At 47.7% G+C, this 71719-nt stretch overlaps 1 pseudogene; it reads left to right on the plus strand.

Moving 5' to 3' along the window:
* The first annotated feature begins 27222 nt into the window (after positions 1-27222).
* On the plus strand, positions 27223-58286 carry LOC130843869 (ribosomal L1 domain-containing protein 1-like; annotated as a pseudogene).
* The last annotated feature ends 13433 nt before the right edge of the window (positions 58287-71719 follow it).

The raw sequence follows: 71719 nt of genomic DNA on the forward strand, positions 1-71719 counted from the left end.
ATGGCTGCACCAGGACTTGGACCTGGGCTGCTCTGATTCGAGAGCACTCTGCACTGCATCCTCCTAAAGGGAAGAGGCTACTTGGTTTTCCAGGAAGGCTGCGCTGGGAGCTGGGCACACAACTTGTGGATCAAAGACCCAAATTGCTGCAAAAGAAATCTCAAAGCAATAACTGAAGCAAAGACTGCAAGAGGCAAGACAAATTGGATTTTCTGAGGCGCTCTCTCCAAGCAGTTACCTCTGAGCCTGGGGAGGGTCTGGGCTCTGGCCAGCCCTGGATGCTGGCGGGCAGGGGATGTAGAGCAAAGTGCTTCTGAGGTGACTGTCACGGGAAGCAGCTGTCTCGGGCTGGCTCAGGCTCCGGCTCTGGTGAGCAGAACACGGGCCAGGCTGCTGCTGCCACTTTCTGTTTCAGAAGTACTGCCAGGGGCTGCTGTGGGTGCTGAAGCAGGCTGTCCCCTGAAGGGACAGAGGCCCTGAACCGCGGGTCAGAGGGCCTGGTCTCCGGGCCTGACTCTGGCTCCTGACACAGCTTGGATCACCTGCTTCCCCCTCTCAGTTTCAGTCTCTCTTTCTCTTTCGTAGAAGGCTTTGCAGTGTTTGTTTTTATCCTTCCCAGGATTAGTTGGGGGAGGTTGTGAGGATTCATGACTGGGTTTCACAAACTGTAAAATACTGAAGGGACTTAGGGAAACAGGGAGTTAGCTGAATGTGCTGGACAGGCGTCCTCCTGTCTGGGGTCTGGCTTAGTGCGCTTGCACCCCGTAGTCAGCTGGTCAAACCGATGCTCCTGGTGAGCAAGGGCTCTTGGGAAATGCATGCATTCAAAACTGGCCGGAGCCTGGGAATGCATGCAGGGTGCTCGGAGGGGATGTGGTACTGTCATGGGAGACTCATAGGCTACTCAGATGACTGTGTGAGGAGAGTCATTTGTTAGGAAAGTTGAGGAAGGAGGAGCTAGGGCTCTATCTGTGCCCTAAGCTGATGACCTAGCCCTCTTTAAAGAATAAGAGTCAGTTGTTAGAGCCACTTCATTAATTCCGAGATGCTGAGCTGAACAAGACAGGCTTAGCCCACTCCCAGTGGCAGAGCAGGTGTTGGCTCACCCTGAGGGCAAACGTGGCCAGTGGCCCATCACGGTGTTATGAGGGTGGGGCTGTGTTCCAGTTAATAGAGGGATTTGTGTCCAGACTAGCTGGGGATTTCCGGATTCAGAATTCTGGATGGGAGAGGAGCAGTTCTCAGCATTCCTGGCACTCCTGTCCCGTGAGTGACACTGCATTCAGTGCTCCTGGCCCCAAAGACCGTTTCCAAGGGAGAGGGCAAAACTGTCATGAATGGGGTGAGGCCCTGTTGGGCTGGAGGTTTAGTGCCATTCTGCTCTAAAGCAGAGGAAATGGATGTTGTGGTTGCCTTGTCAGCATTGACCCGGGCTCCTCCTGGTCTAGCGGCCTCATGGTTTGAATGGCCCTAATTAGTCCAAGTCAGTCAGAGAAATCCCACTTCCACCTTGTTGGATGGAGAGATGGTCCAGTCAGAACAAAGCTCAGGGCTTTAGTTCAGTGGTCTGAGAAACGTCACTCTTTTTCCCTCTGGTTGTGAAAATCAAGCACAGAGTCTTGGTTGCTATTGGCAGCTCTTTTGTGACCACAAGGGAAGCTGATCTGAAGACAGAATTAACACATGGAGGGCGACTGAGCAGAGAGGACCACAAAGAGCTGGACGTTCTGGAGCTATGAGTCCATAAATCTCCTTTATCACTCAAGTCAATTTGAGTTGGCTTTTCTAATTCTTTTTGTTTTTAATTGAAGTATAGTTGATTTATAGTGTTGTATTAGTTTCAGGTGTGAATCACAGCAAAGTGGTTCCGTTGACTTTTCTGATTCTTACATCAAGTGCTTTCTAACTGATGTGTAGGACCTGTTGGTTTTTCAGGTCCTCTCAATTGTAGAAGTTAGTGATTTGGCTTTATTTTTCATGTCCTGACGTTAGAACCCAAAGCAGGTGGAGCTGAACATTTGGGGCTAATGTTCTCCTTAGACACCCAGGCTTTATACTGGAGGTTGGAATGCTGGAAGCTGTTCTGTGCTGGTACCTTTTTGACCAGGTCATCTCAGATCCCTTTACAAGCATGGAGAGGCCCTCTTTGCATTGTTGGGACACTTAGGTCTAGAGGCTTTTCTAGCTTGTGGTTGGTTTGTTGGTGGTTGGAGATGGTCCAGATCTAGAAGAATCCAACCTGAAAATTGAGATTTGTTCTTCAAATGGTCTGTGCATAGGAAAATATTAGTGAATTGAGAAAATGATCTCTTCTAAGTAATGTTCTTACCTCCCAGAGTTAATTATTCGTAAGTCTTAGAGCTCACTGTGGCGCTTAAAATTGTACAGTTCCTAAGCCCATATGTCAGGGGAAGCCAAACAAACAAGCTTACATTTTACAAATCCTCAGACGGTTCCACAAAGGCTCCCTTAACTGTCTCTGACAGTAAGAAAATTAATAGATGCAGCTGACAATGTGTAAAATGATCATGTGTGTCGAGGTCTCGGAGGATAACATAATGTCTTCACTGGAAGCAATTGGTGTGATGCGGACTAGTAGCGCAGGAGATGGATGGCTGGAAAGACTGCCATGGGTTAAATGCCATCATTACTGGCTCTTTCAATCAGGAAATAGCTGTCAAGCACCTGCAGCCTGCCTAGCACTGGGCTGGTACCCAGAATCCATGTGTGCCAGCTGATGTTAAAGGGGGAGAAGAGCATCCCTTGACCCTGAGGAGCTGCTTTGTCAAGCCGGGAAGAGAAGGCACACATACCTACCAACCAGCTGCACTTTGCAGGTGTATATGTTCTCAGAAGTCTGGAAGACGGAAACAATGGTTGGTATCTGGGCTTTCTCAGGGGAAGTGGGGCTTGAATTAGACTTCAAAGGAATTGAGCAAATTATTATTTGGACTGGAATTATGTATTATTGAATGAACCTTGAAGCAGCCATTCATTGGCTAGAGCTTGGAGATTTTATTTACCGAGAATGTTGGAAAAAAATTTATTATAACAAGAATTGGCCTGCCCTGTATTTGTCCTATATTTAAAACATGTAATTTTTCAAAGTAACAGCAGAGAACATGAAATTTAAATGTAGGCTCCTTTATGGAGTCTTGGAAATGACTTTTCTTCCTGGATGGAATTGGACTATTGACTTTGTTAGGTTTGGTGATGATTGAGCAAATAGTATTTTCTATTTGATCTTATTATATTTTAATCACATTGCAAGAAATGTCAGAATAGTACAAAATGAGAAACTTCACAAGCTCATATTTCATTATGAAGTCGGTTTGTACAGAGCGTTGGAAGGGACCTCACTCTCATTGATTTGCTGCGGTGATCAATTATGGCTCAGCGCTAACAGGCTGGAGCTGGTGAGCCAGGAGCTTCCGCCATGCTGAGCCTGAAGGTCACTTCCCCACATCCCTCTGCCTGGAGCCCGCCACTCTGTTCCCTGTTTTATGGTGTGACTTGAATCTGGAGGTCAGTGGATGAAATGCCACTCGCTGTGGCTCTGGTTCGCTAACACATCAAGCCATCATGGCTGAACAAATATTGCCTGTGGGCTGAATCATATTTTGAGATATTCATTTTTCTTGTCTACCCCCACCCCCCTCAACCTCCGGGTTCCCATTCAAGCAGGTAGAAGGCTTGGGGCTTCATTGCCTCGGTGGAATTGCACGGCCAGGCTGCAGGCAGAAGTCGCCTGCGTGACTTGTTGCCTTTTATTTTCGACAAGCTCAAACCTGTGGTGTAGGTTGGGATGGGATTTTAGGAAAAAGGCAGAATGCATGGGGAAAGCAAGAGGCAGAGAGCTTCTGTCCATCTCCCTTAAGTGGAGTTTTTCCTGTCTAGGACCCCGAGGGTGGGTGACAAGTCCCAGACATGGTGCATGTCCCGAGATGGAGCTGCAGCCTCACAGTCCCGCATCCCTGTGTGATGGCCTGGAGGCCGCAGAGAGCTGCAACTCCCCAGACAGAGGAGGTGATGAGCGATTCGGTGGCCAGTCAGCAATTCTAGAAAGTGGCGTCTCTGCCTGTTTCTGGGAACCACATAATGCTGGTGGGACTGGGAGAAGAGGAGCCCCAGAATGACCCCGTGTACCCTTGACGTCCAGTGACTCTATGGCTTCTATTCACCACTGAAGGGGCTTGTGGCCAAGGCTGACTATGGGTGTCTTTGGTCTAACCTCCCTGGGGGCTTGGCACCTTCTCCGGATGTAGCCATGGCAGGCTGGCTACTCTCTGTTCGCCTCTGCTGGCCTCCTGCAGTCTCCAGGGACAGGACCTCTCTCTTACTGCCCTCCTAGGCTTTCTGAGAGGCCCAGGGAGGCTGAGCTAGGGATGGAGCAGGACTTGGAGAGAAAGTACTCAGTCTGTCTAATTTTTCCACAGTGGCCAAAACCAAAATACATCTTGGCATTTAATGTTATTTTTTCTGCCATGCTTATCAAACAGAAAGGCATAATAGAGAACACAAAAAGCATCCCTCAACCCACCTACAGAAGAATGTAGAATGATCTAATGTAGAAACTGTGAACTAGTTCAGGCTAGCAGTTCACGTGGCATCCAGCAATATTGAGTATCACTGTGTTCCCTCAAAAATTAAAAATATCCTGTGGCTTCCTATGAGTTTGCTGCAGTGCCTTGGGGTGCCTTGGTACACAGTTTGAGAATTGTAATAATAGGATTCCATTGTATATAAGTTTTATATTGTTTAAAACTTTGACTAATTGCCTGGTACCACATATTGCTGGACCCTGTTGTTGGACTTTAAGGCCATTAACAAGTTATCTTTATTATAAACATTGTTACCATAAAGAGCTTTGTAGTTTAATCTTTGAGCATGTTTTCTGATTTTTTTGTTAGGACAGATTGCTAGAATGGAATGGCTTGGTCAAGGGTAGTCACATGTTTAGGGCTGTTGGTATGAATCACCACCTTTCTCTGAAAAGTTTGTACCGATTTATACTCACATTATGTATGGGCCCATTTTCTATACCATCACCAACACTAAATAGTGTCATTCTTTTAAATCCTTGATAGTCTGATGGCATCTGCTTGGTTAATTTGCATTTCTTTGGTTATTAGCAAGTTTGAACTTTTTCATATGTGTGTTAGTCTTTCCGAATTTCCGGTTTATATCTTTAGCTCATTTCCCTTTTGGAGTATGTGATGGTTTTAAAATATGCCTGCACATTCTTTGTCGCTCTTCTTTCAGAAGATGGAGCCTAAGTCCCATTCCCTTGAGTGTGGGCAGGACATAGTGATCCACTTGAACAGAATGTGGCAGAAGTGATGATGTGTGTCTTCCAAGGCTTGACTAGAAAAGACACTGCAGCTTTTACTCTCTGAAGTGGTTTGCTCCAAGGGAAGTCGGTGGCCCGTGGTGAGAACACACACTTGAGTAAGCAGCCCAAGTGGAAGTAGTGAGAGCTGCGTGGGGAGGAACTGAGGTCTCCTACCAACAGGCAGCGCCAACTTGCCAAGCATGAGTAAGCCATCTCGGAGGTGGGTCTTCTACCCCCCCCCCGCCCCCCGCCAAGCCTTCAGATGACCGCAGCCCTGGCTGACACTTAACTGCAACCTCATGGGAGGGGAGTTTAGGCCCCAAGGCAGAGAATAAAACCGTATCTGTCAACTAATTCACATTCTAAAGCGAGGGGTTAGATGCTGTCCAATATGGTAGCCACCAGCTGAATGTGGCTACTGAGCCCTGGACATGGCGCGTCCAAACTGAGAGGCCCTGTGAGTGTTCAGTACACACTGGATTATGGAGACTTGGTATGAAAAAAAGGATGTAAAATATCTCTTAGCAAATTTTTATATTGATTACACATTGAAATGATAATATCTTAGCTATGCTGGGTTAACTAAGTCCAGTGATGGGATCTAGTAATATGCAGCACATGCAAATACAGCATATACTCTTTACTTTCTATTTGATTCTTGATGTTAAGACTACCTTAACAGTAACAAAAGTTGGATGAACTCAGTGACACATTGATTCTTGGCCTGTCTGGGTTACATTCTTTGAATCTGAGCGCCCTGTCAGTAAAATGGGAGTGATAACAGTACCTGGGTCCGCGGGTGGGTTATCAGGATGAAATCAGACAGTCCGAGTAAAGGGTTCAGTGCAGTCCTGGACACATGGTGGACACGTCAAAAATTGCTGCTGCTGTTATTTTTGCTAATAATCAAAGGAGGAAATAAACGAAGCATTACCTTTCCTGACTTGCTTGACTCAGACTAACCAGACTCAGAGGATGTGCATACCATACCCTAATGAATTGTGTTACCATTTCTGACAGAGCTCCAGGCTGCCTGCCTTCCACAGAGGTGAGGTTTGACTGCCTTTCAGATGTGTCAAGGCTGTGGATTTGAAATCCCTTGTATGCTGTACAAATTATTTTATTTTATATTGTACACATGCGGAGTTACCACCTCTTGACTTCAACATTCAAATTTATGTGACAATCATGCAAATGATGCTTCTCTGAATCAACTAGAGCCTTGGGTGTCTGTCTGACGTCAGCGCTGCCTCACATGCCAAGCTCTGTGTTTACAGTTCCTTCAACTCAGAGAAGGCTCAGGCACCCAACCCTAGCCCCTCCCACTGACCCCCCTCCCACCCCGATTCTGAGCCCTCCCCAAGGGCGGGGCCCCTGGGCTCAGTTAGCTCAGCGAACATGCATAACATGATGCTGGCTGCACCTTTTCCTGTTTTCTCTGAGTCTAGCGAAAGCCCCAGAGGTGGAGAACACAAGTACCCCACACTCGGAAGAGAGAGGTTAGGTCTGTGCTCTCCAGTAGGGTAGCCACTGGCTGTACACAGCTACTGAGCACTGGATGTGTGGAGTCCAAACTGAAAGGCCCTATAAGTGTAAAATACACACTGGATTCCAGAGACTTCGTATGAAAAAAATGGGTGTAAAATATCCCATTAGTAAGTTTTTACACTGATTACACATTGAAATGATAATATCTTAGCCATATTACGGTTAAATAAAATTCACTATTAAATTTAATGTCATCTGTTTCTTTTTTACTTTTTTAATGTGGCTACTAGAAAATTTAGAATCACACATGAGGCTCACATTATATTTCTTGCGGACAGTGCCAGGTTAGGCCATCTGTGCAGGTCTCGTCAAAGAGGGGGTTGTGTGGGGAGGGGCTAGAGATTCCAGAGTTTGTTGGGGCCGCTGCCCATGATTCTGGTGGATCTGAAGAGCCAGATGGGGCCCCCATCAGAAGAAGAGATTCAGACAGGGGTGGAAACTGAGAAGGACGCCACCTAAGAGCATTGTCTGGGAGGCGTGAGCTGAGACCTCAGCACACGACGAGACTTCCAGAAACTGCTTGCTGAGGCCGGGGTGGCGGTGGGGGGGTGGGGGAGGTGGTCAGAAGTGGACAGCAGGAGGAGGCATGGTCCCTACCAGAGGACTGCAGGGGGCAGGCCCTTCTCCCCACCGTGATGAGAGAGGCGTTTCTGAAAAACAGAACGAGCCCTGCCCCAAGGCCCACAGAGAAAGACTCAGCATTTAGGGCTAACTTCATCCAGACAGCACCACTGACATATCACAACCCTACGTTTTTGGCCTCCTAGCCTACGTCCCCCTGCCCTGCCCTGCAACCTGGAGGACCAGGTGCTCAGTGTGGGGGAGGCAAAGAGGAGGCATGGTGCAGAGGAGGCCCTGGCGACCCCTCTCCTGTGGTGGGCCAGAGCTAGGAGAAGGGATACCCTTAAACTGGATGAACTCAGAGTCTGGTTATCACACTGGGTTTTTTGTCCACCTGACAAAAGGAGACTATGCACTTACTACTCTGTGATCTCTTTCTAACCGAGCAGCTGGAGTGAACCCATTAATATGTGGGTCAAATCAGGTCCCTCCTCTGCTCAGACCCCTCCAGTGGCTTCCCCCTCACTCACATTAAAAGCCACAGTCCTACATGGTGTACAGGGTTCTCCCTGAGCCAGCGCCCGCCCCCCTCGCCTCCGCCCCGACCCATCTGTGCCCCATCGTCCACAGCCATCTCCCCCCGCATTGTGACACACGGGCTCCCTGCTGTCCCGGGCGCGCGCCCAGCCCAGGACCTTGCATCTGCTCTTGCTCCTGCCCCAAACACTCTGACCCCAGATGTCTGTGCAGCTTACTCCCTTTCCTCCTCCACTCTTCCCAGCAGTGGGCTCCTTACTAACATGCATTTTACTGTTAATTGTGACTCTGTCCCACCAGAGTGTAAGCTCTCTGAGGGCAGTGAGGCTGTTTTTGTTGTGTTTGCTGCCTGTTTTATTCATCAATGTATTGTTACAACACGGGTCATAGCAGGTGTTCAACAATAGTTGCAGAGTGGGTGAATTAAAGTGACCAAACAGCTGTGAGATTTCTAGAGGTTTTCCCCCAGGTCAGGGAAGAGGGACCGAACACAGGATTAAAGGAAACAATTCTGAGAAAGAATAAGATTGCTTTCTGCTTGTACCTTACTAGGTGAGATGCTTCTCCTGGGATCCAAAGCACTTTGGGAAGGAGTCTCGGCCCTGAAGGTGCTGACAGCACAGTCAACATGTAAAGCTCAAGGGCTGTGACCAGTGGGGAAGCCTGTTTGGGCAGTGACATGGGGGCTGGATTTTGAAGAAGCAAATAGAAGCTTATCAGGCAGAAGAAAGGGAGTGAACATTTTAGACAGGGATGATGTGCCCTGATTTGAGCTGTGCTCAGAAGGGGAGTGCAGTCTAGAGTATGTTTGTGAGAGGCAGGTGGGCAGGGGGAGGAGAGGGCCTGAGGGTCCGATGGAAGGGACACTCGTGTTCTGTCCCTTTGGGTCCAGGGCCATTTCTGAGCCCAAAGAGCTGGTGGGGCAGATAACAAGGGTATCCAGGGTTTAGCAGGCAGAGGGACAGGGTCATTGGTGCTGCTTTTGGTCAGGATCAGCTCTTGGTCATTAGAATGTTTAGAGGGAATAAGAATTATATTTACAGCCAACTGGGACAGATGGGGATGCTGAGCTGGTGACAACACTCCATCTTCGGGAATGGAGACCTGTAATCGCAGTTCAGCACCGAATATGGGTCCCACTGTGGGGAGCAGTGGGATGTTCCCACTCTCTTGGCGGATGTGTTGTGTGCTTGGTGAAAGTCTGACTTCTGACACCCAAGGAGCAGTAGCCATCACCTCTTACTGGCCCAGGCTGTAGGTGGTGGGCTCTTTCTTATATTCATATTCTCATTGGTAGCAGGCACCCCAAACTCTTATGAGCATGTTTATCACATTTGCAGATCCCCATATACGATGGCATGTTCTCTATGTGGACCTATGGAAAAGGGAAGGTGGAGAGATTGGGACTGTGTATTAGTCAGTTATTGTCATGAGAATGCTTCATAACAAACTCTCCCCAAACTTAGTGCTTGGCAACAACAAATGTTCTCAGGCTCAGGAATCTCCCAGTTGAATGTGGTTAAGCATGTAGGTGGCACATGGCGGAGCAGGGGCAGGGGCACTGCAAGCTGCAGGTTGGATTCAGGTCTATTCCATGTGTGTTGCTCCTGGGGCCCAGGCTGACATTTTGATGGCATATTTGGGGCTATGTGCTGGGTGAGGGGCTTGGCATTTTCTCCCAGGTCGCGGTGCCTAGGTGCGCTGTCCTGCTCTTGTTTGCATCTTCCCTCCTCCTGCTGCAGATGTGGAATAATATAGTCTCTCCAGGAAAGGTGGCTAACAAACTCTGCTCTGTTCATGGTGGGTGATTGGCCATATTTTTCCTTCTCATTGGTGGCATGAGCTTAAAACCTTATTAGCTTATGACTTCTGCTAGCATTCCTATTTTACCAATTATATACACACCTGGAGGTACTGTTGAATGCATTAAGTCTTATCTGTGGGGGAGTGTGGATAAGGCAAGGAGGACTATTTGGGGTTATGACTCAAGAGCTGGCTGCCTGAGGAATGGTGTTCCACTTAACCCCCCTGCCCCAACCGCATATGCTAAGGAATTAGAAGCTGATCCAAGACATTATGGGGTCTTCTAAATTCATCCTTGTTTCTTTCCTCCCTTCCTCCCTCCCTCCCTTCTTTCCTTGGATGACATAATCAGATCTGTCTTTTACAGTATTTTTGTTTGTTTTAATATTTATTTATTTATTGGCTGCATTGGGTCTTTATTGCACACGGGCTTTCTCTAGTTGCGGTGAATGGAGGTTACTCTTCGTTGTGGTGTGCAGGCTTCTCATTGTGGTGGCTTCTCTTGTTGCAAAGCACAGGCTCTAGGTGTGCAGGCTCAGCAGCTGTGGCACACAGGCTTAGTTGCTCCACAGCATGTGGAATCTTCCCAGCTCAGGCATCGAAACCATGTCCCTGCATTGGCAGGTGGATTCTTAACCACTGCACCACCAGGGGAGCCCAGATCTGTCTTTTAAAAGCTAGTGAACTGGTGACTGTATGAAGGATGAACTGGTATAGGTCAAGCAGACCAAGAAGGAGGCTGGCACATTAATCTAGGAAGTGATGAGAACTTCAATTAAGGCAGTGATAATCAGGAAAGATTGGAAATAGAATGATCAGGACCAAATGAGTTTCGTTTTAGATCTTCTGAGTTTGAGGCATGTGGTGAACACTGCCCAGCTCTCTGTGTCAGGACCGAGGCCTCATTCCCCCAGCTGGCCTGAGTATAGGTGGGTAATGGATCACAGCTGCATCCCTTCAAGGAATTTCCCTTGATCCAAAGGAGCTCCACTGCCCAGGAAGCCATGGAAACTTGGGAAGAAATGGTTACCAGAAGGAGAGAATGGGGGGCAGAGAAGGCAATCTGAGAGTTCCCAGTGGATTTGGCAACTTAAAGGTCATTGGTGACTTTGGCACAGAAGTATGAGGAGGGGCAAGGTATGGGTTGCAGTGCGTGAGGACTACCTGGGAGGCAATGAGGAGGAGCTGGACCAGGGTCTTGAAGGAGAGGTAGGATGTGGGGCATGGGAATACCTGCCACAAGGGGAGATGATGTAGGTGAAGGAACCCAGGCTGGAGAAGTCACCTAGTTTGACTGGAGGGTGAAGAGGAGGTGGGAGGGGCGGCTGGAAAAGTGAATGGTGCCCAGGCATGGCTGTCTCCACCCGTGTGCGAGTTCTACTGGGTTCAGGATACTGTCCTCTAGTGGGCGCTAGGCATTGTGTCCCCAGAGCGGGGACCTGGCTGGTCACATGGATGTTTGGACAGTGTGTTTATGAATGCAGATGTAATGAATTCTCTTAAGTGAGTTCCATTAAGCCCATTTAATGCCTTGATCGGTTTCCTAGCCTGCCTAGTAAACTTGTTTCTAATACTTTTAATTTTACTAAAATTATTTTCAAAGAATTTAATTTTGTGTAAATTTTACAGGAAGAATTCAGTACATTTATCAAATTGTATCCATTATAACTTCTGACATTATGAATTTCTTTTTGTGACTATTGCTTCTATCAAATCCAATTTTCCTGGACAAATATTTGCAGACCTAAATTTTACCAAGACAATTTGATATATTTATATAAAGTTCTAACAGACTGTACCATGTGAAATTTTCCCCATTAGCTGTGCTATTTTGAGGAGATTATTCCTTCTAATAAAATTTATTATGACTGGGATAAAAGATTGATAGTTTATATTTATTTCTTCACTAATTTATTACAAAATTATGAGTAGACTCTGTGAGATGGGTCTGGTTTGCTCTCTGTCCAGGATTGGGTGATTGAATTGTGAATGTAATTCTTCTGTCTGTTTCTGATTACTTTGTGTCCTGTGTATAAATCACCTCCTCTGTTGGCAGCACCCATAGAGGCTGGGATAGCCTCAGGGCCGGTGCCCGCAAGTGGTGGGATTTCCCTCTCAGCTCCGAGACAGGTCCCTGCAGAGCACTCATGCTGTGCTGTCCCTGTGCTAACGCTTTACAGACACTATCGTATCAAATTCTCCTTTCTTATCCCAATTTACAGAGGTGCAAACTGCTGCTTAGAGAAGTTAAGGAGCATAATTGGGATTTGAACCCAGGTTTGTCTGAATCCAAAAACCACAGTTAAAACTACTTGGTTACACTGTATTTCACTGTTTGTGTGTGCTCAGTAGACCCTACTTACTGCCTGATGCTATTTGGGGGTGGGGCATGGAGGTTGGTTGGTTATGGTCATAGAATGTCTGGTCCAGACCCTCCCTATCACCGCACGCGCACGCGCACGCACACACACACACACACACACACACACACACACTACAAATGTGGAAACAAAGGCCCCAAGGAGAGAAAGGATAAACCCAGAGTTGAATAGTTATTGGGTTGCACAGCTGGCTAGAACCCAGGTTTCCAGCCCCCGTGCCAACCTCTGGTGGGGGTCACCCCTCGGCTTTCCTCAGATGCCTGCATAAGTGTCTTCAAATCTTCCCCAGCTCACTGGGTGGCCAATTTGATAGGGGAGCCAGGCAGTGTAAGTTGTCTGAGAGGGGATTCCTAGATCCTAATTTCCTTTATTTCAGAGAGCTTGGGAGAAAATGCCCCAGTGTTGGGGAGTGTTAAATCACTGCTAGAAAAGACCATGTCTGCCAGGTGCCACATGTCTATCCTGGGTCCTTCAGGCTCTTGGCAGGGTCTAATTTCCCCATTGGAAGGAGCCACGTGGGGCCTCCTGACCTCTGGCCCTATTCGTGGGATGCTGAGCAGGGAGCAGAGGGGAGGGCTGCCCCTGCAGTTTGTGGGCCTGGGAACACAGTCGCCATTTTGGCCTCCATTGTGAGTCACGCGCTGAGGTATTTCCAGTCCTGCAATGACTGCAAAGAAGGCTTTTTCTTTATATTATGGTAACATATTTACTTTTTCTGATTATATAAAGAATGCTGGTTCATTGTGGTGCAGTTTTCCTTTAAAGGGGTTATTTCATAATGGCCATCATAGTTCGAATTATAATAGCATGAGAATTAGAAAGAGGTCTTTTTATTTTTTTTTCCTTTCTTTCCTGAAAGCCCACATTCACACAAAGAAAGGAAGTGTGGGGCTCAAAGCATGAGAAAATAACTATACGCTTGGCTGAATTAGAAGCTGACTGGCTTTTAGCAGGCTGGGGTGGAATTCTGGGTGCTCACCCTCAAACCCCTCTGTCCCCCACCACCCCTGTGCTGTGACCAACAGTCACAATTACATATGCAGGGGAAGAGGACTTTCCAAACTCCGCATCTCAGATATTTCCCACTAATGCTGGGAAAGAAAGTCTGTGAGGAGAGGAGGAATGTGGCTGGAAGTTTCCTGGGGAAACCGGCCAGGGGGTTCTTTCCTTCGCTGCCCTCCTGTGCTCCCTGGAGTCTGGCCAGGGGTTAACCATAAGGTGATGACTTGGCTCTTTGAAGTTGGAGATACTCCTTCTGTTTCTAATATTCCACCCCAATGAGGCTTCACATCCAAAGACCCTGTTCTGATAGAATTTTTTTTTTAAAATAGGGTATAGTTGCTTTACAATGTTGTGTTAGTTTCTGCTGTACCACGAAGTAAATCAGCTATATGTATACGAACGTCTCCTCCCTCTTGAACCTTCCTCCCTCCTTCCTCCCTCCCCCACCCCCCCCCACTAGGTCACCACAGAGCACCGAGCTGGGCTCCCTGTGCTATACAGCGTGTTCCCACTAGCTATCTATTTCACACATGGTAGTGTATATATGTCAAGGTCAGGCAAACACAAGCCCCAGGGCCGCTTTGCCAGTCTGCCTTCTTTGTGGTCCTCTCTGAGGCCAACATGCGCTTCTTCTTGGCTTAGCATCCCAGGCGGCAGATCTCAGGGGTGTGCCTGGGAGGGTGGGATGCGCAGGATGACTGCCAGGGTTTGCAGCCTTTGCCACGCAGACCCTCAGCCTCCATCAGCAGCAGAGATATGGAGCAAGGCTAGCGAGGCTGACCCTCCAGTGGATCTTTCTTTGTTTGGCTCCATTAGCAACTGACCTATCAGACTTTGTGAGATACAGATCCCAAAACCCACCTGTGACTGCAAACAGCTTTCCGTAGAAACAGTTGGTCTGCGTCCCTCTCACAGATACTTTTGGGCAGAGAAAGAAGAAATGGCCATTGCATCTCCCCAAAGCCTTTTGTAACAGGACTGTTTATTCTAGGTGCAGTCTATTTTGCCCAACACCTCCCAGACAGTCAATAATTTCAGTTTGTTCATGACTATCCTGGCTCCCTCCCCTTCCATCTGCCACCGGAGTGTGTGCCTCTCACGGCAGCCGCCCCACAGAACGTGGAAGCATCTGTCTCTCTAATGACCGGCCGTGGCAATCTCAGCTGTTCAATATGGCGAGATGAAGAAAACATTTAATTTCTATGATATGGGGCACTCCAAAGCCAGATTTGACAACTGTTCCATTGAACACTAGTATTTCACAATTTCCTTAGATAACAAGAAGAAGCAGTTCTTACTCCCAGAGGGATATATTTACAAGATGGGAAGTTGATAACTAGGCCACTAGAATGACAAATGGTTTTGAAATACACTGTGTATTGACTTTGACGAACGTGTGCTGCCTTCTTGAGAGAGCATTCTTCATGAGTGCCCTGTCCTTAGCCTGAAGGACCTGGAGAAGTCTCAGGGAGAAGCAGGGGCTCGAGTCCTGCATCCTGGGGCCTTCTTGGAGTCAGAGGGAGAGCTTTTGGGTGAGGAACCCTGGGAGAGACATGAGTAGCAGGTACGAGCACAGAGAGAGGGAGATCCCTGAAGGCTGGGGGAAGCTGGGTCCGCAGAAGGTTGTGTAGAGGTGGGGTACACACAGGTGGTGAAGGATGGGAAGAGCCTTGTTAAGTGGGGAATTGGGGGGACAGGGAGGGTGAAGACATCCAAACAGCTACAGTGAAAGTGAAGAGTGGTCGGTGGGGACCTGGGTGGAGGGGGCCGCTTGGTGGGTAGGGAAAGGACTGTCAGTGAGTCCTCAGGGCTGTGGTCATCAGACCTTGGCTGAGACGTGTAGGTCCGTGGTGACGTGTGCAAGCAGGGGCAAGACGTGCCTCCGACCTTGGCCCCGTGGCTGTGGAGGGAGGGCTCCCAGAGACAAGGACTCACAGCAAGACCATCAATTGTGAGGGTACTCTGTGGGCCAGGCACTGGGCCCAATTCCTTGGGGGTGTTTTAGCAGAAGAATCACAAAGGCCAATTGGTCTGCTAGGAGCCTGGGACCGGGAGGCAGCCAGGCTCCTCAGATGCTCCCGGAGGTGGGATCCTTATGCCGTGCTAGAGACCCTTTCCACCTTGTGCTTTACCCCTCTCATGGACCGAGACCGGGCTCTAGAGAGGCACAGCCGCCCTTGCCGGCCCGTGATGCTTCTGCTCGTGCCCGGCCCCTTGCCCCTTCTGGGGCTACACACTGGAGGCCTGGGCTGTGAAGGGGGGAAGGGAAAGCCGCAAAAAACCTCCTTTCATTTCATGAAACTGCAGACATCCTCAGAGATTGGAGCAGCGAGAAATGGGCATAGAAATTGTGCAATGATTCTACAAGAAAGCACCTTTCACCAACATTTTGCTTTAATTCCCACTGCTTTAGGCTTTTGTGAATAATTAATTGGGGTAGCAAGCTCATGCCCTGGGTTTTGTAGGTAATTAGTAGGTCAGACACCTACCAGAAAGGAGGATTTCTTGGGGTCCCTCTGAATCTTGTGTCTTCCCGGCACTGTCCCTTCCTAGCACCAATTTGTGAAAAACATGCCAAGCTTCAACTTGCTTCTTGGCTCAAAATAGGAGTTTATCTCCACCACCACCCCCAACCCCTCCTCCCACACCTCCCAATAATCTTTAGTTCGCTCACTCTGTGATGGAGTGAATCCCTGCAGATCTGAACTGGGAACCCCCAGAGAGAAGAGGATTTTGTGACCCGTTCCCCTCTGCAGAACACATTTAACTTAAGGAGTGGATTAAATAAACTTTGTTATGAGATTTTCACCGTGTCTCTTGAGCTGTTACAATACCAGGCTTAAGTATTTCTACCCTAAACCCTACTCAAGTCGTTTCTAAGGCCCAGGGTGATTTGGTGGTGAAGTGATGTTTTTATTTTTGATACTTCCACCTTGCAGCAGGGCTGGGAGGGGTGGCAGGGATTGCGGGAGGGAAGAGCTGGACTGTAAGATGCATCCTATAAGGATGGTTCCCAGCTCTGTCCCCTTATCACCTAAACAGGCCAGTGATCCCTCCACAGGAGATGGGGTGGGAAGGTTTGGAAAGGGTGTGATGTGAACACATTACTAGGGATCAGTGCCAGGCGGCTGGGCCTTGGCCCCTTGCTTTTAGCCTGTGGCTGGTATTGCCCTTAATGGCTGGATGCTTGAGCAGGTTGTGCACTGCTCAAAGGTGCTCAGCTAAGGGAGCAAGTGGGGGGGGGGGGGATTTAGTCTGCACTGCGATACCAACCTGTGTGCCCTTAGGGCTGTGTCTGCCCCGAGGGCATATTTTCTCATGCATAGAAAAGAATAGGCTGGTAGAGGCACTGGTTAGGAACTCTCAGGCTGGTCTCAGAGCAGAGCCTGGTCACTCAGAAGTCCACACCTTGTGATCCCTCTAGGAAAGAGCACGTACACCTTAACTCCATGCCTTCTGGCATCTCATTTGCCCCTTCCCTGAATGTTGCCCCTGACCCTGGTTCCTCTGAAGTTCAAGCATCATTGCATTCCTTGAGGGGCCTGGAGCCCAGCCGCCAGCCTCTGCCAGGCAGTGCTGACTGATGAAGGTCAATTCCCCTAACCCACTTCTACTCACAAGCAATCTGTTCCTGAAGAGGTTCTTCTGCCTCTGACTGCCGTCTCCTTCTCCCTGAGGCCCGGCCCTGGCACCCACTGTGCTATCCTCATGAGGCCTGGGTGTCTGTGCCCGCAGGAGTCTCGTGCATCTGCTCCTGACCACGGCCTCTAAATTCGCATCTCCAGCTCTGACTTTGAAGACCTCTCACCCATAGTCTCAGCTCTTTCCCTGCCTCCTGCCTTTTCCGGACACGGCCAAGCAGGCAGGGCCTGGGGCTGCTGCCCTCACTTCAGAAGGCCTGGCTGGGTCATGACGTAGGCTCCGTCTGTGTTTAAGGAGAAACTCTTTTAGTTGACTCTGTTGCCTTCAGCCCAAAGGCCCTTTCCACCTCTCCGGTCTGTTGAGTGGCTCATGGGGAGGGGATGCAGATCCCCACTCAGCTATTTAGAAACTTCCTTTTGTCCTTCTACACATAAATTCCTTCCAGAGACTCCACAGGGGCAGGGCACAGTTCACGGAAGGCAAGGTGTAGAGGCTAAAAATCGAGTAGCTCCGCAGTTTAACTGCCCTTGGGACTCCCTACCTGTTATCCACCGAATCAGTCTGTCTAAAGCCATTCTTTGGCTTTAGTCCACTACCAGCCCCCTTCCCGGCTTCTCCCAGGCCCCAGGCAAGGTCTGAGGTCAGGAGGAAGGGGGAGCAGACAGTCAAGGAGACACAGAAATGTCGCAGCAGCTCTTTAGGTACTAATCAAAAGAAAAAGAAAATGCATTCTCTGATCGCTTAGATCTTATTAGAGTCTGCTTACATCATCTATCTTGGCGTACATTCTCTCTTAACCTGTGTTTGAATTGGTGGTAATAGAGCTCGAGTCTCATGTTGGACTCATACATGTGGCTGGGGTGGGCAGGCAGAGGCAGTTCACTGTAAGCCTAAGTCTGGGAGCCCCAGAGGTCTCTGTACAAACAAGAGGTTGTTACTAACAGTGGCTGCTTTGTGTTGTGGGATTTGCAATCAGGACTGATCAGCATTGCAATAAAGGGTCGCTAAATTACCAGGTGCCACAGCTCTGGTAGAATTGTTGGGTTTGGGTCCTCTGGGGGTAATCCTTTAGCTTCCATGGGCCTGACAAAGTTAGCTAGAGAAAGTTGGGAAGGGGACACTTTATGTGTTTGTAGAATAATGCAGATGGCAAATTTGGTGTATTGGTCTACCCCTGTGCCTCTGAGTTCTAGGTCCTGCTTTCTCTGCTTCCACTGCTGTAGATGGCATGAAGCCCTAGTCCCAAAGGAGACCTATGAGAGAAGGTCCACTTTAGGCAATATAAACAACGGGTAGGGCATAACAAGGCACAGCCATGGACTCTCAGCTATGTGCTTTACCGTCAAAGAGAAGCTTCTTATCTATCCTCACAGTGCCCCTAGTGGCCAGGAGGAGTTAATGGAGCATTTCCTCCAGGCCCCTCAGGAAGCCTGGAGCTGGGGTATTTTTCATCTGCTCCTTATTCTCCTAGCTGGATGAAGCAGTTTCGCAGCTGTCAATGATCTGTCATCATTATTTTCAATGTCTAATTTTGTCATTTTATTACCCACATGTCTATTTGCTTTCTTTTTTTTCTCTTGGTGAAAAAGGGACACATCTCTTTGGTTACTGTAGATGTCTTTTTATAATACCAGTTTTCCTTTATGCTGTTTCTTGTTCCTTTAGCTTGGAATTAGTGTTTCGTTTGGTTACCACCAGCAGTTTGTCTGACTCTTTGGGCCAGAAATGATTTATTTTCTGCCGGGGGGTGGAGGGTGGAATGGGGGATGGGAGCCACTGTATTTGGAAAGCAATTTCCCCAGATTCAGGAGCCAAGTTGATTTTATGATTCAGATATTAAATACTTTTTATTTTTGCTTTGTAAGTTTCTAATTTTCCTCTAGAAGAAATACATGAACAGTTGCCTGCATGTGTCTGTCTGAAAGGACAGAGCCATGTAGGTTCATGAACTTACATTTATAATCTCCAGGGGACTAAAAAGAGAGAGCAAATGTGACTCACACACATGTGTAAGGCCTGCTTGCTAACAGATGTGGTCTTCAGAATGATGTATACACTGTACAGTTTGGAATCCATGATTTGGAGATCTCAAATCCTTTGAAACAAGGAGTGACAAGACAGGCCTCTCATACAAAGGCTCATCGTGAGTGTCTCAAGGATAATGGGGTTGTCTCAACTGAGTGGAGTCCTTAATATTAATTTTCTCTGCTTTATTTTTTGAGGTGTTAAAAAAACTTGTTTTGCCTAATATATTAGCATTCATTTCTAGGCTTTGAAAACTAATCCTACTTTGAAAGGAGCATTTTAAATTTGAAATATGAGGGCTGTATAGCGGTGCCTTGAAATCATTAACTGTCCCTTCAATATTAATTGCAGGTATATCCATCATGGGGAACTTGTTTGTCATTAACGTGAGGGGGATGCAAAAGCAAAAGCTCCTGGAACCCCTCCAGGGGTAATGTTGTCACTCAAAACTTTGTTCTGGAATCGTTCTGACCTCAGAAATGGGCTGTACCTATTGACAAAATGACAGTTGGTAGTTTTAACAAAGCTGACTTGTAGCAGTTTTTGAGACTGGAACGGGAGTTGGTTTGTAGATGAATCCTCCAGGCAGCGTTGGCCCTGAGCAAGGTTTTTGTGGATGAGTCTGGTGAGCCTGAGGGGCTAAAGGGCAGGGAACCTTGGAATCACTGTTTAATTCCACATTTCTGCCAAGGAGATGGCTTATTTGCAATGCAGCCCAGCTGCCACAGGCTTGGCCTGCTTGGCAGAGGTGGCATTTATATTTGTTTGGGTCTCTGGCCAAAGGAACATTAAACCATGCATATACTATACCTGGTTAAAAAATCCTAACCACTTCCCCAGGTCCCCCAGGAGCCTGCATGGCTTGTCTCCTCATGTGCTTATTGACTCGTGTGCTATTGATTCCCTGTTGGGGCTGGTGACTTTTCACTTTTTGCTCTTATTCAGCAGTTTTGCTTGTTAAATTCTAATCTGGGTCTAAAACATTTTTTCAGTAAAGCCAAAGCTTAAGGATCATCCAGTTGGAAGGGAAGTTAGATCCCCAGAGGGCCTGCACAGTGTTTCCACTGAAAGGGCTTTGCTTGTGCTGAGGAGCAAATCCTCTCCCTCTACAAACCTTTCTGGTCATGGCAGAATGGACTAGAAGTGACTGTCCCTTTTTAAAACTGAGTTTCAGCTCTTACCTGGTTTCTTATAGAAACCAGTTCTTATCTGGTTTCTTACAGAATGCCCTGTTCCTGGTACAGATGGGGAAGAAGGCCAGAGCTGAGTCCTCATTCCTAAGAACAAACAGCCTTGACCCCATTGCTGATAAAATTTCCCTGCCTCCAATTCCTTGCTTGTCCTTTTGCTGGGCCAGGGAATTTGCAGTCCAGGTATGGGACTATCCGATTCACTATACTCTTCAATAAATTCAATTTAACAAACACTTATCGAGTGCCGGCTCTGTAAAATTACCATGGAAATCCAAGTGGAATCTTTAAAACCCTCTGGGGGAGTTGTTCAGAGTTCCCACATCCATTGACACTTCGGTGAACAGGGAGGGTGCATCTTGGTCCAACCCATGCCTATTGTATGACTGCATTCAGCCCAAACAGCAGAAAGGGAGACAGACGGAGGAAATTTTGTAAAGCTGATAATAGAGTTTTTGTCCCTGGTGGTATAATGTTGGGCTCCCAGGGAAGAGAGGTGAGGAGGCAGGGCTTTGATTTCTGATGGAGCACAGAGCTGCGTTTGGCCACAGCTGCCTCTGCTGCATAGTATCATCACCCCCACGCTCAGCACTAGGGCAGGACCTACAAAGGGATGTCTCCGTGCCTGGTGACAGCCTCGTCTCTGCACCTTGCAGCGCAGTGGGGGCTGTGGCTTTCCAAGATCAAAGCCTCAATTACATGAGGCACTCGTTACACAGCAGGAGCAGGGCTTATCCCTGACACAGGGCTAGAAACCATGGCATCATTGTCCTGCCGGGGTCTTAGAAGAACCAGGAGACCCCATGCTGTTTATTCTTAAGAAGACGGTAGTTCCAACTGTGCCGAGAGAAGTTCCAACTCAGAAAAGAGGAAGATGGGGCTTTGGCATTTAAGGTCATTGTCATGATTATAACCTTTGAGTTGTAAGTGACCAGAAAAAAAAAAAAAAAAGAAAATTAAACCAGCTTAAACTATGAAGGAAATCCGTTGGTACAGTTAACAGAAAAGTTCAGGTGAGGATAAATCCAGGAACTCAGTGATGTCACCGAGGACACAGTTTCTTTCCATTTTCTGTGCTACCTTTTGACTGATTTTCTAGATGGGCCCATGCTGGCTACAATTCCTAGGGCTGCAGGCTTCCTTCTCCCTGTCTAGCAGGAAGTACAAACTTCTTTGCCTTGACTTTCCAGGCAATACTGAGATTTGCCCTGATTGGGTCATTTCCAACACAGACAGCCCAGGACTCTCTGAATCTGAACTGTGGTTGGAAATTTTTGCTCCTGGGAAAGAGGAATTTTTTTCCTCTTGGTATACTTCTTTCTTAGGAGAGGTGATTTCTTTGACAGACTTTTGTTTTTCCTCTAAATAAAAGGAATATTCAAATATTTTCTTTGCTGATCTTGGGGCATCTAAAATCAGCAAACAAATCACATTCAGGGATGAATTTCCAGTGAGCGATGGTACGTCTACCTGAGGTGTGTCACCTTTCAGCTGGTGGACACTGATCTCCACTGTGTGTGTCCCATCATCATTTAGACAGGCTCTCTGCCCCCGTGTGCACAGTGTTCCCCCAGGGACACCGCAGAGCCCACTGGGCCTCCAATTCCTAGGTCCAAATGGAAGAGCCAACCTCCTCTCCCACTCCCCCGTCCCCAGAGGAGGAAAATTTAATTTTCAGTAGCTCATTGTACCTTTCCTCTGGTTTTGCCACCGTGATATTCTTTCCACTCTCTATCTCCATAGAGCCACCCTCTGAGGGCTCAGGAACTCTCATCATCCAGGTATAACATCTCCCATAGCTAGGTCTATTGCTCTGCATGTACAGCTTTGGATTACTACTTAACGCCTGCCCAATAGCAGTTACATCTGAGATTTCACTTTCCCTCCATCTGTGTAAATATCTTTGTCATCAACCTTGAAAATAGCTTTCGTTTCCTGACATATCAGTGCCTTTTATTTGGGGGTTGTTGAATTTTCTTCTCTGGGAGCGGCTGTGTTTGTGTTCAGCCACTGTTTGTGCACCATTAGACTCTGGGGGCAAGAGATGGCCCTTCTGATGGCGGCTGGATGGGTCAGCTCCAGTGTCCGCCTGCTCAGTGCACTCCACAGGGCAGCCCTGCTTCTTCCTGGGCATCATGCAGGCCCAGCACCAGCATGATTGACAGCATTTGTGTTCAAATTAATGAGCTGCTTTGTCACCATGTGGACCTGCCAGAGGTAAGAGGGTGCAGGTGCCCATGACCCTGATGTAGTGACCCCCATGCACGAATGCTCTGTGGGCAAAGTGCCGTGTTCATGTTTCCCTTCTGCAGAGTCCAGAATCAGAAGCTGATGATGTGGAGCTGTTTGTCCTAGAGAGGTGAGGGCTCTGGGTGACGTAGGGTGAGGGAGTCTTCCAAAGGTGTCAGAAGCCAACTCTGAGACATAAAGTGTGCCCTGGACGTCTCCTAAACTCCAAGTTATATCTACCCTCAGTCGCGAGGGCTGGGAGGGAGGTCCCACTGACTCCTTGTGCTATTCTGGGTTAGCTTTTTTTTTTTTTTAATTGTAATTTTATTATTATTTTTTTTTTGGAGTTTGTAACGAATGCATTTTTATTACAATTGAGTTCACAATTCCTATCTTTCCCAAGCTAATTCTATACATTATTATTTCTATTAAAATTATTTATTTATATATTTTTAAAGAACTTTTATTGAGATATAATTGACATACAATGAACTGCATACATTTTTTTTTTGGGGGGGTACATCAGGTTCAATCATCTGTTTTTATACACATATCCACGTATTCCCTCCCTTCCTTGACTCCCCCTCCTCGAGTCCCCGCCACCCTCCCTGCCCCAGTCCTCTAAGGCATCTTCCGTCCTCGAGTTGGATTCCCTTTGTTATACAACAACTTCCCACTGACTATTTTACAGTTGGTAGTATATATATGTCTGTGCTACTCTCTCACTTCGTCTCAGCTTCCCCTTCACCCCCCGCCCCCTCCCATACCTCGAGTTCTCCAGTCCATTCTCTGTATCTGCATCCTTATTCTTGTCACTGAGTTCATCAGTACCATTTTTAGATTCCGTATATGTGAGTTAGCATACAATATTTGTCCTTCTCTTTCTGACTTACTTCACTATGTATGACAGATTGTAGTTCTATCCACCTCATGACATATAGCTCCATCTCATCCCTTTTAATAGCTGAGTAATATTCCATTGTATATATATGCCACATCTTCTGTATCCATTCATTTGTTGATGGGCATTTAGGTTGCTTCCATGTCCTGGCTATTGTAAATTGTGCTGCAATAAACATTATGGTACAAGTTTCTTTTGGGATTATGGTTTTCTTTGGGTATATGCCCAGGAGTGGGATGACTGGATCATATGGTAGTTCTATTTGTAGTTTTTTAAGGAAACTCCAAATTGTTTTCCATAGTGGCTGTACCAACTTACATTCCCACCAACAGTGCAGGAGAGTTCCCTTTTCTCCACACCCTCTCCAACATTTGTTGTTTCCAGACTTTGTGATGATGGCCATTCTGATTGGTGTGAGGTGATCCCTCATTGTGGCTTTGACTTGCATTTCTCTGATGATGAGTGATGTTGAGCATCTTTTCATGTGTTTGTTGGCCATCTGTATGTCTTCTTTGGAGAAATGTCTGTTTAGGTCTTCTGCCCATTTGTGGATTGGGTTAGAACTGCATACATTTAAAGTGTACAATTTGGTATTTTTTTTCTTAATAGTAATGTATGGGTTAACTTTTTAAAGATTGGCCTGTGGAAAAGGAGGCGCATGGGGCCACCACACAGAGCAATGGGTGTGTGTACCTGAGTCTCATTGTGACAGCCTGAGCCTCAGACTTTACACCTAGGGAGGGAGGCTCTGCGGTCTCTTCGGCTTTCTGGCTCTTGCGTCTGTTATAGGATGTGATGGATGCTATTGGTGCCCGTCCTGACCCCCTCTCTCCCAGTGCTCCTATTCCCTGGCTGCTGTGTGCTGCCAGTTCTCTAGGAATGGCCCTCTACCCAGGACGTTTTTTGTTTTGTTTTTTTGTTTGTTTGTTTTTTAATTTTTATTGGAGTATAGTTGATTTACAATGTTATGTTAGTTTCTGCTGTACAGCAAAGTGAATCAGTTATACATGTACTTATATCTACTCCTTTTTTAGATTCTTTTCCCATATAGGTCATTACAGAGTGTTGAGTAGATTTCTCTGTGCTATACAGGAGGTCCTTATTAGGTGTCTGTTTTACATATAGTAGTGTGTATAGGTCAATCCCAATCTCCCAATTTATCCCTCTTCCCATTTCTCCCCTGGTAACCATAAGTTTGTTTTCTACATCTGTGACTATTTCTGTTTTGTAAATCAGCTATAAAAAGAATGAAATAATGCCCTTTGCAGTGACATGGATGGACCTAGAGATGATCATACTGAGTGAAGTAAGTCAGAAAGAGAAAGACAAATATCACATGGTGTCACTTGCATGTGGAATCTAAAAAAATGCCCGGAAGTTTTGCCACCTCCACCACCCCTGGGGCCAATGACTGACTGACAAAGGGGTATGAAAGGTCAGCCCATGAGTCAAGGTGGGACAGCTTCACGGGGATGGTTGGTGCTCTGGAACATGCCACGCCGTCGGGCTGAAGCTGGACCCCCTGCAATCACGTGCTCGCCTGCTCCTTCCTCTCCCTCGTCCTGTTGCCTCACTCCTCCCAAAGATATTTGTTGAGTTTAATAAATATTTCTGAGAATATTTGCTCAATAGGTCACAGGGACCCAAATCTCTGCTTTAGTTCTTGCTTCTAGGATATCTGACCTAAGGTACCTGGTCACCAATGACCAGGATTTTGTCATCAGCATAGGTTTAATGGGGGGAGGGGTGTCCTCCATACATTCCAGTCCTACAGGACCATTCTCTTTTTTTTGCCTCCCCCAATCCTTTCTCTCTTTTCTCTCCTTTGCTGGTTCATATACCTGCACTCACTCACCTACTCACCATTCACCCATCCACTCACCTGGAGACTGACATTCAAACCCTTCTGTGTGGTAAAAAAAAAAACAAACAAAAAACAGGATTCAGATTCTGTCCAGATGGAAACTACTTGGGGCCACCTATTGCTTCTAGGCTGGGCTTCATTTCTGTTCCTGTGGAGAATGGGTAAGGCTGGAAAACAGAAGGGTGGGTGTTATTGCTCCCAGATAAGAAAAATACCCATCCAGAAGTGGGAACTGGCCTGGTGGACCCAGCACGACTCGCCCTTAGTATACTGTCTGCCATTTCATGAGCTTGTTTCCCTAGAGGCTCACCACCTGGTCCTGGGTCACTGCAGAAGTAGGAAGAGGGTGGGGGGAGTGTTTTTCACTTACAAATGGTGTAGGAAAAATCGAGGCAACTTATCTGGCTGCAGCGTTGAGTGCTTTATTGATTAAAGAGTGCCAATCAAATTAGCTGTCAGAAGAGAATGCAGATGGCACCATGTGGAATGGATTTTCTATATCCCCTAATTGCATTACTTCAAGCAGCGGGTGAACGCTGCACGGCCTGCAGTGGGACTTGGGGGTTTGGGGGAGGGGGTGTGGGTGGACTTATACTGTCTGGGCCAGGCTGAGGGTATGGGTTTGGATGTTGCATTTTCATAGCAAGATGCAGGCATTAACAAAATGGACCTGGACTGCTTTATGGATTAAAGCAGGGCAGGGCAGGACTTCAAGCATGTGCTTATAGGAGAGAATGCCTCCCCAACTCTTGCAGGTTGGAGATGTCAGTCCCTTGGATGAGCGATTGAAACAATTCTCTTCCACCTTTTGGAGGTAGCATTGCTTAGCTGAAGTTCTGGTCCAAATCTCAGTTCTGTTCCTTCCTTGTTGAGTGACTGCTGGCAGGCTACTTAACCTCTTCAATCCTCAGTTTCCTCATTTGTAAAACGGGGCTAATGACTGTACCATCTGCACAGGGCTATTGTGAGGATCAGAAGGGATCATGTAGGCAAAGCGTTTAGCACAATGCCTGGCACATGGATGATGCTCAATAAACATGAGCTCTTCCTCCTGAAGGCCATGTGCCTTTCCTTAGGACACCTGGAAATTTAGAAGGGTTCCCAGGCTGGATTGTGGAGTGGCTGCTTTAATGATGGAGAAAGACCTAAATGCATGATTTCTGCTCTTCTCAGAAATTCTCTACATTTATTTATTAAATTTATATCCTTTTATGTATTTATTCATTGGTTAATTCTTCTTTGGATTTGGCTCTTCCTCTGATTGGGCAAGATAAACATGTGAGCTCTTCCTAAAGACCCAGCTGGGTGGAGTGTTGAGTCTCTGCTGGTGGTGGCGTGGTTCTGTAGCTGGTCCTCATCTACCACCCCCTCCCCAGTGCCCACTGGCAGGCTCACTTCCATGTCAATGCAAGGTCCACTCAATCACAAAACTGCTTGATGTTGACAAAAAGACATCAAAGCCTTAATTGGTTTCTTAGGCTTCATGTGGTCCAAATTTTTGGATTACCTGCAATTTAGGATAATTTGTGGTTCTTCCTCCAGGTTAGGATGTTCTGTGTAACTGGGAGTTAAATCTAACAGGAATTTGGATTTGGTGCTCAGTTAAAAAAAAAAAAATTACAGATGCGTTGTTATACTGTAGCCATCCTGTTGCCTGGCAGCCATGGGGTCTAAGGGGCACAGCTGTCTCCACGGTGGGGAGGTGCTGGCTAAAGGCGACTGATCAGTGAGCTCCCACCCAGTGAGACCCATGGCAGCAGCTTCTCTTTGCAGTGGGATTGCTACAGCTCCCAACTGAGGACCCCCACAGAGTTCTGGATGGAAACAGCTGGACAGGAGTGAGGAGGAGTGGTGGGTGAGATCTGTGGGGTCCCAGCCTAGGCTCCTTTATCTCACTTAAGTAAAAGCTCCATTTATCATTAGCCTTGGGCCTGGGTTGACATTCATGACTCCTCTATACCCTGCTTACAGCTCCAGGGACATCTTTGGCTGTCCATGTTGTGGTCACTTGCTCCCATCTTCAAAAATCCTCTTTTTCATTTCCCACCTGAGAACTTTATCCTTTCTTGGGCAAGTGCATTACCTCCCCCAGAAGAAAGGAGGTCGCAGGTAAGGGATAACACAAGATGGTGTCAGGGTCCACCTTGCCATTTGGAGAAGTAAAAGAAGTTCTTTGGGTCAGAAGAACAGCTACTGTCACCTCCATCATGATGACCAAGCAGAGTGGGATGGTATGGGCAGAGGAGAGAATGAGGAGCTTTTTCAAACCCTCAAAGACTTATTCATGTGATCTGTCCTTAGGTGTTGAGGTCACAAACATGACTTTGGCCAGATCCTTCCAGGTTGCAGGAGGAGAGGGGAGAGATTGAAACCATACCCTCATTCTACACGCTTAACAGATGGAGATCAGAGTCGGCAATATGGAATGTTCTTTGTTTTATAAGAAAACACATACACAAGCAAGCAAACTCCAGTAAGTTCACAGTTCAGAGTACTAAAATATTCCAAGAGAAAACACCAAGAAAATCCAATTAGGAAGCCTTTAATCCAATAAGTCTCTGTGCTCTGGGACTATGTACTGTGAAGGAGAGTGGGGAGACTGGGAGGTAGAAGCTCAGTGACTCTTTTCCTCTGGGTTGTCAGGAGCCCTGGGTGAGGGCAGCTTGGCCAGGATGCTGTTGGAATGCTTCTACTCAATGAACCAGAGGCAGGCTGAATGTATCCTGAGAGCTGTCTGGTTACTCCAAGTCCCTTCCCTCACTCTCTTTGGGCACTCCCCTGGGTCAATCACCCCTGGCATCTCTTGTTTGAACTGTGATGCTGTGGTCCATTCATTGCACATCCAGGTGACTGCTGAGAAGGGTCATATGTAATATATGTCTGATAATAACTAAAGCACTAATGTTTCAAAGTAATTTACTCTTTTCTTGATTGGTGGACTCAAGTTTGCTGTTTTAAATCTCATTTTCCATCTGCTGTTGTTCTGATGGCTGAGGAGAGATGCCATAACAGAGTTTGAGGAGTTGCATATGACCCACGGCCTTTCTTACTGACATCAGAGCCTGTGGTCTTGAAATGTCCACGGGAGTAGGTCAGGCAGTGAACATTGCTGGAATTAAAGTAATATTTGGAATCATGAACCTTACAACAAATCCTGAGAGGCCTTCTTGCCTTCAGTCTTCCGTCCTCTAATTCATCTTCCACACTGTGGACAGAAAGATTTTTCTAGACTGCAACTGAGGCTATCCTTCACAGTTTCCTTTCCCCAAATAACAAAGCCCACACTCCTTGGAAGCCCCCTTCATGTGGCCTATAAGACCCTGCATGATGGCTTGCAGTCCTCCAACCTCCAGCCACAGTCCCCAGATAGCATTAAGGCCAGGGATGGTTGAATGTGGGTAACACACCACTACTGGTTGTTTCTCTCTGTGTTTCCAGCACCACAGACTGAAGACCTGTCTTACAGAGTCAGAGGATTGGTGGTAGAGAAGTGAATTGCTAGCTTTGATGATTTTGTCATGACGTGTCTTTGCTCCTCTCTCCCTCTCTCAGGTGAGCTGGAGCACTAGGGCAGGTCTTCAGGAAATACTTCTCTGATCCCTACAAACTGAGGGGTGGGAAAAATTAAGTGTGCACCTCTATGAAGGTGTGGGGCAATCTCTTCTGCTTGCAGAGGCCCCAGTTTGCTTGTGACAAAGTAGACCTACACTGGCAGGTTGGTAAATGTTTTTCTGTGGCTGTCATTGCAAAGAAATCTTCAGACCCTTGTTAATAGACTATGACTGAGAGGCAGGAAGAGAGCAACAGAGACTAAAAATGGCAAAGGTTGTTTGGGGATGGACATGTACTCTGGCAAAGGAAAAGACCAAAAGGAAAAAAAAGGAAAAAAAAAAAAAAAAGAAGAAAAGAAAAAGAAAGAAAAAAAAACAGCCAGCACAGAATATGCTGTGACTTTGTATTTCTAACCTCGTGTTGATGTCAGAGAGGAGTTAGGTGTGCGGTGCTTCGGGGGCTTTGCCAGGGAACTCACTTTTAATGGATGTTGGTGAAGAGGGACCTTCCTCGGATGCCGAGAAGCCTGTCAGGAGTAGAGGGAGGTCATAAGGGGGCACTTCCGGGCGAGGAGCCTCCTCTGACAGCCCCACAGGGATGCCCTGCTCTTTGAGGTCGTCCACTACAGTTCCCTGCTTACTCTCATACTCTCTCACTGGTTTACTCAGGATGCTGATCAGGATACACACAGGACAGTCTCCCTGAATGCAAAGGAGTCCAAAAAGGGAAAAGATGACAGACATGGAGAGCAGAGGGTGGACGCAAGGATAACTGGGGCTCTTGGAAAAGAAAGCACAGCAGGTGAAATAGAAAGAATAAAGATATCAGAGTTTGCGCGTGCGCACCGAGAACCAGCTCCCGAGATCCGCACGAGCATCTCCACAAGGTGACGATGAAATGGAGGCCTCGGCTTCCACCCCGGTGTCAACTTCAACCGCAGCTTCAGCTTTGACTTCAGCGACCCTGGCCTTCCTGGAGCAGCAAGACCAAGAGCCAATTAAAAGGCAGTAGAAGCTCTGCTGGCACATTTCCAAATCCAGGAAAAATGCGAATGGATTGCTTTTGAATGAGAGTGAAAATTTCTTTTTAATGGTGGTATTATGGAAAATTCCAAGTAAAGAACTGAGGGTCAGATTGTCCTTGCCTCATGGTATTCGATCAGATTTAGCAGATATCTGTTTATTTACCAAAGATGAACCCACTTTAACTCCTGAACAGACAGAACATTTTTATAAGAAGCTTTTGAACAAGCATGGGATTAAAACTGTTTCTCAAATTATTCCCCTCCGAACTTTAAAAAAGGAATATAAAAGCCAGGCTCTGCCTCTTGGATAGTTTCTACTTCTTCATTACCGATGCCAGAATCAGATGGCACTTAACCTCACACCTAGGGAGACATTTCTACAACAGAAAGTTCCAGTACCTGTAAACCTTCAGGCCAAGAATTTATCCAGAGAAATCGATGACTATGTAGGGGGAACTGTCTTCAACATCTCTAAAAGTGGTTTTTGTAGTACCATCCACATCGGTCACACTGGGATGCAGGTTCAGCACATTGTCGAAAACGTTGTTGCCACTGCAAAAAGGCTTTCACAGAAACTGCTGGAGAAATGGGAGAGCGTGAAGCTGTTGTACATGAAGACTGAGAGATCAGTTTCCCTGCCAGTCTTTTCTTCATTTGTCAGCAATCAGGGTGAAGCCAGGGGATTATGCACACAAAGACAGAAAAAAAGTAGCAAAGAAAAGCCCAAAGAAGAAAGAACATCTTAAAAGACAACAGGAGAAGAAAGGAAACAAGAAGCTTATGAAACAGGCTAGAAAGCCTGCACCAGCCCCAACTACAGATGCAGCAGCCCCCAAAACTGGTGTTGTTACAGCCAAAGACCCTGGACCCCAGAAGGAGACCAGTGGGGTGAGCGCCCTGCCTGAAGTGCAAGACGAGTCTGAAGGTGAGATCCCACTGCTGGTACCAGTGAAGGAAACTCCAGCTGCAGGAAGTATAGAAATACTAAAAATGCCACAGGAAAGAAGTCTCCAAAGAAGAGTCCTGGTCCAAACACACCTCATGGGAAGAAGAGAAAGGCCTCCCCAGCTTTGGAGACTCCATCAGCTGCAGAGCCCAAGACCCCAGGTAGAGGCCCAGGGAAGAAGGCAAGAATCAAAGAAGAGGTGGAGAAAGAAAGAACCTCTTTGCTGGGGAAAAAAGACCCAAGACAGACGAGTAAATCTGCAAAAAAAGCTCCCCGTAACCCCAAACAGTGGCCCCAAAAACCCAAAGTACTCCAGTCAACCTAAAATCAGGGACTCAACCAGCAGGAAACTCATCAGAGCTATCTGAAAAGCTTATAAAAATACCTGGGTCCTGACCCCCGTTGCAACTGCTGAGTGAGGCCTAGACCTAAATATTTTTTAAAACCTCCACAAGTAATTCTGATATGTGTTCATGGGTATAAGAACCAGTAGTTTGAAGTAAATCTATTCATTTCATTGCTCTTCTGTGCATTTGCTAATATAATAGAGGGGGAAAAAAAGAAAGATATCATAGAAGAAAATATTGAGCCGAGAGAATATATGTATCTGCAAATTGAAAGGGCTCACCATGCTTTAGGCAAAATGAGTGGAATGAGATCTACATCTAGCTATATAGCCTGGTAGCATTTTAAAACAAATTTTTTTTTATTATGAAAATTTCAAGCATACACAAAGTGGAGCATAGAGCAACCCACACTTGTACCTACCACCTAGATTTTAACAGTTATCAAAACATTGCCACATTTGCTTCACCTATCCCCCTTTCTTTTCTTGTTTTTTCTTCTTCCCTTTTGTTTCCTTTCTTTTAATTTTTGCTGAAGTAATTTGAAACCAATCTCAGGCGTAATATCATCCTCTCTGCATGTTTAGCATATATCTCTAAAGATGTGGGTATTATCTCACATAGCTCTAATGCTATTACCATACCTGTTAACATTAACAATAATCTTCGGCAGTGTTTAGTATCTATCCATAAGGAAATTTCCCGGAATATTTATAAAATGTTCCCGGAATATTTATAATTGGTTTGTCTTAATCATGATCCAAAGTTCATATATTGCATTTGTTTGCTATGGTGATTTTAAGGTATGTCCTCAAATTGTTTGACACTTCTCCCTTCAAAAGATGGAGACCAGTTTCCCTCCTCTTGAATGGGGGCTGGATTTAGTGGCTTGCTTTTGACAAGGAATGTGACAGAAGTAGAAGTATGTGACTTCCAAGTCTGGGCCATAAAGACATTGGTTCTTCCACCTGTGCTCTCTGGGAGGGTTCATTGTGAAGGAAGCTGGTTGCCACATTGTGAGGAAACTCAATAGCCTGTGGAAAGGTCCACATGGGGAGGTACTCAGGCCTCCTGCCAACAGTGGGTAGGCCATGTGAGTAAGCAAACTTGGAAGCAATTCCTTAATTCCAGGCAAACCTTCAGATGAGTCCACAGCCCCAGCTCACATCCTGACTGCAATCTTATGAGAGACCCTGACCTTGAGCCACTACCTAGCTAATGAACTTTTGAATTTTTGATTCACAGAAATTGTGAGATAGGTATTTAGTTTTTTAATGTTTGTTTTAATCTAGAGCATACCCTCTACTTATTTTTATTTTTTTCATGCAGTAGAAACTGAATCCCATCATCCAGAGTTGCTTATTAACTTCCTCATTGTGTGTTTAATTTGTTCTTGTGTCCTCTCTGTTTTCTGCAAATGGAAGTTAGCTCTAGAACATTGATTTGATTCAATCTTTTTGGCAAGAATACTTTGTAGGTGGTGCTTTGTGCATGAAATGATGAGTGTCAGGAGGTAGCCAGTGTCTAGGTGCCTCATGCTTAGTAGTGTTAAGACTGATCAGTGGGTTCAGGAGGTCTGGCTACATTTTGGAACTTCAAGGGCAAAAGTGAAAAGTCCTTTAAGCACATAGTTAGAAAAACTAGATTACTTACTATGAGACACAGTTGGAATCCAAGAATTTTGTAACCAGCCAAGCTGAATTTTATCTGAGAGTAAAGACAATGGGATGACTGATTCTGAAATGCAAAAGTTCAGAAATACATACCAACCATATACACTTCTTGGGGGAAAAATACCTTGAGGATGTCTGTCATTTATCCATGCATTCATTTGTTAATTCACCAAATATTTGAGAACCTCCCATGTCCTAGGCACTACACTAGGTAGGGGCTAGAACTTGAACTGTCCAGGAAGGAATGACATTAAGGACTTGACCACAGAGAAGCCATGTGTGGAGTGAAGGGCCAGGTGTTGAGCCTGAACCACTGATGCACAGTGAGAAGTCCAAGAAACCATCTTCAATCTGGTTGTAGACTGTCCTGGTTGGGCTGTTATTCCAAGCCAGCTCAGGTGCACCCTCCTTCAAGGGTATCTGATCACAGGTGGTGAGGGAGAGCTGGAGAACTCCTGGGCAGTGGGCAGCGCAGGCCTGGACTGACTCCCACTGCTCCCTGAGGGTCTGGACATGTGGAAAAGGAAAGAGCATCCTTGTGAGAAAGCATAGAGCAGATAGCAAGGAGTGAATATCTGATCCAGAGCAAGAAGGGGAGCCCAAGAAGAAAGCTGTGTACAAGGGAAGTGAGCAGTAACTCACTGTAGATGGGTGGGCTTTCTGGAAGTTTCTAGCCCTGTTCCTAGGGCTGGATTAGGGATGTGAAGGAACATTAAAGGGGCTGTGGAAAAGATTGGCCCCAGAGATACACAGGGAACATTAGAGATGGCATCCCATTGGCCCTCTGGTTCTGCCTGATGGCTCTTCTGTCAAGAGTTCTAGGATCAGCTGAGTGTGGAGGTACCCTCATTGTAGGGCCGTCTTCCTCAGGGCCCACAGTGCAGTCCCAGGTGTGGTCAGGGCACAGGCCCTGGTCGTAGTCTCTGCCACAAGCCTCCTCTCCTTCTTACAGTAGCAAATAGGCCCAGGAGGGCCCCGGGTGGCCACAAACTACCTGTCAGAAGGTTTCCTGCTCCTCTGGCAACTGGCTCTGGATTGACTTTAGGGGGTTCCACCCCTGGGTCAGACCCATCAGCCCCAGGCGCCCAGTGGGAGCAGGTGGATTGGTTGTGCGTGAATCACTGGGTACCACCCTCAGAGGGGGGTGAGGGGTGCTTCTCAGATAGTGCCTGAGTGGGGGTCTCCCTGGCCCGCTGCTAAAAGGGGCTAGGATATGTTTTAGAGAAGCTGAATCACAGAACGAGGGAGAAGAAGGAGCACTGATTTTAGAGCTAATTAAAAAGTTATTATTTCTCTTATGGAAATCTCTAAATAGACTTAAAGTGCTGGCACATCGCAGGCTGTGCCTGTGTGCTTTCTCTCTGGGCAAGTGTCTTCCCGCACCTTCGGGCGTGCTCTGCAACTCAATGGGCATCCCACCACCCACCAGCATTCCTTTGGTCCTGCTTTATCTCTTTTCCTTTCTTCTTTATTGCTACTCTCAAGAGGTAGTGTAAAAATAACTGTGACCCCATAACTCCCTTGGCCTCTACCTTAGCCAAGCTCCAAATCCTCCATCTGTGTTTTACCCCTGTGGGTGTGTACTTCCAGGCTTTCAGCTTCTATTTTCTAGGTGCCTTGTAGAAAGAGATTGGACCAGGTGTTAGAATGTTTAGGTTTTAGATTGCTGTGTGGTCTTGGGCTGTCTCCTGACCTCTCTGATTTCCTGTGATAGTCTCATCTTCAGCCTGCTTTCTCTCCTGTGCTATATGCAGCAGTGGGGATTGAAACAGTGTTTTGAATCCTCTCTAGGATGTGGATGACTTCCTTTGTATCCATCCCTGCCTTTAGGCCAGGGCTCATCCAGTCCAGCCCAGCCCAGACCAAAATGTGAATGAGCTATTGTTGGAGGTCCACGGACATAAATGATTTGATCTCAGCCTCCCTGACAGTGTGCCACAGTGTCAGCCCCTGTTTCAGGAGAGAAAATTGTGCTCACCCTAAATTGTGCCTGCTGTTTCTTCAGCCCTTCTCTCTGCTGCTTCGATAGAGGGAAACTGGGTCAGCTCACTGCCCCGCCCTCCATCCCCTGCACCCCACCCCACCCCTGGCTGCCTAGGAGTCCCAATGCAGATCAGAGTGAGAACAGCCCTCTGGCCATGAAGTGTTCTAGTCAGGTCCAGTCTGCATGCCCACTCCCAGGGGCCAACTCCCAGCTCTTCTTCTCTGGGACACATCCAAGGCATTCATCATCTCTTTCTTGGTCATATTTCCTACTCTTTCTTGTTTGTTTGTTTCATTTTGTGCCTTTCAAGTTCTACTGTGTTCTCTAATTTCTCCAGAAGCCAGACAGATGGACTGATTTCTTTAGCCAAAATGAAATATAAAAATCATCTCAAAGTAAACGGGATGCTCAGATGTTTCAGTTAACTTGTATGTCTCTCCTCAACGGCTAGTTTGCCATCACAAAAACTTCCATTTTTTAATAAGCCATCTGGGCCTGGCCATACCTCCCTCCAGAAGGCGTCTAGCAGCTTTGCTGGACTTGGCGAAGGACACTGTTGACCAGAAGTGACCAGCTGGGTTGTGAGTTCCCCCAACTTGTGTAGAATTGGGCATGATTCAGGCTGAATAAGACATGCCAAATCATTCTGTCCCTCTTTCATTGTGTGGCTATGGGACTCGTGGTCTTAGAGGACAATGGCCCAGGATCACACAGCTGGGAATAAAAGCTAGGTCTCCTGACTCCCAGCTTAGTTACTTTTCTTTCACAGTATGGAGCCTGTCACAGAGAAGGGGCTTAATAAGTTGTTGTTGGAAGAATGAATGGGTGATCTTCTTCAAGAGGAACATTGAGAGTCTTGATGAGGTGGACATGGTTGGGAGACTTGAACTCTTAACCTCTCCTCACTTTGGAACTCTCCAGCCTTAGGAATATGAGATGAATAAGATTATATCTTCCCATACCACTTCAATATCTGGTCCCAGGGCCTCAGTCTATTCATAGGAAGAAAATTAAGTCCTAAAAAAGACTGCTTTGATCAGGCTAACCTCATATTAACTTCATGCAGGTTTATACTTTAAAAGTCAATTTACTAGTTGTAAGTGGACAAGGGTCTACCAGATGACCAGGTGGTCATGTTGTTCTGCTAGAGACTGTTGGAGGCCATGGAACTGCTTTGATTATCAGAAGGTTGTTCATGAGCACAGAATAGGAGCCAGGAGTGTTGGGTGTTCTTAGGGATGTTCCCACTGAGCTCACCCTTCTGTTCCTAAAACTCCTTTTAATGCCCAGGGCATTTGGAATCTAACATCCACCCCTCTGAACTGGGGACTGGGATAGTACAAAGAACAGTATTCTCTCTATATCTCCTTGCTTTCTGGAGATATCTTGAAATATGATATCATCTTGAAATTTTCTTTCTTCTTCCCTTCTCCCATTATTAGTAGGGTGTGTTGGTGGTGGGTAAATTTACCATTTAGTCTGTAGGTGGTAGAATATTGAGGTGGGAGAAGTGAACGTTACCTAGAGATCTTGGCCTTAAAGTCGAATGCAGTAGTTAGAAATGACTTTGGGCTGTTTCCTTTTGAGAAGGAATGAGATGGTAACACAGTGTTGGAGGAATTTAAAAAAAATGTATGTGAGGAAACCTCCAAATGAACATTTATTGGTGTCTTACTGGGTGCTGGGCACTGTGCTAAAACTTCACATGCATTATTTGTTTAATCCTACCAGCAAGCCTTAACAGGGATATTATCCCTAACAGACGTGGAAAGTTTAAGTAGCTCTCCCAATGTTAAGACAGAATTTGAACCTTGACAGTCTTGTTCTAAAGCCCTAAGCTATACAGCCGTCTGGACAGGTTGTGTGTGTGTGTGTGTGTGTGTGTGTGTGTGGGCACAAGTGTTCATGAATCTAAATATGCAGATGAGCCTGTGCCAAACAGCCAAGAGGTTGTAGTGATGGGCTTCCTTTATTTCAGCTACTTGGCCTCTCCTTTCCTTTTCTGGTAAGCCTCTCTCCTCTTTTGAGGACTTTCCTCTACCAATTTCAGGGACTGTTACTCACAGAGCTAGACCAAGGGCAGCACATCCCCAAGCTGGACCTATCAGACACTTTCCCCTGGACTTCGAATCTGGAGTAGAGTTGTCCTGAGCTCTGTGCCCTGAGGAGGTGACCCGTGACTCATGTCACCAAGGGCAGTTCTTGGGCTGATTGAATTCCTGTCCTTCCCAAGACCTTTGATTCTCTGAGCTTCCCTTTAACCATCTGATAAATTCTTTTTTACCTTTTCTTTTTCTAGGATCTTTCCTGTTGTTTTTTTCTTTTCTGTTCTTTCTTTTCTCCCACCCACCCCCCTTCCTTGCTTCCTTCTGATACACATTGCTTACAACTAAAGAACCTTATCTGATACTCTCACTACCTGCTTTTTTTTTTTAATCCCATGATTCAGTTTGTTAGCAAACCATCCTGTCTCTGTCACTTCATACCACGTTGCGATTCCCAAGAGGAAATTTACCACATTAAGGACAGTTGTATGCATGCAGGCTGAGGCCAGTCTCTTTAACAAAGGAGTTTTCCTTCAAGGACCAAGGGGTGGTACTCTCTTTTCAGTTCCTTCTTTTCAGTCCTACCTCCCCATGTCTGGAGGTATCTTGCTTAGGGAACATGGAGTCCTGCGTCCAGTGATAAAACTGGAGTAATGTACTCATGCCAGCACCTCATTTTCAAATTCTATGGTCCCTTCTCAGAGGTTTTCTGAGGCTGCTGCCGTGATGGAAGGTATGTAGATTCCCAGGCATTCTAGCTGCAGAGGCGCTGATGTGGACACCTAGGGGCTTTGAACCTGCACCTGGGAGAGTTGTGTTTTCACGGACTCTCATTCCCAGATCCCTGAGCCGGTAGGGCCATTTGCAAGGTTGTTTGCTGAACACCCATAATCTAAGTGCTAGGGAGATGCCCTCTTCTTACTTTTCTGCCTCAAATGACCACTCCCAGGCTTGGAATATTACAAATATGTTGAGTAAGTGTAAGATGCAGCTCCCTTCAACAGACTGGAGTGCCATCTCCTCTACAGGCCCTCGCTTTGCTCTGGGTCAGACAGTGGACAGAATATCCCAGAGCTGGGTGCTATCTTCACCTCGGTGACTTTAACCTCCCCATTTACTCTTTGCACAAAGGGCCAGCCAAAGCTCTCTGTGAGTTATCAGTGCTTCTCTCTTCCCATCCCTTCCCTGCCAGACCCATAGTTCCTGATGGGGCTTCAACAGGTGGCGGTGGGCTACCCCAGGCCAGAAACTGCCCCTGTCCTTTTGGTTCCCCTGCTGTGGTCCTGGAATCCTCTGCCCTTTTCAGCCTCAGCCTGCTCTCAGCCTCCTCACTATGCTGTGGTGAGATTCCAGTGTTTATTTCAGAGGGATGCCTCTGAGTCATACCAGAATTGCCCTTTTTAAACTAGTGTGGAATGGTTCCAGGGTCCAAATTTGGGGAAGAAGTTTATGTCCTGCTTTGCATTCTTCTTCCTGGCCTCAGAAGCTAAGGTGTTGTCTGGGTCTTCACCTCCCTGTCTCTGACAAGACCTTCCTATCCTGCCTCTGCCTTGTAGGGCAGCCTTTCCTGGTCCTGGGATCTTGAAGGGATCATCCACTGGATTGCCCTTTCATAGCTAGCCTTGTCTCATAGGCCTTGGTGACTGCTCTCCACGCCTGTCTGGTGGGAAGCTGGGTAAACTGTTGATAACTTTCTCCTGCAGATGGTGGGGATACATTTACTGCAAGATACAGCCCCAGAAAGGTGACGACTTCAGCCATGGAAGAGGAAGTTGTGGTGGCTTTTTTTAACAAAAAGTTGAAACTAATGTTCTGATCTGTCTACTACAATTTCTGAGCCCCCCCAAGAAGTAGCCATCTCTATTTAAGCTTCCACGAGGGTCAAACTAAATCTCTTTCTAGTCATTAAAATGCCTTTTGTTGTTGCCAAATTTGCTGCCTGTTGGAGCCTTTCCATTTCATTTTCTGTCCTGCTACTTCTGAAAGTTGATGGCTCTCTGGGTCCCTGCATCTTCTCTTTGTCTGGGACATAGTTAGCTCTGGATGTGAGATGTGGTTTGTATAATGTGAAGACATAATTGAGAATAAAGTGGTGGTTCCCCACCTGCCACCAACATGCTACTGGCTCCAATTTGCAGCTCGGTAATAATTCAAACATTAATATAGGAGGCTCCAGACTTTGAAAAAAATGAGACTGCTTTTTGTATGAAGCAGTGCTTTATCTTGCATGTGAAGTAGCGATATGCCTTTCTTAATTTCATTCAGCGAAGGATGGGAGTAAAAGAAGGAATTGTTCAAACTGACTTTATTTTCAATATTTGATGTCTGATTGGTTTTATGAATTGAATCCCTTCATAGTTTTTTGAAGCGGAAGGTATATTATTCAGCTGGGATCCTCTTCCTCTATTCGGAGCCAACTGCCTTGCCTCTCTTGAATCTATCCCTTCATTATTTTCAGTGCGTACAGTACTAAAACATGTTAAACCCCATGACTGTAAGAAATGCCCCGCGAGCCACCAAAAAAAAAAAACCCACAAAAACCCCCCAAACCTTCTGCTTCTTCTTTTGGCTCATTCACGAGGATAAAGGATATTGGGATAATTTCCATAGCAGCATTTCCTGGAAGAGAGATGGATGGCTGTGATGTGGTGAGGTGAAGTACCCCATGAAGGACATGGATGAAAACTGCCCTTCCTTATGGATGGGGGACACCCCAGCTTCAAGACCACCTTTGCAAAAAGAGTGTTTTTAGGCACTGTCAGCTGTGCTCAGGGGGGGATGCCATCTCTTGATATCAGGTATCCCCATGGCCAGCAAGGCTGAGTATTGCAGGGGTCTCAGTAAGGTCTAGATGAGTGGCATGGCCAAGTTGGGTAGTGCAATCACTTTTTGGCCTGGTTTCCCTCTTGTCTGTGTGAGTGAGGTGGGCTCAGGCCTGGCGGTCAGGCATAGAGATACTGACTAGCTCCTATGGGTATCAGTTCCACACCGGCCAGATGACATTATCCACCCCTTGATAGCTTAGCTATTAGTGAGCACATCACTCAGCATTCCAGAGAAGGTGAAAGTCAGAAGGGTGGTCTGATTGTACTTAGCTGACTTAATCTGGACTCTGGGCCTCAGAACAAAGAGCAAGGGGGAGAGACAAGGAGGGGTCATTGTCCTTTAAAGTTTTATTTCATGAATGACACAGGTACTGACAAAATTTCTGATCTGGACCGTATCCTCTTCATTTTCCCACATGCATCTCCCCCATGTCAACAAATGGAGGTCCATCTGATGCCCAACGAAAGGTAAACTGCCCTTTTATACATGATTGACTGCAATTTTGGAGTCATGAAGACAGCTTCAGTCCTGCGTACCCAGATACCTGCCCTCTTTCAAATATTATGAAGGTCCCTCTTAATAACAACCCCTTACATGGGTGTAGAGGTTCATCCTTTTCCAAATCTCCACAGATTTGGTGTTTTATTATCACTCTCCACACGGCTGTGAGTGCCAGTGTGTGGTCCAGGCCAACTCACCCAGAGATGACAAGACTCCAGCTAGTAACCTCAGGCTTGGCCAGGGTTTGGTGAAAGGCAGGAGTGAGGCAGAGGCAGAATTCTTGAGGTTGATTATCTCTACGATTAACAATTTAAAAGCATGGCATGTGTGTCTGGGAAATATTCGTCTCCTAAACAAAAGAAATCACAGATCTGAGGAGTGGGTGGCTCACGGGGAGCACATCCCCGGTGGGCCAGTCCTTTACTGACAGACTAACGTGACGTCTCAGTAACAGGCCATTTTCCCCATCACTGCACGGAACAAACCAACCTCCACGCTGCATCGAAGTTTTCATCTCTGGATCTAGTTTGAGCTTTTTTCTGACAAAGGCAAACACAGTGAAACATCACACTATGAAATATCCTCTAAAGATGATGTTCTAAATTTTATATGAAAATGGAAAGGGCCTAGAATAGCTGATCAATTTGAAAAGAGAACAATGTCGGAGGACTTAACCCACTACCTGGTTGTGAGACCATAAAACTACAGTAATCAAGGCAGTGTGGTATTGGCATAAATGTAGACATACAGATCAATGAAACAGAATAGAGGTCAGAAATAGACCCACGCATATGTGGTCAATTGATTTTCAACAAAGATGCCAAGTTAATTCGATGGACAAATGATAGTCTTTTCAGCAAATGGTGCTGGAACAGCTGGATACACATATGGAAAAAAAAAGGTCCTCAAACTTTACCTCATGTTTTACACAAAAATTAACTCAAAATGGATCATAAACCTAAATGTAAATGCTAAAACTACAAAACCTCCAGAAAAAAAAGAGAAAATCTTCATGATCTTGGGATATGCAATGATGCATAAGACACAAAAAACGCAAGCCCAAAAAGATAAATTTGATAAATTTGATTTCATCAAAATTAAAATAACCTGTTCTTTTAAAGACACTGTTTTTAAAAATGTTTTATTTTATATTGGAGTATAGTTGATTTACAATGTTGTGTTAGTTTCAGAAGTACAGGAAAGTGATTTAATTATACATATTCATATATCTATTCTTTTTCAGATTCTTTTCCCATATAGGTTATTACAGAGTATTGAGTATAGTTCCCTGTGCTATACAGCAGGTCCTTGTTGATTATTTTATATAAGTAGTGTGTATATGTTAATCCCAACCTCCTAATTTATCTTGCCCCCCCTTTGGTAACCATAAGTTTGTCTTCTAAGGCAGTGAGTCTGTTTCTGTTTTATAAATAAGTTCATTTGTATCATTTTTTTTAGATTGCATGTATAAGTGATATCATATGATATTTGTTTTTCTCTCTCTGACTTAGTATGATAATCTTTAGGTCCATCCATGTTACTGCAAATGGCATTATTTCATTCTTTTTTATGGCTGAGTAATATTCCATTGTATATATGTACCACTTCTTTATCCATTCATCTGTTGATGGACATTTAGGTTATTTCCAAGTCTTGGCTATTGTAAATTGTGCTGCAGTGAGCATTGGGGTGTATGTATCTTTTTGAATTATGGTTTTCTCTGTGTATATGCTGAGGAGTGGGATTGCTGGATCAAATGCTATCTCTATTTTTAATTTTTTAAGGAATCTCCATATTGTTTTCCATAGTGGCTGTAACAATTTACATTCCCACCAACAACGTAAGGTTTCCTTTTCTCCACACCCTCTCCAGCATTTATTGTTTGTAGACTTTTTGAAGATGGCCATACTGACTGGTGTGAGGTGATACCTCATTGTAGTTTTGGTTTGCATTTCTCTAATAACTGCAGATAATGACCATCTTTTCATGTGCTTTTTGTCATAGGTACGTTAAAGAAACTGTTAATGAAATGAAAAGTCAAGCCACAGATTGAGAGAAAATACTTTCAATATATGTTTCTGACAAGGATCTTTTATTCGTAATCTATAAGGAACTCTTACAGATCAATAATACAAAGACAAATAACCTAATTTTTTAAAGGGCAAAGGATTTGAAGAGATTCTTTACACACACACAAATATGAGTGACCAATAAACACATGAAAAATAATTCCACATTATTTGTTACTAGGAAAATGCAAATTAAAACTTCAAGGAACTACCACCAAACATGCATCAAAAGGGCTACAATTAAGAGAATACCTTGTTGGAGAGGATTTGGAACCCTTTACACCTTGTTGGTGAGAATGTACAATGGTACAACCACCTTGTAAAATAGTTTGTCAGTTTCCTATAAAGTTTACCCACATGAAATGAAAATGTGTTCATCCTAAAATTTATACATGGACGTTTATAGCAACTTTATTCATAGTTAAATGCTGGAAACAATCCAAATGTACATCAACAGGTGAATATAAATTGCAGTATATCCACACAGTGGAGTACTACTCAGCAATGAAAAGGAATGGATTACTGATGCATGTAAAGGCATGGATGATGCTCAAAAATGTTATGCTATGTGAAAGAAATCAAGACACTGAAGAATAAATACTGTATGATTTTATTTAATTGAAGATATAGAAAAGGACATCCAATCTATGGGCATAGGATGCAGATCAGTGTTTGCCTTGGGTTGGTGGGCTTGACTGAGATGGGACACTAGGGAATTTTTCACCTTGATGGAAACTTTCTATGTGTTGATTGAGGTTGGTGGTTACATGAGCATACATGTTTGTCAAAATTCATAAAAACATGTTTAAAATGGGTGCACTTTACCCCTGGGTTCATAGCGTCACTATTTACAGTAGCAAGACATGGAAACCAGCTAAATGTCCATTGACAGATGAATGGATAAAGAAGATGTGGTATATATACAATGGAATATTATTCAGCCATAAAAAGAATGAAATGATGCCATTTGCAGCAACATGGATGGACCTAGAGATTATCATACTAAGCGAAGTAGGTCAGAAAGAGAAAGACAAATACCATGTGATATCACTTAAATGTAGAATCTAAAATATGACACAAATGAACCTATCTATGAAGCAGAAACAGACTCACAGACATAGAGAACAGACTTGTGGTTGCCGAGGGGGAGGGGGGTGGGGAAGGAAGGTTGGGAGTGTGGGACGAGCAGATGCAAACTAGTATATAGAGGGTGGATAAACAACAAGGTCCTACTGTCCAGCACAGGGAACTCTATTCAATATCCTGTGATAAACCATAATGGAAAAGAACATGAAAGAGAATATATATGTATAACGGAATCACTTTGCTGTGCAACAGAAATTAACGCAAATGTTGTAAATTAACGCAAATGTTGTAAATTAACTGTACTTCAATAAAACTTTTAAAAAACGGGTGCATTTTATAGTTTGTAAGTTGTACCTCAGTAAAGTTAATTTTAAAAAAACAATATAGTACAAAGCACATTTTACAAAATTCAGCATGTTTCTTTCAGTCTAATGAAACAGTAGTGTTGTTCTGAAGGAAAAAAGGTGTTTCTTTCACAAACCTCTTTGGAACTTCTGAAGTCAGTGCCCTATCAGGAGCCTTGTCTGTGGTGATGAACCTCCAGGGCTTGTTCTCCAAATAGGAGTCAGAAAAAACCATTTATGGGCCAGAGAGTGCCTGTCTTTAGGGTCACTCTGGCTGAGGACACTCTGGCTTTCAGGGACCAGGTAGGGGATTTGTCAAAAAGCCAACTGACCAAGGAACAGATACTTACACTGAATGAGGTGTTGGTTTAGAAGATCTTATTTCAATTCAGTAATTTAAGAAACACTCTATCTAAAGCTTCCTTTTTTAAAAAAAATGGAATCGGGTTTTGTGGTCCATAAAAGTTAGCATTTGGGATTGATTTCCATTTGATGACTGAAGGGACTCTTGTTCTTACTTACTCCTGTGTTCCCAGTGCTTAATGGAGTGCCCAGCACGTTGAGGGTTCTTAGTAAATAGTCTTTGGATGATTGTATCAATATATCATGTCAGACTTCAAATAATGAATAAGTTTGTCCAATGTATTCATCAAGATAAAATAGGTTATGCTGCAGTGTAACTAAATGACAAGCTTATCTTTTTTTTTTTTTAAATTAATTTTATTGGCTGTGTTGGATCTTCATTGCTGCACACGGGCTTTCTCTGGTTGCGGTGAGTGGGGGCTACTCTTCCTTGTGGTGTGCGGACTTCTCATTGCTGTGACCTCTCCTGTTGCAGAGCACGGGCTCTAGGCGTGTGGGCTTCAGCAGTTGCAGCACATGGGCTCAATAGTTGTGGCTCATGGGCTCTAGAGCGCAGGCTCAGTAGCTGTGGCACACAGGCTTAGTTGCTCCGCAGCATGTGGTATCTTCCTGGGGTAGGGATTGAACTCAAGTCCCCTGCATTGGCAGGCAGATTCTTACCCACTGCGCCCCCTAGGAAGTCCCAACAAGCTTATCTTTTGCATGGAACTAGTTACATGGTCCAGCCTGATGGCAGGGGGGCTGGGAAACAGTTTTCCATGTTCCCAGAAAAGGAGGAATGTGAAGTGAGATTTGAACACATAGCGTTGTTTCTGCCATATAACATCTTGAATAGGTTAAGTTTACAGTTTGAGGCAACTGTCTGCCAATGACCTGTGTTTTTTTGGAAAAGTGAGCCTTGCATGATATGAATACAAGTCTTTCTGATGGTCTCTATCAAATGCCATGCTCACCTGCACTTTTATACTTCAGTTTGTGCAGTTCCTTCCATCTGGAATACTCTCCATTTTCTTGGCGCATGAGCTGAAATTCTGATCCCATTTTTACGTGGTCAGTTAAGAGTTACTTCCTGCAATGACCCATTCCTGGTCCATGGCCATGATTAACTGCACCTGCATTTGCATGCTTAACTGCACTGGATCCAGCACTTGATTATATGTAATCACATGTTTTCTGACGATGCCATGTGTCTAAGGATTGTCTCCTCAATTGTTCCATAAGCTCTTAGAGAGTTCCAGCAGGGGACTCAGCACAAGGTGGGTGCTCAGGAAATTTGTGTTTTTGGTAGATGTTGGTTGAACAAACCAATGGGAAGCACCTACTCTGCAGAGCTGAGCATCCCAGATTTTGCAGGTGTGTGCTGTGCACCGGTCTCCCTGCCATTCTTTCTGAATGGAAGATTTCACAAGGCCTTCCATGATGTGATGTGGGGCAGGTATTTATTTATCCATCCCGCACTGCCCAGTTCCCACTGAGCAAAACCAAACCAGTTGAGCCCTGAAAAATAGTGTCCTCTGGGCTGTGGCTGTTGGTCCACTGAGAAATGTAAGAGCTCTGGCCCCACGTCCCTTCATTACCAGCCTAAGTGACGTTAATCTCGCCCTTTCCCCTAAATCTAGGCTGAAGCATAATAAACAAAAGGCTTAATCACTCTGGTATCAAGATATTCCTTTCCATCTGTGCACATGTTCTTGGGTGTGTAATGTGAACATGCTGCACTCATTTGGAGCCATTGTTCTCTCTAAATGAGAAAATTCAAATGAGGCACTCATGGTACCACACCATAACTCGCTGCATAAAATTCTTGACATCAACATGAAGCTACTTAGCATAATTTTCCTGTTAATAAACTGCCAATTTAGTCATTTAGGTTTCCGCTTCTAAAGAATGCAACAGCACCAGGCTGGGCTTTTTTCCCCCTCATATATGCCTGAGTTTATTATTTTGATGTTTATGTTAAAACATAGGAAATTGGAGTTTATGCCATTATTTGGAGATCTTCTACCCTAATTTGTTTACTTTCATTATTCAAGGAATCTTTGCTCATTTGAAAGGCAAAACAATTTTTAGGAGCATTTTCTTCTATTCAGGACAAAATTTCCATATTTAAAATGACTGAGGAGCGTTTTGAGGGTCTGGATGAGTAAAGTCTGTCCTGAAGGCATCGAACCAGGGGCCATGCCTGCCCTGGCCCCATGCGGAGATCCAAGGAGGCAGAAAACTCCAGGGCTTGGTGGAAGGCTTGGAGGTGCCCAGGGTTCCCCATCAGTGTGGAAGTCTCCTTTCTGGAGCTCCCCAACCCCACCACGCTCTCTACCTTCCTGGCCATGGTCCAGGGATGCCAGCCTCCTTGCTGGTCATTTATGTCTTTAGGGAGTATCTGCTGTGTGCCTACTATGCCAGTCTTAGAGATGATGCTGGGGTGACACATACCCCAATGGGGGAGAGAGATGTCACTCAACAAATCATATGATCACAAGTTCAAATGCAAAGCAGGAGAGCAATAGTGCTCCAGCAGAGCAAAGCAAGGATCTGACTGAGGTCCTGCCTTCGCGAGCTCACAGTCAGCATTTACTAACCTAATCACGACTTCGCGGAAGTTTTACAAAGCTTAAATTATCTGCCAAGTTTTTCCAATTCTCCAGATTGTTGTGAAGTATAGACACAGCCTAACTAGATATTTTTGAGCACCCACCCATGTCCGATTCTGTTTGAGTCACCAAATAAGCAGAGTTCTTGGCTTTCCAGTGAGATCACTGGAGGGCAGCTCTGTCTGGCCATTAAGAGCATGGGCTTCTGGATTAGGCAGGCATGAATTAGAATCTGGTCTACACCACTTCTCAGGCATGCGTCTTGGCTCTCCCATTGGTAGAATGACTAGCTGAGTCATAGAGTTGTTGGAGGATTAAATGCAATGGTGGAGCACAGTGCCTGGTGTGTGGGGGGGCTTGATAAGTTGTGGTTATTCTGTGTTCCCGGAGAGGAGGGCTCATGTTGGATGAGGGCCGTGGCTGGCATTTTTGTACCTTTCCTGCGCCTGGGCCGGGGCTGAGCTGGAGGGAGGTCCTTGTGGAGCTGCCTCTGACCATGTCATCATCGCATGGTTCCAACCTGGAGCCCAGCCAGGCTCCTCCTGCTGTTTCCAGTGTCTCACCTCTTCCTGGGTAAGTGGGCAGGGGTCTGGGAGAAGCAGGCCCCTCCTGGAGCACATCTTATTCCTGTGGAGAAACTGGCAGCACTGTCTCTTGGTCCCCAAGGTTCTAGCTGGCAAAGCAGGTCAGTGTCCAGGCGCCCCCTGTGGGCTGGTGTGTGGGGTGACAGGTGCCTGTAGCCGTGCCCTGTCCACCACAGTGGAATAGTGAGGGCTGAAGTGGCTTCATCACGGCTGCTTCCTTGGTTTCAGTGTTGGAAGAAAATAAGTGATCCTGTCGCTCTTGGTTTGGTGGTTTATCTTCTCTGAAGTCCTCAGATCTTGCTCCGGGAGGAAGATCAAGGACTCGACACGCCCCCCCATGTAGGACCCAGCAGCTTGGCTTGTACAGCCCGATGAAAGCTCCCTGTTGGGGGGTTGGCCTGAACCAAACAGGGGGAAGATGGAAGGATCCCCCAAAGCGGTCTGGTAGCCAGCTTGAGCTCATGGTTCCTTGATTCGGTGCATCAATCCTACCTTCTTGGGAATCCTGCGGGCTTTTGTTGTCTCTCTTTTAATCCAGGTTCCCAGCATCATCATTCCGCGCTTGACGCCTACAGTGCACAGGCAGCATCAGTCAGCTCTGGACCTGCAGGGAGGGGAGCCCGCAGGCTTGGGACAGCTGAGACCAGGCAGGGGAGGAAGCTGCTGAGCTATTTCCTTCCTGTCAGATCATGCACCCTGCTTTGCTTTTTATGGATTTGTCCAAAGCAAATGTTGGAATGATTATGTCAACCCATCATTTATCCTCTGTTCATTCTAATAATTAGTCGAGTTGCAATGATCACATTTAAAAAGATAAGCTAAAAATAAATATATCTTTATAATTTTGAGTCGTAATTTTCAAGACAAAATCTCAGTAAAAGCTTTTCTTCACTCCTCACTGTGGACTTTGTCCCTGTTTTGAGTGGATTCACAGAGGCCTTTGTCTCTGTTACCTGTTATCCTTGGAGAGCAAAGATCTCGTAGATTTATTTTTAAAACATTGATTGAAATATTGATGTTAAGAGTAGAACATAATTCTAGCCTTCCAGTGAGTTTCAGACACCAGGTCCTATTAAGCTCATCTGTTTTCAGCCAGGGGCAGGGAAAGAGGTGGCGTGGTTGTGAGAACCGTGCTTAACCCACAGAGCCTCCTGAGAGGGAGTATCCTCATGTACTGATGTTGTCATGCTGGGGCAGAGCCTGGCCGTGCACAGCTGGTGGAGCCCAGCCTTCCACTCACCTTTCCAGATACCTGCACAGGCTCGTGGGCATTGACTTTCAAAGGCCCTCTCGGGAATCCTGGCCCTCGTGCCGGCGGGGCTTCGGTGTTGCACTCTGCCTAGAAGGTCTCCAGGACAAATGCAAACAAAGTGGTTCTCTCTTAAATGGTCTACACAGGCCTTCTGTATTTCTCAAAATGAAGCTGTACTTCACAACCAGGCACCATTCTCAGGGCTTCCTGCGCAACCACTCATTTAATCCCCGTTTTACCGATGTCGAGACCGAGCCTCAGGGCGCGTCAGTAGCTTGCTAGGTCACACAGCTGGTGAGACAGGAGGACGGGATTCGAACCCAGGATCCTGGCTCTGAAATCGGTGCTTTTGGCCCACTCTGCTGGAGTGCCTCCTGAAGGGCGCCATCCCCCCCAGCAGGGGCCCCGCGGACAGGCTGTAGCAGACAGGCCAACTCCACGCCTCTCCTCAGCTCCTCCAGACTTATTTTGGAAGCACCACAATTGCCATATCAATAGTAGGACGATGTCATTGATTTTAGTGGTGTTTAGATCACAAGAACCTGTCTGGAGCTGTGCCCCAAGATTTATGCTCCCCACATCCATTAGAGCTAATGGGAAACGTTTGTATAAATCATGCGCCGCGGAGGGGAGTTACGACTCCGAGTTGCTCTGGATGCATTTTAACTGCCGACTCTGATTCGGAACGCACACTCCCTCTAGTTATCACCCATCCCCTTGTACCTCAGTTATTAGTTTTCTTGGGAAGGCCTTGGTTTGGGGAGACAAGTCCAAAGGACTAGGCTGGATATTTTGCAGCTGTGTGACCTGCAGTAAGTTGTGTTACCTCTCTGAGCTGTCCTCAGTTTTCTCGCCTGCAAAATGAAGAGAAGACCTTTGTGTGCTGTTTTCAGAAGAGTTAAAACCCCAAGCCAGCAAATGTCAGCAGTCCTTTCCCTTCCACCATTTTTCTTCTCAGCACAGGGGACACAAAGAGAGGCTGCACTGCTCTTTGGTACATAAACTCTCCAGCTGAGAGACCTGCCAGGTATACACAGCGATCCAGACCTGGAGAGGCTGCGTGGCTCTGCCCCCAGAATGCAGATAGAAGCCAAGGCCGCTTCTCTTCACTTGCTCATTTGTAGCCATGTTTGTTCAGCCATCACTCTGCAAGTTTATATTGTTTTTCTTTTTCTTTTTTTTTAGAGTATTTATTTGAAGGTTGGAGACAAAAGTGCAGTAGTAGTATCCTGATGGTGTGAAAACTTGGTGCCTTCTCTGCTCTCACCTTACCAGATTGTCCTGAGCTACTCCACTACCTTGCAGCCCACACATAGATGCTACAACCGGTCCTTCAAGCTAGGCTCTTTGCCTGTTTGCTCATGCTTTTACCATTTTTTGTACAAGCCCAGTGCCAAAGTCCTGGTCATGCTTTTTAACCGGCTCTCTGGGCAACTCTATGTGGTCTGGCTGGGGATGAGGGCTATGGAGTAGATAGCGAATGAGAAAGGAGAAGTTGTGGCCAGCCTCCCAGGAAGGTGGGCTTGTGCCCCCTGAGCAGGGCACAAGTTTGTGAGTGCCTGATGGGGGCCTCTGAGGGTGCAGGCTAAGGAGAATGAGAGAAACTATGCCTATACAACTTATCCAAACTGGGACATTCGAGTGACAGGGAACACTATTAATAACTACAACAGACAGGAGGTGTAAACCAGGACTGGCTCAGGCAAACTGGTGCATCTGGTCGCCTGTCATGTCAGGCTGAGAGGTGACGGAAGGCTTGATGCAGAGAGGAGCCCGAGGGAGGAGAGGATCTGGTGTTTAGATCACAACCCCTCAGGGAGGGATGGTTTGGTCAGATGCAGGCAACTGTCCTAAAGGTGAGCGCTGTGGAGGGTCTGCTTTTCTCTTTTTCTAAGGAATAGGCATCGGGGAGGGCTGATACCTGACAGCACCGCCTTCCTGAGCATCGGGCTGGAGCTTGGAGCCCCGCCTCCAGGGCTCTGCTCCCTGAGCCCCTCAATGTCAGCCTCAGTTCTGCCTCAAGAACCTGGGTGCAGATCCTCCTGGAGTGCAGAGCGGAAAGAGACATCCGCAGGCTCTGCAGGCTTGTTTCCTAAACTCCATGTCTTTCTGGTCTTCCTGCCAAGCATACCCCAGGGAGAGCACACCGCTCTCCCCACAGATTTATGAAGATATGTCAAAGCCCCTTCATCTCCAAGACAGTAAAGATAAAGTTGATGTCCCACATAAGGTGACTGGATAGTCATCCTCTCGGATGGCTCTTCTGAGCTGGTGGGGGGCGTGAGCCTTGTGCACGAGGCTGCCGTGTCTGAAACCTGCTCACTGTGGGGTCTGTGGACCTTCAGGTGGCTGGAGACAGGGCCTCTGGGCAGTGAGGGAGGAGCAGAATGAAAGGATAGTATGATCAGGGCAAGCCACCATGCCAAGAAGGTGAATGCAGGAGTTGCTTCCTAGTCCGAAACGCTCCAGAGGGGCCCAGGACATTGCTTAGCGATGCCAAGCGTGGCTGATGGCTGCATCACTATGTTTCATCAGAGAAAATAAACATCACTGAAAGTGCCCTTCCTGCTGCCAAGGAGGAAAAATATACTGGGGAAAATATACTGAAGGAGCCAGTGTTAAGTGAAGCCAGTCCTTGTCGAGCTCATATCTCAAGCAGAAGTCAAATGTGGAGCTGGTACATGAGGGAGAGAATGTGGTTTATCTGACAAAACGGCCAGCTGGTGTTTCAAGATTGGAGCTGATTCTAGTGAATAAATGGGCTCTTACTTGGGGGAACGTTTGGTCCAATCACTGTAAAAACCCTCATTTTCTCCCCTGTCTTCTCAGCTCCTCCTAAAGTGGTCAAAATGGGTATGTTGCTGCAATGGAGCAGGGCAGCGCCAGGGCCAGGGAGGGACGGTGGTCAGGTCCATGGGTCTGGTTCAGTGCCTCAGGTCCAGCAGTGAGGTGGCTGGTGGGTAACGGGGGTGCATATCCATGGACGAGGCCACCTGGGGCGTGACCCTACTGTAGCCCCACCCACTTCAGAAAAGAGCAGAGACCCACCTATGGGTGCGGGAGGATCAGAGCTGGGCACCCAGGAGGTGAAAGGAGCATTGCCAGGAAACCTCCCTTGAGGGGTCTGCGGCCAGGGTCCACATAAATGCAAACCACCTCATTTTGAAGGGATGGAGGCAACCTGGCACCCTCACATCTTTTTCCCCTTCCTTCCTCGAACTGTCCTTTCCTCCCTCCCTCTTTCCCACTTCCCTCTTTTCTTTCTACCCCACGGCTGTTTACTGAGGATGCCACGCACCCAGCTCTGCTCTCGGCACTGGGCCTGCACACCCCCATTGTCAGGAGACCCTAGACGGGTTGCTAACCTGGCAATCAAACATGCCTGTGGGAGCACAGACGCAGAAAGCCCCCACGTGCACTGCTCTGAGCAGGGAAGCCTCCCCGGTGGCCGGGGCATAAGGCGCTACCTGAAGGCTGGGGTTCGGGAAAGGGCTGTGCAGAACTAGACTCCCTGGAGGAAGAGACACGGGCCCATTTTGGAACCAGCCAAGGGCTGAGCCTGTGGCCAGAGCTGCTGGGCCTGCCCCCTCCCACCTGTGCAACTTTACAAAGCCTGATGCACCCGGGGATGTTGCTGCCCTTGGTCTGGGCTGTGGCCTGAGCCCTGGGAGTTTCAAAAGCCCCTCAGGTGATTCTAATGCCTCTAATGGACGCCCAGGTGAGAAGCACTGGTCTGAGAGGAAGGGAGGTTTACGTGAGTGCGGGGAAGAGGGGGACGGCCAGGGCTTCTGAAGATACTGAATGGGGTTGGAGAATGTAAGCGCGCTGCAGAGCAGGAGGCCGGGGACGGTTAGGGGAGGGGGTTACAATGGAAAGAGTCCTCGGGTGTGGCAGGTCAGAAGGGAGGGCACCGTGGGAGGGAAGGCAGGGCAGGGTCGGCCGTGGCAAGGGGAGGAGACACCGGAGGTTGTGGTGAGCTGCGGCCAGACCCTGAAAGACAGAGGCGCTCAGATTGGCATTAGGCACGTCTGCTGAAGCCCCTTGCCCCAGGCACGACCCCCGACCTGGTACAGCTCCTCAGAAGGGGGGATGGCTGTGTGAGAGGTGCAGGGCGGCCACTTCATGTCTTCTTCAGAGAAGGGAGATGGCAGGGGCGCGGTGGCTGTAGTTCCATGAAGCAAACAGCTGCCTTTCCCCTTCTCTGGCCCAGGGGAGACAGAGCGGCCTGGCTCTGAGCCTCAGGGAGCACAGGGCTCGGGGTGTCCTCACTCTGTGTGAGGTGGTCCCCCCGGCCCCTCCCTCTTCCCTGTGAGCTGCGGCCTCCTGAGGGCTGTCTTTGGAGGCAACTTTTAGTGGCTTGGCGTGACCTCGGTGAAATTCCTCTGGCCTCTTAACGCTTTCTCTTCTGGAGAAACTTCCGTTGAGTGCTTGGAGCACAGCATCCCTAAGACAGCTCACTTCATCCCCGAGGCCAGGATGGTGCAAGGGCTCCCTCCAGGCCAACAGCAGAGGCAGGATTCAAACCCAGAGCCTGGGGCTTCAGGGCAGGCTGCAGAGATGTTTTCTAAGCCAACTGTAGCCTTTCTTCTGTATGTGCATCATTCATTTTCCACAAGTGTTTGGCGCTATTTGGTTTTATTGTTGCATTTAGGTCCTGGGAGATGATTACGGTCCATGAAATAGCGTGATTGATTGACCTTTTGAAATGTCAGAAGCCGCTCCCCTGCTCTAGGGGATTTTGTGGGCTTCATCAACCCTTGCCTCCTGGGGCGTGTGAGCAAACCTCGTCTATAATTGGCAGGACAGCAGTGAGAGGGGAGCTTCCCGTGGGCCAGGGAGCTTGGCAACTGCTCACGGGCTGGATCCTGGAGGAGCTGGGGCACAGAATGATCTCTGTTATTTAAACACACCAGGATTGGGTTAGGGAACAGGAGAGCCGCAGCAGGAAAGCGGCATGAGTCAGCTAATTGCCCAGATCTGAGTGGGCACTAATTTAGTCCCCTGACACCCTCCTTCTTATAGAAGAGGGGAGCTCGCCTAAGCCTGAAATTGTCATGGATACTTAGCTCTTGCTGAAAGGAATGACAGTGTGCTTCTGAGCCAATGATGATGCAAAGTGAGCCTGCCTGTCCAGGCTCGGCCACTGCCAGGCCTCCGTGTGCCTTCCTCCCAGGGTCAGGGAACTGGGCCCGCCTGGTGTGGGCTGTGGCCTCTCCCGGGCCTGACAGGGGCCTCACGGCTGCCAGAGGATCACGGAAGTTGTCGTCTGGGTGAGGCCTCTCTGCACTGCTTGGAGGGGACGCCTCCGTGTCGTCCTTCCCCTGAGGCACATACCCACGGTTTCTAAACATGACGGCTCCAACACACCAAGGGGAGGGATGGGATGAAACGATCCCATTTCCGCTGTGCTGGCTGGAGATGAAAGAGCCACGTGGAGCGGGGCTGGCTCGAGGGATATGCTCGTGAGTATTTACGTACGTGCAGGTCTGTCCTTCACACAGTAAAGGTCGGATGACATCTCGTTCTAGCGATCAGAAACCCTGTTACATGGCATTCATGAAGTTTCCAAGCACAAAATGGTCAAGATTCTCAGTGATGACTGAAAGCCTTAGGAGAGCCTTAATATCTTCAGATTCATCAGTTATTAAGCTGTATGTAGTCTGTACTATTTTATTCCTCACGAAAGTGGCAGTTTTAGTATGGCAGCTCTGGTAAGTTTCTTTCAGCCTAGATGGTTAACTAACCAGAACATTCTTCTCCTAACCCGTTAGTGAAAGAGCTTAGTAAAAGAGGTATTATCAGTTAATTTTCCATTATGGGACGCTTCATGCCACATGAATGATTCAAATAGCTGAGAAGTGCTGGAGCCACGGGGGGTTGGGGGGGTGGTGCATGGAGAAGAAAGAGAGAGAGAGATGCAGAAGTCTGATTTTGTGGAAGAGAGACAACTTGGTTTGAATCCTGAAGAATGCAAGGGAGGTGGTGAGGAGATGGGTGAGGGCTCTGGCTGGGAGCCGGGGGCCCAGAGTCGGGAGGGAGAGAAGAGTGAAGATGCTGATCAGACAGGTATTGGGGTTTCCGGGGGTGCAAACCCCACATCCCTGGCTTACCCCTCATGAACCCCCCAGCAGGGTCCCTGCAGGATCAGAGGAACAGACAAGGTCATCCTGGATTCTATGGTGGTTGGCAGGTATCCTGTGAGAAGGACTCATGGCCCGTCTGAGGCTACCCCAGTGGCAGGAGGGGAGCTGGACCTGCACAGAGGCCTGGAGGTGGCCAGGGCTGGGGACAGACGGGGGCAGGGGGTCCCTGTTCCAGAAGGAAGTGTGTGGAGTCTGCAGGCAGATTCTTTGTCATTTCTGTAACCATGGCTAGAGTTAATCTGTAGAACACACAGTGCGCTAACCTTCATGTACACTCACCTTCCTCAAGCACTTTAGCCAGTATCTGGATGCCTGTGCAATTCGGCCCCAAAGAAATATTTGCATTGTCACCTGAAGCTCTAAGTCCCAGGGAGAAGGCAAATGCCTTCTCATGTTCCCAGATCACAGATGAACCCTGATTCTGTTGGGCTCCCATATCAGGACAGCAGCGGGTGTGCCTTTGGTATCCAGCATGTGACCTGTCTGACACCGTGCCTGACATGGGTGATTCTGGCACTGGTGACAGTGAGTGACCATGCCCTGAGCTCCTGTGAATTTGGATCAAGAGAGGCCCCTGGATGTATCCGAGGACTACCTGAGTGCTCTTGCTGAGTCAGCACAGGGGCAATCTTGCGCCTGTGGCCCCTTTGGTGGGCAACCAGGATTTAGGACCAGCATTCTGTGCACTTGGTTCAAGCTGAGCTGATGCCATGGGTCTGTCTCTTGCCTGGGGGCCTGAGCCTTCGCTTGCAGGGAGACACAGAAGTCATGAGGTTGGTCTCCTGGTTCTCCGCTTATCTGCTGTAGATCCTTTACTAGGGCTGTGCCTGTAGGATTACAGAATTGCTGTCAATTATACAGATTTCTTGGCATGATTAGCCAAAAAAAAAAAAAGAAAAAAATCAAAGTAAAAAAAAACAAACAAAAACCCCTCAAGCAATTTAGTTATGGGACTGAATTTCCTGGCTTACCCCTCCATCATACAGTTGGAGCCATTTCCTGAGCTCTCCTCCGATTCCCACTCACGAGCCTCACCTGTGGCCTTTGCTGGCTCTGCCATGTTCGGATGGTGTGGCCTGATGCAGCCTGGGCGAGGCAACTTTTCTTTGGGGTGAGTTTCCCTTCCTGCCAAACAGGGATGGACCAGGCGGCTGGTCCCCACAGCCCGCGTCCCGCTCCAGTTTTGTGTGTCCCCAGCTGTGCGCCTTCCTCTGCTGGCTAAGGGCTCCTCTCTGGTGGGGCTGGAGGGCCTCTACTGTGCCCCCACCACCCTGCAGCCCTCCACTCCAAGGACAGTCCAGCCCACACCCGTGTTGTGGGTAACAGCTGTTTACAAGTGTGTTTTCAACACAGTGATTTTCCTTGACATATTTTTACTATATTGTCTTTTAATGGAAAGACAAAGAGCCTGGGTTGAATAGGGAGAAAATCTTGCCACTGTGCTGGCTGTGTTTCCTGTAGACGCTGGGGCTTTGCTGGCCCCCAGGCAGCTTCCCCTGCCCTGCAACCCCCTGCGTCTGGGGCCTTCCTTTCTGGAAGTCCGCTGGGCTTGTGGTCCATGTGCCCACATCTGTGTCCTCAGTGAATTCCTGGCTTTCCTACAGAGTTTCTATCTCATTTTCCATATCTGTGTCAGGCTGAGTCTGGGGGTTCCTGTGGGGGCTCTGAGATCTCCTTTCACAGTCAGCTCCATCTCCTCTCGGGAAGTTTCCCCAGGTACAAAGTCCTTCTCTATCCCATTGGCCCCTCTCTTTGGCCAGGGCAGACTGTGGTCATTTACACGCCTTGTCTAGTGTCCTGCAGAAGTGTCTGGTGAGGAATGGTCAGCCGGGCTGGCTGCAGAGATATTGGTGGAAACGGTCCGGGGGTATCCTGGCTCTTGCCTAAGTGACAGTCCACTCACAGAGGGACAGAACCCTGGGAAGCTATGGCTGAGATGGACCCTGGCTTTGTAAATGCCTTTTCCTCCGCAGATCCTTAAAGTTGATGTCTACGTGGGAGCCCCTTTATAATGATCTAATTGGAATGATAACGGATGTAGCATTCTGCCACAGCTAACAGTGAGATTGGAATTTGAGGAGATGCAGAGACAAATTACCTCTGAATTTTCTTGCAGCCATAAAAGCTTTTACTGTATAGCAATTTTCCATTTTTGCTGCAGGCATATTTGCATATTGCTTAACAATTTATCTCCTGTCATTTGTCAGATATTATCCATCTCCTGTTAATAAGCTAAGACAGGCCATATTAAGACTTTGCTGGCCTCCTGTGCTCAAAGTCCGCCCAGATCTGCTGTGCAGAGGGCTCTCTGCCATGGGAGCAGACAGGGCGTGATGGGGCCGTGGCTTGGTTCTGTGTCTGGGCTCTGTCCCCTGCCCCTTCCACTCCTACCCGGGGGTAGAGGGAAGACGGAGCCGTGGCATCCTGCTCCTGGTCTTCGGAGGAAGCTCTGGTAACTCAGGTCTCCTTAAGCAGGAGCTAGCCTCCACGTGCGAGTGGAAACAGCCCTGCTCTGGGTTCTGCTCTTGCCTCTGACTCCCAGTCTAAGATTTTGCCTAACTCTTTTCTCTCACTGGAGCTCAGTTTCCCCACTTCTAGAATAAAGATTCTAGGACAGGGTTAATTAACCAGTTCTTCTTTGTCTTCTACTTTTTTAAATATAAAAGCAGTAGCATCCTTTTTTTCCAAACTAAGATTTCCATGGAACCTCAGTCTATAGAATAGGCAGTGTGAACCATTCTATTGGGGAATACGTGGAGAATGGGTCCTGTCTTCCTGCCTGTTTCCACTGACCTCTCTTGTATCCCCCTACAGAGAGGCCCCTGGGTACCTCCTGGCCTCCTGGGGCCCTGTGGAGCATGGGAGGAAGGTGCCTGGTGGGATGCTCTCTGTCCTGACTTCTGCCCCGACTCTCTTGGACTCCAGGGTGATCAGCACTTGTTGCCTGCCTGGCTCTGTGCTGGGGCTGAGCAGTGACGTGTTCTCCAAGCTTAAGGTGCTGGGACTCTGCTCATTCTGGGCCCCTAATTGGTGGTAGTAGGTTCAGCTGGCCAGTGGTAGACAGATTCTGAGAGGAAAGAAAGATGGCTTGATGCTGAATATATGATGAGATTTGCATAACTGAATTGAAATAGAATTAAAGGGTCATATGTTTCAACAGCGATGCCGAAGATCAGATTGCAGTGATGTGTGCTCAGTACTAAAGTGGGCTCCTCAGGGACACGTGGATCCCTGCCTCCCAGAATCTCTGTAAGAGCTGGAGAGAAGTTTGTGAGGGGATGGGGAACGGCTTTGGGGCTGCCTGGCAAGGGGCTAAGGGGTGCTGATGACAGTGGTCATTTGCTGAGCACTTCCTGGTGCCAGACCATGTGCTAAGGAATTTGCATAGATTTCCTTGCGGAGTCCTCCTATCTGTGATGTAGGTGCCATGACTGTTCCCTTTTTACACATGAGGAAACTGAGTCTCACGTGGTTAAGCTATTAAGAGATGGAGGCAGGCCTTGAACCCAGGCAGCAGAGGTGTGGAATCTGAGCCATTCTCTGTGGAACTGCGTGAGTGGGCTCAGGTGTTCTGTTGGGAAAATATGCAAACATGTTCTACTAGGTACTCTTTGTGTCTGACCCTGTGCTTTTGCTATCATTTCTATTTAGAAGTTTGATTCCTGCTGTTATTTTGATCTGAAAATAAAATGTCAAAATGTACCAGTCAGAAGATGTGTGCAGGGAACAAATGCTCGGTGATGAAGAGTAACGGATGTCCGTGCGATACCGAGCCGTGTCCCGCCGCCGCGAGGGACCATGCTGCCCAGCAGTGCCAGGGTGCACTCGGGGAGCCCCAGCCCGCCCTCTTTAACTGTGTGTGTTTCTCTGACCAGGTCCTCAGCGGGTTTTTGTATTCGGCATGGAACATCCTCCCTAAGACAATCAACCTGGCCAAGGCCTGACAGTTGTCATAATTATGATTGAGAAACTGACATTTCTCATTCACACGAATGTGCCTCAGGATCAGTTTCCGTCTGAGTTGGTAAAGAGAGGCCCATCATTCTCAAGGTTGCAGGGCAGCTCTGCCTTTTTGTCATTCTAACATTGTGTATGTCTGGGAGAGAGTCAGAATCCCGTGGAATTTCCAAATAAGAGCTGGGAGAGACTTTGTCCTAATGTAACCTGGATCCCTGCAAAGAGTATTCACACACCACCATATGTGACCCTTACATAGCCCAGCAAGGTAGGTCACGCTATACCCAGTGTGAAGATGAGAAAACTGAGGCTGAGAGGTGAAGTGACTTAACAAGGATTACAGCTGGGGTGGCAGAGCCGTGGGGGGAATGGGCTGTCTGGGTTCACCTCTTGGCTCCGCGGCGTGGGAGCCGTGTGATGGTGGTAGATTGTACTCCAGTACAGGTGCTCTTCTGCGGCTCTGCAAGCTTCTGGATTCTGGAACATTGTTCCTCCCATTTCCCTCGGGTTTCGCCTTGATATGGCCTGAGTACTTTCCAGAAGCCAGCAGGGTGTGAGTTTTAAGTAAGGTTGTAAAGTTTTCTCTGTGTGGCTTTACCTTGACATTCGGGGCTCAGAGACTGTTCCCCTTTTTGATTTCTTCCATGGAACTAGGCAGAGTGGGTGCTTGATCAATCCCACTTTAAGTTAGAAGGAAAGAAAAGAGACTGGCCTCAAGGATGTTCTAGAACTCCATCAGAAGTAAAGCTGTTATGCTGAGCATTAAGGTTTGGAGATGAGCCCTCAACTATTTGAGTTGTCTTTTTTTTTGAAAACTTTTCTTCCCCTGGTGACAGGGACAGGGTGTGCTGAGGCCGGCGTTCACCAGCAGGGAAGGAACCATCAGATGTCTCAGCTTGTCCTGGCTCCTCGGTGAATTTGCAAGGCTCTGCTGGTGGGTGGTCTCACAGCTTGGTCTGAAGGTGATGACCTTCCCTGAGCCTACAGGCAAGTAGCCTTCACTTTCCCTGTATCTGAGGGCCAGGCACGCTGGTGCTGTGGAGAGGATCTCTGTGTCATGCCAGAGGCGGCCCGTTTTAGATTGAGTTTATAAATTCAGCCTCTTAAAGAGGAAGAGATTCTGACAAGTGGGGCTTCAATTTTCACTCCTCATTAGCTGTTGATGTGCCTTGAGTTTTCTTGGTAAATTCATGTGAATGGGGAGGGGGTGGAGATGGTCTGTTCCAACGCTTTTGAGGGTGAAAGTGTACTTGAGTGAGGGGCGGGGAGATGTCAGCGTGGTCTGGGGCTGAGGGCAAGCCACCCCACCCACTGATTCACCAGTATGGCTGGTGGAGGCTGCTCTGGGTAGCAGGTGCTGAACTGGGCAGTGGGATCACCTGGGGTGGCCTCAGTGGACCTCGGCTTAGGTGCCTGGGCCCTTCCTCATGGTGGTGGGTGGGAGAGCAACATGCGTGGTGCCTCCTGGCCTGCAGCCCGCCAGCGCCGAGGGCTCAGTCCCGATCGAGAGCACATTTGCTGCTTATGTAATGCCTTTGCTATTCACTGGCAGGGACAAAGAGGAGAGCCACACAAAGGATGTGCCCACAGTTGCCATGACAGTTTCCAAGCCCCACTCACTGCCCTCCGCTAATTCCTCCTAATGGTCCTAGGCCACCCATGCGCTGCCTCTCAGCCTCACACCTTGATAACTTCTCACTAGAGTTTCAGACCTCCCCCTTCTCCACATGCAGGCATGTACACCCCCTCCCCCCAATGCAGAGACAGGGGTTGGGGAGGTACTTATCCCCAAGGGGGCTGCTACCCCCCTCCCTCCTCCCTCCCCACCACCCTTCTTGCCTCACCCAGATGAATTAGAGCCACAGAAGGAATCTATCTTTCCATCTGTTTCCTTATCCATGTGTACAAGTAATCGCTCAATAGATACCTTTTTGAGGCCTGGCCAAGTGCCAGGGAAGTGTACAACACAGAGCTGGTCAGAGTGTGCTTTTCGACAGAGGAGGTGGGCATGAGTGATTGAAACGAGGAATACACAGGCTAAAAGGAGAACACAGGCAAAGGACCCAGGGCCCTACAGGAGAAGGAGCTCCTGGCTTCCAAGACACTTCAGAGGAGCCCAGGTGGGCAAGGGGATCCCGAGATGGGTCAGCATGGGCAGAGACATGGTGCCAGGAGGCTGGATCTGTTTAGGGCCTTGTGAAGGTTCTGGGGGTGTGTGAAGAGGCCAGGGGGTGCAGCAGACCCCCAGAAGGACAGTCACCAGGATGTCCTCGGGACCCTAAGGCAAAGCTGGGAGCTGGGCACCAGTCCTGCTCTCTGAGGCCCCAGAGTCAGGACAGCCAAAGACCAAAAATGTGGCCTCCCCTACCTCCCCATCCCAGCCCCATTCTAAACCCAGGATGGAGCAGGAATGTGGGAAGGGGAGGAGGCACAGTGGGGAAGTCAGGAGCCTTTGGAGGCAGACAGACCCAAGAACCATTCCCCATGAACTAGCTGGGTGATCAGGGGCTGCTTCTGAACCTCCGTGTCCTGAGGATGAGGGCCATGTGCGCAGAAGATCAAATTAGATAATAGAGAGCTCAGGGCACAGACTCTGCCACCATATTTAAATGGAGGTGGAGCCTCGGTTGAGGTGTGGCGTTCTTTCAGAGGAAAAGAGAGGGGAGAGGGAGGTGTGTCTGGACTCGGGCATGCGTGGAGCCATCCGGAACAAACACTGGGACCCGGGCTTTATTTTGTAGGCAGGATAAGCCTGCCCTGGGCTGACCTCGGGGGAGGCTGCTCGTAGTCTTGACTTCCACCTTTTCCCTCCCCGCTGCCCACCGTCTCTGCTCCCTCCTGGTTTGTGGGCAGGGGACACCTTTGGTCTTGGGCTCTCCTGTCTCCGGCCAGGGCCTCTGAGGTCAGGACCGGCTGTGCGCTGTGCCAGGCTCCTGCCGATGTCAGGTTTAGGGGGCGTGGCTGAGGCAGGTGCTGGACTTGAGTTTGGTGGCCCCCAGCACCCTCCCTACTGTGGCCACTGCCCTGTAAATCCCGGGTTGTTGGCATGGGGCCTCTAAACCTCTGGTCTCTTTGGTTTTAGGGGACATGACTGCTTGGAGGGAGCTATGTTTATGTACAAATTCCTTGAAAAAAGTGATGACTTAAGGAAAATATAAGTCATGCCTGCTGTGATGTTTGGGAAACCTGCCTTTTCCTCTGCCACGTGGCAGTGGGGCTGTGCCTCCCTGCCCTCTGGTCTTGCTGTGCAGGGTAGGGGTGCCAGGGGTTGTGCTGGGAGCCTGGGCCACAGACCACCGCTACGAGCCAGAATCTGATATGCACCATGGCCTGACAGTTTGGAGCCAGAGGGGAAGATGAGAATGTGCTAGCAAAGCGAATTTGCAGGTAGGTGCTCAGAAGCTGGTAGCCTCCAGGACGTTAGTGGCGATCCTCATGAGGAAGAAGAGGTAGAATAATGAGGGCTATGGTCAAGTGCAATGTCACGGCAGGCCTGGCCGGGCCTCTACCTTCATCCCCATGGCTGATGGGGTAAACCTGAGGGTCTGAGTCATCGTCTGGTCCCACAACACGGGTGACTTCATATAAGATGGATGCTAACAGGTGAGGAAGAGATGCCAGGCACGGAGCGCTAGAAGGGCCCTTTGTGGGGCCCATGGCCATGTATGTGCTTGGGAGAACACTGAGCAGTGGACTGAGCCCCAAGAGGGCAAGAAACAGGTTTAATTTCTCTTCTCATTGTGTCCTCTGCACCCCACAAAGTGCCTGCCCACAGTACACAGTCAGTTAATATCTGGCGAATGAATGTTGTTGAGTGACTGGAGGAGACCAGGGAATTTTCACAGGCTGCAGAGAAAACTGTGGATCATCAAGGCAAGGGCAGCCTTAGGCTCTAGGTGAATCTGGGCCTTAGTAGCACTCACAGATGAGGCCTGCCCTGAGCCCAGGGACAGAGTGATGCAGGTGTGACACCTTTGGAGGGCAGGGCCTCTGTCTCCTCTCCCAGGTTCTTCCCCATCCCAGGTACACGATGCAGCACTGGATGGTGTTCGTGGCTTTGTAGGGATGGGAGGGGATGCTGGCCCTGGGATTTGGAGTCTTTGGGCCTCCACACAGAACTTGGGTAGGGCTTGTGATGCCTGGTGCAGGAAGCGTTTGTCTGTAGCAAGGTGGCCTTCACAGCCCTTGGGAGGACAGAGCCCAGATAACTGAGTCAATTTATCAATAAAACATGGTTGCTGACCTTAACCCACGCTGACCCCCCTCACACTCTCAAGTCAGAACCCCCTCTTCCCTCTGGGTAGAAATAGAAATGCAATTTTCCTCAGGAGATACACAGTGTGTTGTAATTTGGGAGGACGCAACCCATTATTCATAATTGTATAATTTGTATATAATTTTTTTGTAATAAAGTGTGATGATGATAGCTCTGTTCTCATAAAAGCCTCCCTAATCTTCTAATTATGAAAAGATGTTTTCTGGGCTCCAGAATAGTTTTTCTTTAAAAGTTTTTGTTGTTTTTTAAAAAATTTTTTTAGGAGAGTCAGTGTTGAGTTTGAATTCTGCTGGCTATCTAATTTTCAGTGGGTCCAAATCTTCTGAGCCGAGCAGAGTCAATGGCCCTGTCCAGTCCCTGGCCCCATCTCCCAGGGGGATGGCCGAGAGAGAGACCTTTCTCACAAATGGAAATCTTTCCATATCTGCCAGAAATGTTATCACCTGAGACAAAGTATGTGGCTGACTTTATTCCACATCTATTAAACAAACACTGACTGAGCACCTACTGTGTGCCAGGCACTGTTGCAGGTCTACCATCGTGTGGGTTCTACCCACATACAGGTGAGAGAGAGACAGGAATAACATAATCACGCTAAGGAACGTGGCATTGCAGCTGTGATGTGAGCTGCGGCTGTGAGGGGCATGGTGCAGCCACAGCAGATGACGGTGGGCCTGGCCTGATCAGGGAGGCCAGAGGTTTCCCCTGGGGAAGTAACCTTTGAGCTGGGCTGTGAAGGATAAATGGGAGGTAACTGGATAAAGGGTGGGGGGAGCGCTTCAAGCTAAGGGAGCAGCACGAGGTGGGAGGGAGTCTGACCTGTTCTCTTCTCACACTGGGGGAGACAACAGTTCTTCTCCCCTGCTTCCTGTGGCCAGAGCAGCAAAGATCTCATCCTGGACCACCTGGAGCTCCTGTCCCTGCTGGAGAGGTCAGAGGCCCCATCAGCCTCTTCCATCAATGTCCTCCAGAAAGGTTTCTTTTTGTTCAGCTTGTTCACTTTGTATGCAGCCACAGCTCTGGAGACTGAATCCAGCTGTGCTGCACAAGTCCAGGCCACCACCATCTCTTGCCATAGCCCGCCTGGTTTGACAACAGCCTCCTCACCATCCTCCACAGCCAGAGGGGTTTTCATGTGGGAGCGATCTGATCACATCACACCCTGCTCAAACCTTTCAATGAATTCCTACCACCCATAGATAGAACCGATACTCAGGCCCTGCCCTACACGCTGCAGATGCTCCGTTTGTCTCAGGCTGGTGGATGTGCCCAGCTCTCTCTCCCTCTTCTCAGCATCTCTGCACGTGCCATTTGCTCTCCCTGCCCCAACCCGACCCTACCCTTTATCCATTTGGCAAATTCCTTCCGCTCCTGCACTTCTGAGCTTAAATGTCACCTCTTCTGAGAGGCCTCCCCTGACTCCTGCGGCAGCTCTTTTCCAGCTCCTGGATCTAGTCCTCCACTCCACTTTGCTCCAGCTGCTTGTTCAGTATTGGCTTTCCCCTTCTGCATGATGCCCTTCCTGACACCAAGCACACGTCTGTCGTACTCACCGCACCGCGTGTGCTCAGAGTCTGTGTAGTGCTGGCACTAGTGCACGTGCAGCAAACGAGTGAGCGCTGAAGTCGTAGCTCGGCGGCTGCGTCCTTTCTCTCCCCCGCCGGGATGTTCACCACAGCCCCGTATCCCTTCACCGGCTCTGGCTTCCTATCGACAGTGATTGTGGAGCACCCCTTGGGCGCCATTTCTCTGCTTATTGAGGGAGTCGGTCTCGGGGCAGACAGCCCTCCCTGCATGTACCCCAGCCTCAAGAGTTCAGTCACTCAGAGATGGATGTGGGCAGGTTTCACTGGGAGACTTGGACCTACGGGGAGTTCAACCGTAGCTCCGCCTCAAATTCTTTCTGGGACAGAAGTGAGGAATTCAGGAATGAATAGGGAAACGATGTGAGGGGTCCATTCCCTCAAGTTCTCAGCTTTGGGCAGCTCAGTCAGAGCTACCTCCACGATCACAGCCCGCTCAATGGCCAGACAGGCCAGCTGGGCGGGCCGTCCATCTGGCAGCAGTCTGCCCTGAGTGTTGCTAGCAACGCAGGCCTCTGGGAGAAGACATTAGAGACACATTGTTTCCGGAGGCTGCAACAGAGTATATGGCTGGCAATTATCTACTTCTGATCCATTAAAGAATGCTTTGACATAGGAAATACAGATTAGGAATGAAATTGTAATATAATCAAATTGCCTTTTTATGGAAAGTACTACATTTTTCTCTAAATAAAATTCAGTAACAAAATTTTATTTGCTTTTCCCCAAAAATGCCTTTCCAAATTGATTTTTCAGAGAAATTGTGAAAACCAATGCGGCTAAGGGGAGGAAAGGTCTAAATCAGAGGCCTCTGATCCAAAGCACAGCATGGCTATTATCGGTGAGCTCGGGGTACCTTAGGCTCAGAGCTCCTTTGAGTCCCGCTGCACCCTTGCTGGTTAGCGCATCTTTCACAGAGCTCTCTGGGGGATGGCGTAAATCCTGAGGTGCCCCCACCAGAGTGGGGGAAACATGACAGCAAAGGATGGTTTGTTCTTTCTGAGTCATCCCACGGTAATGGAGCAGCAGGCAGGTGTTCAGAGGAAAATTATTAGAAGAAGCAGATATGAGGTTTAGAGTTTGGAAATTGCTAGAGAAGAGGATGTGCAAATTACTTTCTCTATGGGCAAAAGGATTTCAAGCTGTCCATGCATGGCCCTGAACATTCATATGAAAAGTTAAAAATTCAGTTCATACAAAAAAAATAAAAAGCTCAGGGTCAGTGTTTGCCCTGCATCTTTATATTTGGAAACATCTGGATTATCATTCGAATTGATCATCCACCCAGAAGCTTGGTATTCCTTGCATGGGGCCAGCTGTATACACACAAGCAGGAATCGAAAATGATTTTTTCTTTTTGTAATGACTATAATCAGCCATCAGGTTTTCAATAACTGTAATCAAATGTCATATATTTATTAATCTCTTATGCCAGGCATATGCAGGGTATGAGAGACGAGTCATGTCCTTTACGTAAGGAAAGTGGCATCTTGTTTGAAAGGTGGAATCAATAAGCATGGCACACTTCATCCTTGGTTCTCTCTTTTGTTCTAACCATGAGGTCCTTCCTGGGTGTATGATAGGAACCAGAGAAGGCTGGGCAGCCAGGAAGGCTTCTTGCAGGAGGAGAACTAGATCCATACCTGACCTTATGAATGGAATTGAAGATAAGAGTGGGAGGAGGTGTCCCTTTATGTTAGGGAAAGAAGATGGGCATACCAGGGTAGACAAATGAAGGAGCGGATGAGTGGACGGGGGAAGGGGAGTGTGGGTGGGGACGTTAGCGCATTGAGACCACTAACTTAATTGTGACGCTGGGTTGAATTTGGGGGAACAGGGAATGTTAAACAGTTTGGGGGAATGAGTAACTACTTAGGCTGGGGCTAGATGGACAGGCACCTGAACCCCTAGAGAAGAGTTTTCCCTTCATTCAGGGGACTGAGGTTCCCAATGAGGAGTTAGCATTGGTGCAGGGGGTCCCTCCTCCCATCTACATGCCCAGCACAGCACCGTTTGTAGATGGAATAAATAATTGTCCTTACGGAGGTACCTGCAACCGTACCTGAATATATTGAGGCTGGTGTGAAAAGAATGTGATTTTATTGTAAACATTGGCCAAATTTGAAGCAGCTGTTTGGCACTGTGTGTTGTCTGGAGCAGTGTTTTCCAAACTTAGAGAATGACTCTCAGGTTTAGGAGTTCATTTTGCGGTCAGGAAGAGAATCTCCTGCCTTAGAGGAAGGGCACCACTGCCCCACGTGGAGTCAGCACGGGAGGTGTTTGGACAGGGAGGGCGCTGGTCCAAGATGGACTCCGAGGAGATGGTTCTGGAGCTAAGTCAAGGCTAGATTGGAGAGGCGAGAGAGAGGAGACTGGCTGGCCAGTAGAGGTACGAGGGAGAGAATGGGGTGCAAGGGGCTAGGAAGGTGGGGTGTAGAGCAGGGGAAAACACAAAGGACTGTGGGGAAGGGCAGGTGGCCAGGGTGTTGGCTGCTCTGCTCAGGGAGATAAGCAAGGACATCAGTGCCGCCTCTCTTCCTGAACAGCATTGCCTCTGGTTAGGGCTTCTACCACCCTGTGTGGGTGGCTGCCACCCATGCCAGGAGCTAAAGGACCAAGCAGTGTGAGTGGCCTACAGGGTTTTGTTTTCTAGGCTATGAGATTCGATTGCCCCTTGCCTACCGCAGCAGAGTGCCGGGGGCCTGGCTTGGGGCGACAGCTGATGGCACGAGAGGCCTCGTGGGGGACAAAACAGAAAGTCAAGGGAAGTCAGCAGCTAAGCACCGGTTTCTAGCCTGCAGACTGTCAAAACCGTGGGCCCTTCATGTTTTCCACCAAAGTCACATGTTTACCGAAGAAGTCAGAGTAATTGAATTCAGAAAAAAATGAGTCCCAGGTCAAGCGTATTTATCCCCCTTGAAGGTTAAATCCAGTTGTCTGGCTTTTGTGTGAGCTCTGTCTACAGAATCTTTGTTCTGTCCTGAGAATGGCTGGCATGAGAAAAGTGGTGAGCAGTGGCTGTGTGGAGGCTACGTCGGAAAGCATTTTCCAAGTCAATGTCAAAGCATAAAAGCCTCCCCCTTTTTTTTTTTTGCCAGAGAGATGAGTCGTCCCCCAACATCCATCTTCTCTTTTCCAGAACCATTTCAGCTGGCCCACAGCTGCACTTGCCAGCCCTCCTGCCAGCTGGCTCTGGCCACTTCCTAAGTGCTGGTGCATGGGAGGTGAGTGCACTGATATGAGCTGCTTCCCAGAGGTGCCCTTAAACCGTGAGCCTTGATTTCCCCTTTTTTCCCTTCCCATTTTTGTCAGGATGCAGATGTGGTGGGGCAAGCTGTCCAGGACCCCGAGGACAAGGCAGCCCCCTTGGGGTGGGTGGAACAATTAGATAGAAGGGGTCTGGCCTCCCGGCACCGCGGAGTCACCATGCCAGCCTGGACTGCTTATGCGCAAATTGCCGTGCATGAGAGAAATTGATGTCTCCTTTACTGAAGCGACTGTTATTTTGTGTCTCTCTTCACAGCAGTTCCATCTAGTTCCTCATTTATAATTCTTTCATTTGAAAGTTGTATGTGTACAGTTGGAGAATAAGGATGGTGTATAAACAAACCACTTTAAGGTTTTGGCAACTCAAAAATGTTTGGATTTGCTGTCTTGGGGCATTCCTAAAGACCTGCCAGTTGGCAATGTGTTTTGAAAACTCACTGTGATGGGAAGCCCCCTTGGTTATTGTCCAAATTCATCCCAATTATCACCACTCTGGCTGAGAAGCTCATCATCTCTTACTGGATTGAAATGTAAACTCCAAGAGAACAGGGATTTTTGGTTCACTGCATATCTCCACACTGCAGAGAGTACCTTGCAGATAATAGGTGCTCCATCCATGCCAACTGGATTAGTATATATAGAGCTCAAACTGTCTCCTAGCTTCTGGGCTCACTGCTCTCTTACCCTAGACTATCTTCACAATCATTTTCTTCATCTTGTGGCCGTGGATATCTTACCCCCCAGCCCACCCCTCGCCCCAGCCTGTCATCAGCTCCCTGCAGGATAGTATCTACACCCCTTGAATTACAACACATGGGGTCCCAGTTTCTCTTACATATGCCCCTGGGCCATGGGGTCAGTCCTTGGTACATCGTGCAGCTCCCAAGTCATGGTGCCATTGCCTACATCCATGCATGCTGGTTTTGCTACCTCTATTTGCAATGCCATTCCCAGCACCTTTACCTGGTGAGCTTCTCATCCTCTAAGATGCAGCCCTTACTGGCTGACCTTTTCCCACCCACCACATCCTACAGAGCTGGCCCTCCCCCTGCTGCTCATGACACAATCACACTTCCATTGCAAAATTCCCTTTCATTGAAGTCAGTTCTCTGGGGTTTGCCTCTCTGTCACCATGGCTGCCTGAAGGCAGAGCCCAGGTTACGTCCATCTTAATTCTGGCTACCAGATCAGAGTAGATATCAATGAAAGTAACAAATGAGTCAAGTAACTCTGGCTTTGCCCTGTACTTGTAACCCCGAATAGATCATTTATCTTATCTTTCTGGCCTCAGTCCCTTTGTGTGTGAAATGGGGGTGATAATAGTCCTTCTGCCCATCTCATCTGGCCTTTGTATTTTTCTTAAATAATAAATTTATTTATTTATTTATCTATCTATTTGTTTATTTATTTATTTTTGGCTGTGCTGGGTCTTCATTGCTGTGTGCCAGCTTTCTCTAGTTGCAGAGAATGGGGGCTACTCTTCGTTGCAGTGCATGGGCTTCTCATTGCGGTGGCTTTGGGCTCTAGCTGAGTGGACTTCAGTAGGTGTGGCATGTGGGCTCAGTAGTTGTGGTACATGGGCTTAGTTGCTCCTGGGCATGTGGGATCTTCCTGGACCTGGGCTCGAACCCATGTCCTCTGCATTGGCAGGTGGATTCTTAACCACTGAACCACCAGGGAAGTCCCTGGCCTTTGTAAGCATTGAGGGGACATACATGGATAAGTGTCCCCTTCTGCCTGGTATGGACATACACATCAGTTCTCCAAGGTGTGTTATGGGGTGGCTTCTGAAACACATCCAACAAATACAGTCAACTCTGACACTGAACCAACTGAACTGCCTAGAGGATGGGGCTCATTTATCTGTACAAACATTTATAAAGCATTTACTTGTGCCAGACACTAGTTAAACATTATACAGCATTATCACATTTAATCCTATCTGCCACTCTCTGAAAGGGGTACCTCTCCTATCCCCATTTTACAGATGGGGGAACTGAGAGGTTGAAAACACTGCTTGAGGACAGAGTTAGCAAGTAGAGGAGATGAGGTCTGAAGGCAGGCAGTTGGGCTCTGCAACCTGGGCTCTCCACCTTTGCACCAACTATCTTTCCAAAGCTAGTGAGGGCCAGAGAGCTGGTAACTCTGTCATGGCAAATGTGTGGGATGGTCATAATTGGGATTTTTATTTGGCATCAGAGGAGAAAATAGAACCCCCAGAGTCTTTCTGGTGGGCTACCTGCAGATGCAGAGCCGGTGATTTCATGGTAATAAGTGCAGACCTCTTAATCAGGTGACCTGACAACTGCACCATTTGCCAGAGAAATTATGCCCCTCTAGAAGTGATTGTGGGGAGAATAAGAGAAACAAATGAGTCGCGAGTATGTCAGAGCTGATAAGCCTCAGGGACACGGCTGGAACACAGTGAGGATGGGCTTTTTAAAAGCAGTCGCTGGCAGAGCAATTGGGACAGGTTTCACATACATCCATCACCAGGGAATTGCGGCCAACCTGCCTCTTGTCAGTGCTGGTCGTGAGCCCACATCCTCTGGCTCATACCTGGCTAGTTGTTCCAGACTTCCATTACTCTTATGACTGGCACAGAGTGGATGCCTAATAGGGCTTGGATGATTCCACTGAAGCATCTGTGGGTGAAAGAAGAAGTGGGCTGAGGTAGTTGCACCTTAGGCAGGGCTTGTGGAAGCACCAGAAAACAGCACGAGCATTACAACTTTGTCACACAGTCACAGAAACAAGGAGGAACCGCCCCTTATATTAACACAGCATTTCACTATTTCTGAGTACAGGCACATCTCTTGTTTAATCTGCCATGTTCTGTACTTCTGTCTTTTTTTTTTTTCTTCTTTATGTAGACACAGCATATGCTGGCAGTGCTTGGTGACCACTGCCACTGGTCAGAAATTTTATTCTCTGGGCCATTCCAGCTTCCCCTTCCCAACTCAGCCAACCAAGGACCTTGCCCCAGTGTAAGTAGCTGTGTTCTGTCTGAGGTGCCATACTGAAAACCCACAAACTTTGAAATGAATGGAGAAGGGGTAGAGTTTGTTACCTCTAAATTGGATTTCTAGCAGAAGAAACAACATAGTATCTGGGAGAGTGATGGCCCGATCTCAGGAGAGTTGCTGAGTCTTGGGGGCAGGTTCCTGACCCCAGAGGAGCTGTTCCCATTGCCCTTTGAAAACTAGGACTGTGTGTTTCTGTTGCCACTGGTTATTGGACCTTGCTAGGGCTGGACAGACCCTGTGCACTTGGTCAAGAGTTCAATGCCAGCAACTAACTGTTAGGGAAGAATTTATAGGCTCTACAGAACACGTCCTCTGGGAATAGACAAAAGCAACGTGGCTGCCATTTAAATCTTGTCATAAATGTATCTCAATCCCTGGAGCTTCTTTTGGGGAAGGAACAGGATGCCTTATAAAACAATGAATGATAATTTGGAGATGTTCATTATTTACAGCTGCCCCAGGTCATCTGTCAATTATGCAGCCCTCAATTACCCTTGATTTCTTCTTTCCATGGAGTCATCCATCTCTCCAGACTGCCATCACTGTGGGTGATATCTGTGTGCAAGCTAATTGTACCAAGAGGGCAGTTTCCCATTTCTTGAAATGCTTCGGGTCCCCTGGTTGAATGCTTATGTTCCACAAACTCTGTATCTCAGTGATGAGTCCTTGGATACTTGGAGGCAGAAAGACCAGGGATTAGGCTTGACAGAGAGAGTGCGTGCCTCTCTCTGCCAGGCATCAAAGAAAGGCTTCAGTGGGTACTTGGGGAGCAGCAGTTGCCTGGGGTGAAGGAGAGGGTCAATGCCAGCGTTTTCCTCTCTGAGCTGGGGAAGCTCAGGGTGGCTGAGAATCAACAAGTGAGGGAAGGGAGGTGGGCTTGCATCACCTCCAAGAGGCGTGCAACCAATTAGTAGAGTTGAGGTGCAAGCCCCTGCTCTTGGTGGATGCTGTCTCTCTGTAACCACCCTGAGCTGGCCAGGATGGTGGGTGGGGAGGACAAAGGAGGTGGAGGTACAGGGCAGCAGCTGTCCAGGCAAGGTGAACATCCCCTCCTGCCTTTTGCTTACCCATCACTTTCAGGTCTGTGCTTGGCATGTAACTGAAAACAAGACCTTTCCTTAACGCAGAGCTTAATGATCCCTTTAATGTCTGAGCCGTAGCATCGCTTCGCTCTCGCGCCTGTTCCCTGTCAGCCATGGGGCATTAAACCGGTGATAAAAATGCCTTTTTCGTATGGTCCACAAACTCACCAAGAGGCTCCTGGAGGC

Source organism: Hippopotamus amphibius, chromosome 1, assembly GCF_030028045.1.
Source record: "Hippopotamus amphibius kiboko isolate mHipAmp2 chromosome 1, mHipAmp2.hap2, whole genome shotgun sequence".
Classification (NCBI taxonomy): Eukaryota; Metazoa; Chordata; class Mammalia; order Artiodactyla; family Hippopotamidae; genus Hippopotamus; species Hippopotamus amphibius.